Consider the following 70,992-nt stretch of genomic DNA (forward strand, 5'->3'; position numbering starts at 1 on the left):
CTCTACGGCAACCAGTGCAGAAATCTCAAAACTGGAATTTACCCATCCAGTATAGGATGCCCCAAGAGAACATCATCATTTCATCATAGACCACAAGCAGTTGGAAGAGTGCTCCGAAAAACCCAACAGATTTTGGCAGTTTCTGTACTATTCTAAAGCTCAATTAACAACACAGAGATGCTTTCTCTCAATTCATTTCAAAAGAAATGTCAACTACTGTCACATCTGTCTCCATTCCTGAAGTACCAGAACAGGTTATCAGTGTGGAATCAGCTCCATGCACTAAGGTAGATAAAGTCTTACTGTTGTCACTAGACATTTTGTCTGCACTGATTTGGGCCAGAACTTTCTTTGCTCTCTTTTGACAAAATCAGTGACAGACATGGCTCAGCTGATGGGATTTATGGTCTTCAAAAATGGAAGGCAAAAAAATTGTATTAGACAATTCTATTACCAGTTCAAGATTTATATTGTTTACCAAAATGCAATGCTGGAATGGATTTGTGTAAGTAGAGAACCTGCTCAAATAGAGTCTAAGCAGGTTTTAATCCACTGTTTCTAAACACTCTCTGTCATAAGTGAGGAATTTGTGGAAGAGTGATAATTCTTATTTCTTCTCCTGATGAAGTTCACTGAAGCAAGATACACTTCAATGGAGACTTATTTCTGTATAATGAAATGAGCTGGGTTGATGCAGAACTTGGCAAAAGGCTTCTTTATCACAAATCACCCTCTCTTTTCCCAAAATGAAATCTGTGTTCAGACATAGCAAATTCTTTAGCTAAACCTCACTTCCTTCCATGTTTCCCCCAAAAGGTTTAAACTAGAAGAGTAGCGTGCCCACACCTGGCAGCATAGGGAAAGAACAGAGTGGTCTGATGGATGGTTGGGAAGTCTGGGAACAGCGGGCTGCAAATCCAAAGAATGAGCTTGAACAAGAAGCGGTGTCCTAGAATCATAGAATTATAGAATGGTTAGAGTTGGAAGGGACCTTAAAGATCATCGAGTTCCAACCTTGTCCTATTGCCTGGGACTTGGGAGAAGAGACCAAGCCCCACCTCTCTACATGTTTTCATATTCACTTCTCTGGAGATTTTTTTCATTAGCCTGTGTATGGATTTAGAGTATTTTTTGGATGTGGAAAGGCAAATTACAACTACATTGGTATCTCATTCAAAAAGAAAACTGTTGAGTAAATATTCTTTTTTGAACTAACTGTTGAAATAACAGCTAGAAATACAGGGGCTCGGATGTTGTCATTTAGGATGACCCTAAAAATGCTTTACAACCAGGTCATGTATCAGCATAAACTTGCCCTCTCTGGCAACACATATTCAGGCTGAAGTTCCGCAGAAAGCAATGGGGAGTTTTGCTGAACTATCCAGACCCATTGTACCAGATGGTACCGTATGGAAGTAACACTGATCCTTTGACTCTGTTGATTTCTAATTAGGTTTCTAGTAATTAATATAGTTTGCAGGCCTTGCGTGAACTCTGCAGATTACCCATTCATGTGAATGATTAACTGAAAGGGGATTAATCCTGGCATAAGTTCAACCAAAAAGAATTTTCCAGCCTGAAAATCTCCGTCGGACCAGCATGTGGTAATAGAGAATGAAACATTAAGTTTGTATTTGTGTAGTTCCATTTAAAAAAGAGTAACTCAATACCAGGGTGTTAAAAATAGTTGCATTGTGGATATAAATATAGATTCGTTGCGACAGATCTTTTAGTCATCCTTTTTATGGAAATCAAAAGGCTTGTTCAATATGAGATAGTAGTTGGAAAAATGTATTTATAATTGCTATTATATTATAGTAGGTAAGGTAAATTCTGGCTGTGATAAAAAGGATATGTTTTAGAATTCTATGTTTAGCATCTGATGTTGGTATATGCAAGGTTGAAATTTTTATAGCTGTAATAAATCAGTGGCAACAGGGGCCATCACACACCTCTGCTCATAACCAGTTCATCCAGCACATGCACTTGAAAGATTGTCCTGCCAAGCGTGCCACCCCTTCAGGTCAGGCAGATCCCACCTTTGCATGCTGGCACCAGAGCTCCATAACTTCACTTTTTGTTATGTTTTAAAGTGTGAATGTACAGTGAAATGTCAAAAGCTTCCACAGTCTTTCCACCCATGAAAAGTCTCACTGAGCTTCGGGGACTGTTCAGGGTTACTCAGAGGTGTATGCGTTTCTGAACCCCAGATTTTAGCTGGTTTCATATGTTCTCAGAGCATCTTCAGCTCCTCCCGTGATCAGTCTGTGATTGTAAATAAATACAGAATAAGGGGTTGGATTTAGTTTTCATAACCCGGTGAGATGTATTTTTAACAGCTGCCTCAGGAACTACTGTAGGCAGATGGTTTATTAAAATCAGAATGTTGGATGTTTATTTTGTGGGAAATGATGAGGATACTCGGACACTTTGGACCAAATTGAGTCCTCAGTGCAGGGAAGTCTGGAATGAGTTTGCTCCAGGGTGTTGTTAGTGTTGCACAATATTCCTGAGAGTATAAGAATATAAGGAAGAAGTATTTATCCAGATAGCAGCACTCTTCCCAGCTCTACCTGGAAACTCAAGCAATATTTCCTACCCTAAGTTCTGCAGAGCATTTCCTGCTACTGAGCGCAGCTGCATCCATTCATTCATCCTCAGGGAATGCTCCTTCCAGCCCATCGCGTGTGCAGTCTCTTCTGCAGGTTTTTGTCTGGCCCTAAAGCCTATCCCGGCTGCTTTGTGAGTTGCCTGAGAGTCAACATCAAATCAGTGGATGACACAGATATTGTGGCACCAGCAGCATCGCCTCGGTGCCAGCTGAAGGCTCCTCAGCTGGGTAGAATTTTGCTGCCTCAATTATATGGGGTCAGAACTGGGTTAAAGTCGGAGGATGAAGGGAAGGGACAGAGCAGGAGAGAGAGGATGAAGAGTGCTGTGGAAGCCATGGTTTGATGTACCTGGCTGGGAAAGATGAGGGCAGTGAACCTGGTACTGGAACAGGCCACTCTTCCCCTACCCTCGTTTGGCAGCAGCTCGTGGCACACGTGTTCTGAGTCAGCACGGCCCAAGAGCAAGTCACCTGGCACTGGCAAAGTCAGCAACGGGGCAATAAGCATTTTTCCACCCCCAGCAATGTCTTGGCCCATGCAACTGCCCACTCGACCTGCAACAAATCGAGGCAAGCAAGAGAAGCCCACGGAGGGTGCTGCAGGCAGGGACAGTCGTGCAGAAAGGGGAGAGAGAGCAGCAGAGATGTGTGCTAAGGAAAGGGAGAAAGAGTAATGTGGCAGTGACTCAGTCTCCTTCTCCCATGGAGAGGAAAGTGGTGGCTTCGCTGGGTGTGAGCAAAGCTGGGAAGGGAACTGCCTTAGGAACAAACGAGAGTCACTGAGAGAGTCACTACATGCTACAGGACTCCGAATATTAAAACTCCCTAGCAGATAAATATCCAAAATCATTAAATTCTATCTAAATATTGGGTCAGGTGCCTCCATGGTATAACTGCAGTGATTGTACAACAGCAAGGATGGGTTTAGTCCAGCGTGTTTAGATTCTCTATTATTTTAACTAGATGCTTGGGGTTTTGTTTTCCTTTATTGGGTAATAAGGGCCATCCAAAACAGACGTGCTACTTTGGGTTTCCTTGAAAGAGACACTGCTAAAGGGAGAGGAAATCCCCAAAATGATACTCAGTGATTAAGTACATAGAATATAGGATTTCGGTGTTTACAAATCCTTTTTTTCAAATGAACTTGTGGCACTAATCCTCTAATGGCATTATTTCTTTGGAATATATGCCGGATTAAGGAGTCACAATGAGGCAAAGTACAAAAATCCACGTTAATCTCTCACCAGTGGATGCTGTGTGGGATGCAACTTTAACTATTTTGTTCCAAAATTGGTTCTGTTCCTAACGTTGCCCCAGGTCTCCACAGAGGGAAGAGTGGATATAAACAAGTGTGACACTGAGCACTCGGCAGATGGTCACAAACCATTTAACTGGATAGAAAGGGGAAGGCGTTTATTATTTTTAAACTCCAAAAGCTAAGCCTGCCCTGTGCTGCCCATGACGTACTGCAAGAAGCAGACGCACAGGACCTCAAGACAGGAGCAGGACACATGTCCAGAAGTGTGCCATGGAGGGGACACCAACCGACACAGCAAGGGCCAGTCTAGCAGCTGATGGGGACATGGCTGGGCCTGGCTGTCGTGATATATCGCATGTTGACAGCAGAGCCTGGGCCTACTGCAAAGTAAAGCTCCTGTTTTCAGCTCAGTGCAGCCACCTCACTCTAGCTATCCTACTTTGTTTTGGGATAACCCTGCTGTCCCCTTGCCCCTCATAGCTGCTGTAAAAAAAAAAAGGTAAAGATTTGCTTCCTGGGAAGAGGAAATTAGGTCACCGCGAAACAACATTTCCCTTCTCACGGGGTTACAGGGATGCTGTCGTGGTGCCATGAGGTATTTTCACTATCATTCAGCAGCCTGAAGTGGTGAAAGATTTTCTGAATGGGCAACACATCACCTAACACACTGATGTCAGAGGATTCGAATTAGCCCAGCGTAACCACTGTAATTGGCGCTTAACGTGCTTAAGGATTTCCCCGGTTCCAGGGAGCAGAGATTATCAGATATTCCCATTCCGCGTTCTCATTGAACTGCAGCGGGCATCGAGTCTCTTGGGCCAGCAGAGCCTGGCACGTGCACAAACCTGGGTTGCTTTGTCTCCGTTTCATCCCTAACCATCATGTTAAGCACAAGTAAAGTGGAAAAGAGTTGTCAAATTCAATGAGTTCCTTACCAACAGAAATGCTTGGGATTTTCGATAGTCTGCATAGCTGAGGTGCCTGAAGACGTGAAGTGAATTAGCACGTAGGGAGGTGATCTTTAGGTCAGTAGTGAGGTGCTAGTTTCAGAAATTGGGGTAGGACAGTGTCAGAAAACCCTAAAACCAACTTGGAGACCCTTTCTGTTTGGGAATAGAAATGTGCCCTCCATTCCTGCAGGGAAAGACAGTTCATCGCAGTGTTTTTGTGTATTTTTTCCTACTGTAAATGTTTCCTAGCACGGTACCTTGCATGGGCAGGAGGATTTTCCTGATGTTCACTTTAAATTTTTCTTCTTTTAATTTTCTCCCATTGGCTCCTAGCAGCACCCCGTGCCTGATTCCGCCCCGTCTGAATCATTTGTACCTTGACAGACTGAGTCAGGGCTGTCCTCACGGCTGGTGGCTGCTCGTCGTGGTTTGGGCTGGGCTGGCCACTAAAACAGAGGCTTTCAAAGGAGTCGTTAGTTTTGTTGATCAACTTTATCATTCCCCACCAAAAGCACTCCAGTTTGCAGATGGCTTTAGTGTATATATATCAGTGGATGGTCCCTTGTGTTTAAGGAAGTATAAATTATATTGCAGCAGATGCAGACAAAGGGTGAGCAGGAAATGATAAGGGAAGCGGAGAGTTCCCCACACGAGGGGAGACAAGAGTTTGGTTGGTTTGGGCTTACAAAAAGTGAAGACCCCATAAATTAAAAAGAATCATCAAAGCTAAAGAGATTCAACATAAATGGCCATGAGGATGTTTAAACTAGAAATTGTAACATTTACCGTCATGGAAACCAGATTTTAGGGCAGGCAGACAGATGGAAGAAGGTATAGTGAAGTTTGGAGTATGTATACGTGTATCAAACGATTTCATCGTGATGTTGGATCGTGCTGTTGCCCACGAGCAGATCGTGCCGGGTGATGCAGTGTGCCCTCTCCTCTCACATCTCCCGTGTCCCTAAAATGAAGAGGAGTGCGCTAGTCCTCTGTATTCCTTTTTCTTACTGAACTATATACAACCTCCTGTTGACAGCAGGGCTTTGCTCAGCCTCCAGCAGTGTTTCTGACCAATATGGACAAAAGGGGTGGGAAAACAAAGAGCTTTTCTTCAGGTAGTTTTGTAACCTGATCTATAAGGTGACTCAGCCTCTTCTAACAACAGCTGTTTGAGGGACATGCAGTGGTTAATGTGCAGTATTGAAGTCTGGGCTGCCACTTCCTGATTTCTGCTTTGTGAGTGATTTAAGCTGGGACATGATCAGAGCATTTAAATGGACTTCTCCACAGCTCCCCAGAAGTGAGAGGCCGGGGACCGCAGGCTGACGCTGGGAGACACCAGAGAGGAATAGAGACATCAGGAAAGAGCCGACAAACCCCTCGTGCAGAGCTGCTGCTCTCAAACTGATGGAGACAGAAACTTTTGAAAGAAAACTACGTGGGAAGTCCCATTAGGGAAAGAAGTGAGGTTTTGTTTGCGTGTCACGGCTCACTTCTCCTGCAAGCCCTGAACGTACTGTAAAACGTGAAAGAGATCCTCAAGTGCACCGATGGAAAAGACAGGTATGTTTCTTTGTTTAAAATACTAGCACTCTACAGCATGAAAACACAGCCAGGGTAACCAGCATTGCTTTACAGCTCAGGAAATGCGCGTGTACAGCTGTGTACATTGTTTTGTATAATTTTTGTACTTATGAGAAGTTCAGCTGTTAAGAGCAAGACTTTAAAAAAAGCATCAGCTTTTCATAATTGTAAGTGCTCTGCCCTTGAACACTGGTATCATGGCAGATAACTTCCAACACAATAAGAAAATTTACATACGTCTATTAGTCAGTATATATGCCCACATTTATACACACAGACACAAAGTATATGTATATAAAAACTACATTTGCTTTATTTTGACATTTTCCCCCTGACCTGACTCTTGCTATAATAACATGAAAACTATCTGTGCAAGTCACAGGGTTTCTGATACTTCTTCACGTGTTTCTCTTTTTTGGAAAGTTGATGCCAGTGGCATTCTGTATAACTGATGGTTCTTAAAATGATCCTGTTCGTGTACTCTATGGATGACAGCGATTTGTGGAATGAGTTATGTGTGCGGGTCTGTACTGGGGAAGGGGAAATCCGTGTGAGCACAGAAATCCATTCAGGAGCTCTGGGGTATTACAGGACCGAGGTCTGAGCGCAGGTCATTCCCCCTGCAGTCGGTGGCACACGGTAGGGCTCGATACACAGCTTTTCCACGTAGTCCTCACGAAGCAAAAGGCAATGAATGCCTGCTTAGTTTTCATGACTGCTCCCTTAAAAGCGTGTGTGTGCAGGCGGATGCTAGAATTAAAACTAAAGAAAGATCATTAAATTAATGTTTTGAGAAAAACAAAGCCATTTCAGAATCACCAAATGATGCTATAGCTTGTGTAGTATAAACAGAAATAAGGAAATAATGTGTATAAATTATAAAGTCAAACTTTAATTTACCTGTGAGTTAGTCACTGAAAGTGAGGTCACTTCACTACTGAACTGTTCCAAAGAAGCTACCTGGGGGGCTTGTTTCCTCCCAACAGTGGCTCACTCCCGGTGCTCATAGCTGTGGTATCTTGTTGTTTCCTGCTATCTATCACTATCTATCACTATCACTTCAGCTTTGCTCTGAGGTTAATGGGGTTTTGTTTGCACGTTTCACCCCGAGCTTGGGAGCGTGTGACATTGTTCAGGCAAGGATGTCCTTGTACTCCCTGTTGCTCACCTCCTCCTCTACCGCCCTGACTGTTGGACGGGCCTTTGGCATGAAGAATCACTTTGGTGTCAAACTTAACCTGGCACTCAGAACGGGGACATCTCAGCCTGGCTTCTTTAATGTGGCCACAAGACTATGAACTGAACCTGGGGATGAAATGATAGAGGAAGCAGCAGGTTAGTCCCGGTGGCCAGGTGGGGTGGCCTTAGGGGCAGTCTGCATTAACAAGGCAGCAGAGGGTGATGCTTGTACCATTGAAGACTGGGCCCAGTGAGTCTGCTGTGCAAATATTGAGCATTACCAGTTCCTTTTGGAGGAGGAGAAATGAATTCAGAGTCTGGTCTACTAAGCAGTGCTTTTCTGATATTACCACGGAGGGAATGGTAGGAAATTCTCAGCGCATCTGCCTTTATGAGAGAAGGTAAGCAAGAGTAAATGTTTCTAAAACTAAACTGAGAGGGGATCTCATCAATGCTTATCAATATCTAAATGGCGGGTGTCAAGAGGATGGGGCCAGGCTCTTTTCAGTGGTGCCCAGCAACAGGACAAAGGGCAATGGGCACAAACTGGAACACAGGAAATTCCTTCTGAACGTAATGAAAAACTTCTTTACTTTGAGGGTGGCAGAGCCCTGGAACAGGCTGCCCAGGGAGGTTGTGGAGTCTCCTTCTCTGGAGACATTCAAAACCCGCCTGGACGCGTTCCTGTCCAGCCTGCTCTAGATGACCCTGCTTTGGCAGAGGGGTTGGACTAGATGATCTCCAAAGGTCCCTTCCAACCCCGACCATTCTGTGATTCTGTATAATTCTTTCTATGTCTGCTGGTCTGCTGGAAGATGACATTCAGAGCTGCCAGGATGAGCATGAAGAGGACATCCCAAAGAGTTCCCCATTTGACTTTGTTATGAAACAGTTCCAAGGGAAGAGGTCCTCTCCTGGAAAAAGAAAAGAGCAGCCTTCAGCCATCAAAAAATTCTTCAGGGGCTTTGACTTTGGGAAATCTGAAGGCAAGGACAGAAGGGAAACCGAAGAAACAGAAATAAACAACTCTGGAGCCAATGATCAGAGTGAGAAGCAAGATCTCTCTGTAGAAGGTAATGCTGGTGCAATAATGCAATATATGTGCATATTATATATTTTAATTTCATAGAAAATCAGTTGCTTTCCTTGCTAGCCGAAAGCCTGTATTTTGCCACCTACAGTTTATCCTTTAGCCAGGATTTCCTTCTGATTGGAACATTAGCAAGGATGTGCCCTCTAATTTGATAGGCGCCGGGCGAGGAGTGAGATCCATGTTGCTGAGGAGGGATAAAGCTTTTGGGTCCCCTCTCTCTTGAGCTCCAATGTGAGAGGTTAGTGCTGGAGTCAGCTCATTAGCGGCAGAGCTTATTTGGTTTCAAAGCCAAGCTTTGAGCAGTAGCTTGGCGTGTTATATTTAAGATCGGTCTCTGTCCACCCTGCTGCTAAAGCGATCTGAAGACAACAGGAGCAGATGTTTCCTCCACTTGACACTGAGAAGGGGGAGGGGAAGACAATGGAAGTTCATCATGTATATTATTTTGCACACACAAGAATAATCTTTACACCCACACCAGAGAAAATAAAGCTATTTTTAAAAACAGAGCTGGAAGGTGAGGCTTAGAACCCCATCCTTTGTCCTAAGAGTTTTGGGTAGGTTTGGGCAAACAAGAAGGCAGCAGCTACTGAAAGTGGGGTTGCTATTTTGTGTAATTTTTGGCTGCTTTTTTCCAACTATAGGCATTAGATGAAATTTCTAATTTTTTAAAGGGTTTAGCAATGAATTTAAATGCAATTTTCCTCGCTGTACAAACTGCATGGAAGAAGAAGGTAAGTGGGGGTTGCTTTGGAAAGCCAAGAAAAGCAGGAACTGCCTTACACAGGCAATGTATGAAAATGAACACAGGGTGTCATGAAGGAAACAGCAGGTTCACCACACAATTGCGGGGCCACTCGGTGCTAGTGGATCAAGTAGAGGCTGTATTGCAGCAGCGTGGCTACAGTGCAGGCACACACAGGTGGTTACACAACTTGTGCGCCCAGAAAAGCTGCAGTTCGGAGTTTTGCGTGAATTTCACGTCCTTGAACATCCAAAGTCACTGGCATACGGTGGCATGGAGATGTGCAACAGGAGATTCTTCTCTCACTCTGCACCAGGAGCTTTGTAGTGACCTTCTCTATAGCGATTTTATCACTCAGGTTATTGGTCCACATTGATCAAAAATATAGCCCTGTTTACTGACAGATTTAGTTCATTTCCTAAAGACTTCACCCCACGGCCACAGACAGGTTTTACACGTTTTGTTGGTAGCAAAGGTAACCAGGGCCCTATTTCTTTGTTACTTAGATGGACTTTCACATCACATTTCTGAAGCGGAGTCACCATCTGGTGAGCAGAGATTTAACCAGTTCATGCAGAAACTGGGAAAGAAACCCAACAGCAAGAATCTGGATCTAAATAATTGTGCATTAAGTGCAGCAGATGTAACGGAGCTGGGTAAATACACATTTTATTCAACTAGTCACTTCATACATTTCTTTAATCCTTATTTGCCTATTCAATTATTCACTCTCCTCTTTTCCCTTCCCTTTCTTTTATACGGGCCTGGCTTTATTTAACATTCCATCTGGTCCCTAAGAAATGTTAATTAATAAGTTATAGAAATTATATTATATCTATATAAATATAAAAATCATACAGTTCTGTGAAACAGATGAATCTCCTCACACTCAAACTACAGATAAGAAAACTGAGGTACTAATTGTCATGGCTTTATAACACTGTGTCGGTTATAAAAAGCATCTCTGTATTAAGATGGATTGACATGCAGGGTGTGCAGGTCACATGCAAACAGAATACACATTTTCTTTTTTTTTTTTTTTTTTCCAGCTTCTTTACTGCCATTTCTCCCAGAGCTGGAAGAGATCAACCTGTCCTGGAATGGGTGTGTTGGTGGGACTTTGAAAGCTCTCACTGTTCATCTTCAGCACGTGAACCTATTAAAAGTCCTTCGACTTAACAACTGCAGGCTGACAGCTGAGGATGTCACCTCCTTAGGTACAGGATTTCATTGACATTTACTTCCAGACAGCTTGGGTCTAATGTAATCCATCTCATCTCTTCCTACACCCTACTCCTGCTCCTTCCACACTGGGCAACTTAAACTCCTGCTGGGAAACAGTAGAGAAAACTTGGGCTTATGAGTGACCTTATACATTTGAGTAGCTCTGCTGAGTTCATTCCTCAGGATACGAAGCTTTCATGTTCAGAAGGGAGCAGAATTCAGTCCTATTTGCAGGAAAGCATGTTTTCAATTTGGATTAGTATTTTTCTTGCTAGCTTTGATATCTAATGGTAGACAGAAGAACTGAAAGAGAGTCACTCATAATAGGGTCAGCTTAGGTCTTCTTGCTGCGGGGCAGATGAGTGCTCATCGCAGAAAAAAAAAGATGGTCTTTAGGAGGAGACTTAAAACCAGAAGTGCTGCCTTGGAGCTTTATGACTTGTTTTTGCAAGTCTGGGAGAAGCTTATTCCTCTGCTTACTACTTTACTTGGAGTGCCTGCAATCCTGCTTTCGGCAAAGCGTGAGATTTAAAGGTTTTAAAAGTGGTGTTATGCACTTAGGTTCTGATGGCGAGTCACCTCTGTGCCTGGAGTTTACTCTGGGGTGGGTCTGTGATATATATCTAAAAGAAGGGCAAACTCAATCAACTAAGAATTCTAAAATACTACAGCTTATTTTGCAAGTTCTAAAAACCACTCTGAGTTATGAAACTGGGGTTTATGTCATTCACGTCCAGGCTTTTTCCAGGAAAGGTTCAGAAATAAAATGTCATATATGGTGGTAGATCAAAAGTGGATCATGCTGCCTGTTGGGGAGGAAAATTGCATCTCTACAAAAGCTGGTGAAAATAATTGATCTGTTTCTGATGAGGGTAAAATCTGTGTTTCATTTTCTATCAGATTTTTTTCCAAATTTATTTCATTCTTTTTCAAACCCTTTTCTCAGATGTTTTTTTCTCTTGAGTTTCACTGGTTATATTTCCAATTGATTTCTTCTGCCTGGTTCTTCTGTGCTGTTTCCTTTACCCTTCTGGCTTGGCCTCTGCTGAGACAGACACAAAACTGATCATAGGACTTGAATTTCCGATCCAAATGTGATGGCCCTAACATGTGGAACAGCAACAGTCAGTCTGCATTGATTTCGCCTGCAAGTTTGAAAATAGCACGTGTATTTAGGCCGATACTGCCCGTTTGGCTATTTCCACATCTATTTGTGCTAATGTGGCCACTTGTGGACTTAGTGCATTCTGCTTAGAAATCAATAACTCAAATATAACTATAATATCAACTCTGTGCTATGTAATTGTTCAGAGCTGTGACTGTGAGAGGTGGTAGGGAACTATTCCTGGAGTTATAGTCCTTTATTTATCTTCTGGGTGGAAAATGTGTCCGGAAAATGTGTCAAAGAGAAACAGGCTGTGCTGCAGAGGCAGAACCACTTCTCAACTGTAGTGCATTGCTCAGCATTCAAAACTGAGGCAATAATTTAAAATAAATGCAAAAATAAAAATTAAGACGTGCCCTTTTCTCTCAAACCTGGATATTCGCTTACAACAACAGAAATGATTATTTTTCTATTACAAATCTTTTGTGAAGAATTAATTATGAAAACACACAGACATGAAAGGGGGTTGTTATTAAAATACAATTCTCAAGTATTAGGTTGATGACGAAACTTTAGATCAAAAATTTGTGGTTGACACTTTGAAATTGCATTTGCGTATGTTCTGATGAATTGATCTTTCTTGGGAATGAGTTTATATAAATATCCATCTGCCTCCCTCCCTCTAGAAAGGAAGTTAGGAAGCTGGATTTTTGCAGTGGGATGTCAGTATTACGACGAAGCACTAACGCAGTTCATATTGGCAGGTGCATCAAGCCTGGAAAAGGCTTATTTTTCTGAATGTAATCAAAATCGGTGTGTCTGCCTGGAAATCACGCAAAAGTTTGTTTGGGTCTAAACAATGCTCATCTTGATTCTTTATCAAGTGAATCAGAGCTTTCCTGTCAGAAATGAAACCGGAAAGTTTCAGATATCGCTGTGAGGGGACTTCTTTCATCTCCTCCAAAACGACCTGTGGACATGGTACAGAGGACACTGGAAGTTTGCCAAATAAAACAGAGCAGAACTATCCAGGATAGTAAATTCCGACTTGTCACTTGTCTGGATTTCCCTATAGACTAGACTTTCTAGGTCCTGGCACAGGCCTACAACGATGGCCAAGCCGCCTGTGTGTGCCGTGACAGTGACTTGTGATCTCTATTGCTCCTTAGACGAGGTGAGAATTTATACAACATTGCTGCAGTAGCAACAATTCATGGCATACTCCAATTTTCCTGGCAAGCCACAAAAAATATAATAATTTGAGAATTAAGCAGCTAACCTTCCCCTTTAATATATTCAAAGCCTGTATTTTTGTCTTGCGCTGAAATTGATACCTAGAATGAATCATCTTAGACTTCCGTTACAGGAGAGGCATTTGAAATTGTTCCTCAGCTTGAAGAACTGGATTTATCATGGAACAGTAACATAGGTGGAAAATTATCACTCCTGACAAAAAAACTCCAGAAAGGATGCAAGATAAAACTTCTGAAAATTACGGACTGTAACCTGACAGCAAAGGATGGGGAATCCCTTGGTATGTGTGTCCACAGAGATGGACTGAGAGATGGGCTTCACAAAAATGTAACTTGTGTGACTTAGATTATGGCTGTATTGAGCTCAACATTGATTGAAAGTTAATTTCTTTCAGGCTCTGCGTTATAATAGTATTTACCACACAGTATAGGGATTTAATGCACTTTCTTCCAAAGAAGAAAGTTGTTCTCACTAATGACATGAAATAGGGTTGAGAAGAATAGCTGGATTTAAACCACAGTCTGGCTGCCTCAGAGGTCCAGGGCTGCTGGATCCGTTGAGACCCTGAGCAAGTCATCTGTGCCAGAATTTCCAACATTGATTGCTTAAAATTAAGCAGCTGAATATATAGTTCGCCATGGGATGGGAAAGAAGGCCTGTGGGATGGGAATTTAGGCTGAGTTGGCAACCACTGATTACCCCTCCCCTCTTTGCTCTCACCGTAGCTTAATCCTCTGTGGTCTTTTGATCTGATTCTGTATTTTAAAAGATATTTTCTCCCTAAAGAGAAGCTCTTGTGCTCTCATTGCCAGGAGGTGGCCATATGCAACATACAGTCCTATATCTTTTCATTAGAAATTTTTCTTTCTCATTGTATTCCTGCTTTTTATCCCCTGTATTTTTCTAACTGCCCTTGTATTTTTTCACCTTTATTTTCATGCAGATTTTTCGCCGATTTTCTTGATTCCTATCCAATCTTTGTTTTGCTGTATTTCTTAGGTAGAACAGGAACTTAGTACGTCTAAACCACACATACAGGCAAACCCAGCCTACCTCTTCCTGTTTGTCATGGTGCTATATTTTTCTAGGGTTCATCTGTATATATTCCAGACAATTACCAATTCTGGTTTTCTTTTCTTTTCTTTTTTTTTTTTCCCTAGCTGAAATTCTAAATGTGATCCCAAACCTCGAAGTATTAGATCTCTCTATCAACAAACACATCGGCTGCAGCATGAAGGTTCTTGCTCAGGATCTGAAAAATGTGCCAGGCTTGAAAGAGTTAAACTTGCACATGTGTGGATTAAAGCAAGACAGCCTCCAGGGTTTAGGTTAGACTTTATGTTCAGAAAGACGTTCATTCTGAATAAATTGTACATCTGAAAACCATTTAAGAAAGGCAATGAGGTGGGATTTTGCTGATGGTTTGGCAGTATTAATGGGCAATCGTTATTTGCTGTTTGAGGATTGATAGAAGACTACAGAGACTTTCAGCAGGAGTAGCATTTATCTTCCCTGAGCTCCAGCATGTGAGAGTCACTGGGGAGAGTCACCCTCCCCACCATTTATCTGAGACACATCGTAAGGCAGATTAATGGCTCTCTGGCCATGCTTCCTCTCTCCCCAGACAGAACATAGACAGGGGCACAGCTAACTTTTAACAAGTTAATCCTACTCTCAGAAGGGAATACAAATTCACCATTATCGCTTAACGAGCGTCCAGTGAAGCCATATGAAATGGGGTTATTATCTGTGGCTCTCCCTAGTGGAGATCTTACCCATAAGACAAAACGACTGGCACTAATTAGTGCACCCAGTAGTAATTTCAGCAGAAGGCTGAGGATTGAATGGATCTGAGGGATGAGCCGGCCTCACCTTCACCTGCTCTTTCAGAGAAGAATGGAGTTGCACGGATGGGAAGCTTTGCGGTATTACTGTATGTCTGCTGTGATTATACACCGAAGCTTAGTCTGGGGGCTTTGCCTGCAATACCTTGGGCAAACTTTGACGTTAAAGTAAATAAACACTAAAGCCGTGACCTGTGCAGCCGGTGACCAGCACGCTCCCTTTTCCATTTCAGACACTGCTTTACAGCACCTTGCCGAGCTAAGAAAATTAGACATATCATGTAACAAAGAGATTGGCGGTGGCTTTAAAGACTCCACAGCTCATTTGGCCAGCTTGAAAAATCTCGAAGTCCTTGATCTCCACCAGTGCTGCGTAACAGAAGAGGACATGACCGTTTTGTGTAAGGACATGTTGAGGAAATCCATTAAGAATGTAGGTTTTGACTTCTGAAAATATCTCAAAGGCATAAGAGATTCTGCCTGACCTAGTCTAGCAGATCTCAGTACATTTTCATTAGGCAGTTCTGGAAGGGCAGTGTGGAGGACGGCTTTTTTAATCAATATGGAATGGGTTTTTTGCTGTACCAAAGGAAATCTCATAGTGTCTGATCCCACGTAGAGCTACGGACCTGAATCCGCCGTGATTCAGACCCATGATGGGAATGTAGGAACAGCCACCAAGCACTGTTTTTTTTTTGATAATCAGTAATTTTGGAAATATCCAGGGACATTTTCCTCACTGGTATAAATTGTCTTGGATCCAAGGTGCGTATGTGCATGTAAATGTAACTGCCTGGAACTCCCTTGGTGAACTTTGATGTTAGGAGACCTTGCATTGCTGCTACTCTTTATAGAAAAGCTGAAGATTGCAGTCTCCAGGTTGAATCGATCCAACTCATAAATACTATTAGGAGGAAAAAGACATTTCCCATTTAATCAGTGAGACACTTTATTTTCCTGTGTGAACTAACATAGCGTTTTGACATTGTTTTTCACTCTTTAGAACAACAACAAAAAATGCCATGACTCAGAGCCTGTATTGCCCACATCTTAGTTTCCATGATAAAAAAGATAATTTGAAAAGCTGCTGATGAATCATTGGGAAGTATTAACTCTTAGTAATAGCAATCATGACTTACTTTTAATTTCTTGACCAATAGAGAATAATAACATTAATATAAAGGAGTTGCAGTTAGCAGTGAAGACATTTGGAAATAGCTCCCATCTCATTTAATGTAAAATTCCCTACTTCACTGAGAAAATTTCAACAGAAAGCCGTGTTCTGACAACCTTCCACAGAGTATGTAATACCTAATTTCTTAAACATTCCTACTGAAAATGACAAGGCTATTTATGGTCTAAAACATTACTCACTATAAATTTGACTGTCAAAACTTGGCTTAGACATTTGGATTGATTTATAAAGAAAAGAAATGATGTCAGGCAAATATAAAACTACGTATTTGTTCTGGATTGGTGACTGTCTAATAAATATTTCATGTTTTCATAGCCCAGGTGATACCTTTACTCTCCAGTCTTCAAGAGCTGAATTTATCCTCAAATAAAAATGTAGGAGTCTCATCTCATCCTCTTCTGGGCAGGCTCAGGTTTTTACCGAAATTGAAATCTCTGGCCATCAGCAACTGTGGTTTACATGAAGAGTCGTTTTCATCACTAGGTAGGAATGTTTTGTTAAAGTGTGTCTATTCTCTCTGTATCCTGGTGGGACAAAGCACTTCATTCTCCTTTAGCTGAACTCCAAAGGTCGCGGTTACATTATACCACAGGTCCCGAGTGAAAAAGCCTGTGATAAAACCAGTGCTTCATGGGACCTGGTTGCAAGGGAAGAACATTGTATGTCTTCCCCCATTATACCCGACTGTATGAGGTCCTTTTAGTCCTTTGTCTGATAGTGAGCTTTCCAATACTCCCTAATTTTGGAATAGAAAGCAAAAGATGATTTCTTATTGTGCTGTAATTATAGTTTGGTTGTAGCATTCCATTTGCAGTTTAGTGGGGCAAAGTTTCACACAAAGGTATGTAGTGATAGGACAAGAGGCAATGGTTTTAAACTGAAAGAGGGGAAATTTAGATTAGATATTAGGAAGAAATTCTTTCCTGTGAGGGTGGTGACACACTGGCCCAGGTTGCCCAGAGAAGCTGTGGATGCTCCATCCCTGGAGGTGTTCAAGGCCAGGCTGGATGGGGCTTTGAGCAACCTGCTCTAGTGGGAGATGTCCCTGCCCATGGCAGGGGGGTTGGAACGAGATGGTCTGGAAGGTCCCTTCCAACTCTAACCATTCTATGATTCTATGATTCACTGTACGTGAAGGTTTCACTAGAAACTTTCCGGGATAGAATTAAGCATGGGGCAATGGAGGAACTGAGGCAATGACTGCAGTAGGGGAAAAGATACTGCAGAGCCATAAAGAGAAGTCCAATCTACCTAACACAGGATACATAAATTCAGCCTCTTCTGCCTACTTATTGCAAATCTCAGTGGATTATCGGCTACACTGTCCGTTTGATAGGTGTTCCATGTGGTACATGAAATCCAAGTACAGAGGGATCTGTTAGTTACTGTGTATTGTGCACTTATAATATATTTCGTACTATTTACTAGTGACATTGAAACCTCTAGTAAAACCTGACTGCCTTTAGCAGAAGCAGCAGTGAGCTAAACTGGTCTGAGGTCCCTGCAGGAAAAGTACTATATTTATATCATTACAATTATGTAAGAGTGACATCATGGAAATCGGTGTTGTCAAAAGAGCATTTCACCTTGCACGGTGAGTTCACAACAAAAAATTGCTGTCTCTAAATTGATATAAAATGGTTTAAAAACAAGCTGTTAAATTGACTGCAGTGGGACAAGGTCAAGCCAATAACGTAAACGGAAAGACAAGAAAGCCCTCCACAGAGTCCTTAAATATTCTATAGGCAGGTCCTTCTTGCATTCTTTAAAGAGCATGGGAGGTATTTCTTTGTCTGACTTTTATTAGGATAAAATAAGTCATTCTAAGCACAAGTAGGCAGCCTGTAGGAGCCTATTTACAGGTGAATTGCCGGTGAGGTGTCTATTGAGGCCGTGTTGTTTTCTCTTAGTAAGCAGAAGTTACTGGTCTTAATCTTTTCAGCTGAGGCTGCCCTTCACCTTCCTGAACTGGAGATATTAGACCTTTCTTGGAATAAGTGCGTTGGTGGGAACCTAAAGCTGCTTTGGGGAGCGCTAAAGCTTGCGACGGAGATTCAAGTGTTAAGACTGAGCAGCTGTAACCTGGTGGCTGAAGATTTGGCACTTCTAAGTACGTATAACATGGTATTTACTAGCAGTCAAGGAGCCAGGGCATTTAGACCACAATTCAGGAGGGACTTGTTCCATGGGCTGAGCACGTTTTTGCATAAATCAAATGAAAAGATGGAAAATACAGCAGTATTTTTCCCAGAAAGGGTTTTCATTTTGCTGAAGACTCTGTGACCTGTAGATGCACAGTGCAAAAGCTGAAAAGGATAAAAACGCAAAGAATCTTATAGCAGTTTTATCTATTAATACAAAAAAAGGCAGCACTTAGAAAATGTAGGGTTTGCATCTGTTTTTTATATCAGATATTTTAAGCTCTGAGGGGTTTTATTTTGCTCGGTTGCTGTTTTTTGGGCTCAGTAATTTATGGGAAAGGTATGTGCTGACAGACAGTAATGCAGGCACTACCAGCTCTCAGTCCATTAGGTGTGTTTCTGGAGTCAAACTATTATGGGAGAATTAAACCAGAAATATTTTAGCCCACCTCTTAGCAGCTGCTGAGAAATACTGGAAAATGGGAACCCAATGAAGGAATAAATTCTAGGATTCTTCTAAAAACTTCGTTATAATCGTCCTTGCGATTCTGTGGGCCTGACTCATGGGTTTTGAATGTCTGAGATCGGCAATAGGTGTGTGACAGCTATTAAGGCCCTGCAATCTGAAGGCTGGTGAGTTGAAGCCTGAATATTTTTGACTTTACAAACTTGATGGGTGTTTCCTTTGCCAGTCACACAATAAGGATCCCAGTTCCCTTTAGGGTGTATTAGGCCATTACCCTCCCACAATGAGAGGTGGCTATTGTAATCATGTAGCCTCACCTAGTTCTGCTTTCCTCTTTCTAAATCTCCCCAGAAAGCCTATCTGCCTATTTTAATTGGCACTTGATATAAACTCTTTCCAACTGACTTAAAAGTCAAATTTTAACCCGTATTTCTGCTGGTTTTGAATTGCCTGTGTTTTAAATGTTGTACACTCCTTCAGCGGTGATAAAACAATCTGAGATCAACAGCAAGCGATTTTATGTTGCTGAGGAGTTGAACCTTGCTTTTTGCTGAAAAGCCTTAAGTAATATGGTGTTAAAAAACTACTCTTCTTACTTATAAGCTTCTAAGGCAATTGCGAGGATGTATTAGTTGTGTTTGTGTCTGTCATTTCTTGCAGCATTACTGACGCAGGATGGCCATTTAGCCAGATTACGGAAGCTGGATTTGAGTTATAATAACAACATCTCCGACGAAGGGTGGGTCGTTTTCTGTCAAGGCTTAGCAGTATTCAAAGAACTCTCAGAGCTGGACGTCAGCCTTCGCCCATCATCCTGCCGTGACTGTGGGATGTGGTTCAGCGTGTTGTTAGCAGTGCTGACAAAGCTGCCTGCCTTGGCAGAGCTGGGGATGCAGCGATGGGTCCTTTCAGAATCGCAGCGGAAACGACTGGAAAGCTTTAATCAAGACAACAAAAGAAACGTTCGTTTTGACTGTTGATGGAGGTTGAAGGTTTCTGGAAGGTTGAAGGTTTCTGGAAGGTTGAAGGTTTCACAAGCAGCACAGCAACCAAGTATTATGTGTCTCTCACTTAGAAGACTACCCAGTTTTTGGTAATTTTGTCTCATGAGGGCTCTTGAAATAGTTCCACGATGATACAGAACCGTTATTTAACCTTCTGCATGCGCAGATCATTCCATTTAATAACATATCCTTTCAGATTCTCTGGGCTATGCTTACACTGCTATATATGCTTAATCTTCGTGTTGTGAACACAGTGATGACTGCTGTCAAAAGAGCAATGATGATTTCAGGTGGACACACTGCAGGTTTGCCAAGGGAGGGAAGTGGCTGGGATGTGCTAATGCAGGTGGGTGGGCAGGGTGAATGTGGCCTCCTGTATATAAGGAAAATGCCTCTAATGTGAAAATTTTTGAAAACTATGTTTTAAATTTTAGTCTCTTCTCCCCCCCAAAACTGTTGCCTCTTTGTGAATGCATTAAATCAACATAATTGTGAGATCTGGAAAGCATCCCAACAACTCAAGATTATATATTAGTCCAGTAAGAATACAGAAGGAGCTGTTCCACCTCTGCTGTGGTCTTTGATGCTATCTCATAGTGTAGATGAGTCCTGTATACAGAATCAGCATAAAATCAAGGTAAGAAACAGTTGATTGGTGTCTTTGCAGGTCTCAGGGGCAAGGGAAATGCTGTGGCAGATTAAATCAGAGATGTATCCTGATTTAAGCAGGACATAGCAAAGATTTTTGATGCAGAGGAATCCGTAAGTGTCTGGATAAGGCTATGCAAAGATTTCAGGATACTTCAGGGATGCTCCTTCTCATTCTGAGCTGTTTCAGCCTTACCCAGACTGGGCTTTCTGTACAGACCCTTTTATGACATGCAACACAAACCCAAACTTCCAGATCTAAGAGTCTGATCTAGAACATGTGATATGAAAGCCAGTGGGAGTCCCTGCAGTGCCTTCATGTTTCCTGCATTAATCCATTAACCTTCACAACACCTTGTGATATAGACAGTGGTCTTATCTTTACCCTAAAGATGAAGGAAATAAGCAAAGTTTATTATTCAAAGCCAGTGGGCAGCTTCTAGCTAAGAGCAGAGCACCCTGCTCTGTGCCCAAGACTCGTTAGAAAAAGCACCAACTTGGTACATGTAAGTGGCTCCTACTTTATTTACTTGATAATTTCTTATTTGGTATTTTATTGTATTTGCTTACACAGAACCAAATTCTAGCATAGTTACTCATGTCATGGAGCATGTTAACCCACACGTGAGCTCAAAGGCTGCAGTGGGATTATTCATTGGTAAGGTATTTTAGGAAGTAAAGATATTACATCTGCCCACTGAGTGAGGAGTCTTAGAGAAATCCTGAGGCAGCTTGAGGGATAAAGTGCTGCTCAATTAGCCCCGAGTATATCTACACGCTGCAGCAGTCTCCTGGAGGAGAGGCACAGCAGGATCATTCAGTGGCACTTTCCTAACTTGCTAGGACCCCGCTCAGCAAGTTCTGTGCAGATGCAGATCAATATTCACCTTTCAGTCCAAGTGACCCTTCCAACATCAACTTCTGGCTGGGCAGGTTTATAACCAGCAGCTGACCATGCTGTGCTGATGCCTCTTGATCATCTAATCCATGATTTCATGTGAGCTTCTCTGTGGACTTCCTGGTTCCAGTTTCAGTTCCACTTGAAATGAGCACTCGGCTCTTCCAGCTCTGAGAAATGTGAGATGGAGTGTCTTGGTCAGAGGTAGCAGGGAATTGCTGCAGTGTGAGATCAGTTACTTTCTACAGAGATCCTCGGTCTCTGAAATGAAGCAAAGAGCACCTGCTTCATACAGGGCTAATGAGAGACTTTGAAGCATTGACTCAAGCCAGGAGAGAGTTATTCTAACATGGAAGTACCATCATCTCTGTTTAACAGCAGCACACCAACCTCTGCTCTTAATCACTTGCCTTCCTGTGAAAAAGTCACTCCTCAAACCCGTCTTTGGCCCAACTGGGAAATTGATCCTTCATCTATTCTGTGAGAATCTCTCTGAATCACTCCTTTCCCGCTGGAACCTCTCTCTCCAATTCAATAAATCAGCTGGCCCGTGTTTAAAGTCCGGTGTCTATTGTAACCGTACTGACTGAACTGGAGTTCAGTATTGGGGTTTCTTGCTGTGTCATACTTGAGTTCCTCATTCCCAGCTCCAGAGCACAGTATGGACTCGCTGCTCGCAACCTCCTCTTGCTGTTCATGTTCCCCTTCTCAGTCCTTTGCCCTCTCATGGATCTCTCATATCTATTCTGCCAGTAAAAAGCTTTTATTAAATCACTTCTATTGAATGAACTGTCTATCTGCTGCTCTTCCCAGAAATATCTCTCTTCCAGCGATTTCTTCCTTGGTACTCTCTGAATCATCCTTTTCTCTGTGCCTCTTTGCCTTCACTTAGGGTGAAAAAATTTCATAAGACACCTCCAAACAATCAAAACAGCATCCATTACCTAGTAAAATGGAAAGCCAAAACCGAGCCATCCCACTTTTTTTGAACTCCCAGCTCTCTCCTGCCAACAAGCATAGTAAGAGATTTCAGTTTCAATCGGTTCAAGAGGCAAACAGCAATAAGCTCCGTCCCCTGGAGCAGATGTAGCCGCAGCATTTGGAGAGCACTACCTGGAGGTGGAGCTCTAGGAAGAGTTGGGTCTCGGTGACCTTGCCTTCACCACCTCCTTCAGGATGCCACCACCTTCTCTGAGGCAACTCTTCCAGTTGGGAGCTGCCTTGTCCCTCCAGGGGAGGGACAGAAGGACTGCAGTTCTGACCAGCCAATTAAACTAAATAAAGGGCTCTGCTCCCACCCACTCCTGCATTTTGAATCTGCACCGTGGCCGGTCCCAGTCCAGCTCTGTGCTTTATGTGTGCTGCAAATAAAACTCCGGAGAGGTTTAAGGAGTAACTGAGAAATACACAACTAGACAAGGACATCAGCTGTCTAGGACAAACAACTACCTGTAAAGTGCTGTGGAAAGACATAGTTGCATATAAATTTGGCGTGCTAGAATTATAGTAAGGAGTGTTTCTCATGGTTCTTTTGAATAACGAAGGTGTTGTGACGTGCCAGGACCCGGAATTGTAGCAGAATATGGCATTCTGCAGACTCTCTGCTTTCAAATACGTGTGTTGTACACAGACGTTTTACAAAATGTCACCAAGCTCTCTCAGAGACGAGCTGTACCGCTGAGGATTTGACAGCTTGCAGTCATTCAAAATGCTATAACTCCAGATTGTCAAAACAGCAGTGAACAGTTTTGCAAAAGTGTAGAGATACTTAGGAAACAGCTTTTTACACCTCTGTAAGACAGGCTGGTAATGCGGGTGCTGGTAGAAGTGCGTATGTTCTGCCTGCCTGGAATCCTCCTCCGTATTTCCAAACAAGGTACTGATCATTTCTGAATGTAAAACAACTCATTAAATAACTGCTAGCAGCTGGGGCCCCAAATATTGTTCCATTCGAGATATGGCTGTACCTCACTGACTGGAAAACAGATTTCTAAGAATTGCATGTAAAATACTTTGGGATTCAGAAAAAAAAAGCACTTCATTGTACCAGATTCCTACAGATTAGGTTAATTTCCAGTTAATTGGCTGCCTTCATGCTTTGGGATAACATGCATCCAGAATGAGATGAATATCAAGAATATTTCGGAATCTGCCTGATTCAACTGGAGTCAATGTTGACAAAAATACAAAAACAAACCTCAAAAAATAATGTTTTCATTGTAACACTCACTGATTCAAATGCTTTAATAACTGCTTGTCTCCCACTCACTTTTCTCTGCTCACGTTTGCCCTCCTTGTAAATGAAAAGAGCTCTGTGCAGTTTACTGCCCAAATATCACTTTTTGGCTTTTAATCCTTTTCCAGGCTTCTCCTTTCCCTGTCCTTTTCTTTTATTTTCTTTTCCTTCTTTCTTTTTTTTTTCATTAGATTCTTACGAAAGGTTCCAATCCTCTTCTGGTTCATCACCCCACACCGCAAACTTTGGATCTGAGAGAGAGAGAGAGAAGAACAACCTGGTTACCTGGAGGAAAAGGGTAAAAGCAAACGGTCACGTGGAAGAGTGTAACGGGTGGATATTCTTGATGCAAAAAGCCAGGCACATTGTGGTCTCCAAAAAACCCTTTTATTCTGTATCAGACTACCTTGTTTGCAGCTAAGACAGACTGCCAGCCACTTGACTTTTCCTTTACTCTGTGTGTTATTTTTTTCAAGAGGAATTTCTTACTTACACAGCCTTTGATTAGAGTAGTAAATGACTGTGTCTACACATCTTTAAATGTCACCTTTTAGTTCAAAAGAACAATTTGGGAGAAACACATTGGTTCATGAAGAAATTACAGATTTTGCAGAAAGAGAGGAGTAATTTAGGTTCAGAAGAATCAAAGACTGAGGATTTGCCTTTCCTTCCTTCTTGCCTTGTATTTTTTCTGAGCAAATTAATTCCATGGCTCACTGGTGGTACAGACTGGTGGTCTTTTGGGAAAAACAAACAAACATAAAGACACAAAAAATGTGTTTTGTTCAATGTGTTTGCACAATGGATCTTCAACTCTCTACGGTCAAAGAGTGGAAAATGCCACCTGCAGTTAGTTTCATCTATAAGCAATGCCTTGTGTATATATTGTGGTGTCTTTCTTAACACCCTTACCTTTAAGTTCATGGCCTTTTTACACCTTTTTTCCCAGAAGTATTCCCAGATGTCTTCTGACAGCACACTTCAGTCAGAAGGTCTGTCATAGGGTTCCCGTCCACAAGGACCAGCTCCAGCTGCTGAAGACTGTCCAAATCCTGGGGCAGCCGGGACAGGGCAGCTGGAACAGGTGACTATTCTTCTGAATGAGTAGCTTTTGCAAACCTGAACACACAAAAGCTGAAGCACAAAGAACAGGAACGATGGGGAGAATTCCTGCGTGCTCCCTGCACATGGATGATGCACAAACAACTCACTCTGTGCATGTAACGAATGTGTGTATTGAACATCTCACCAGAGTGTTTAAAATTTGAAGTATCTTCTCCCAAATATAGAAGGATGGGACTCAGGCTCTCCCAGCAAAGCATTTACTTCACCAGGTGTAGACTATTCACCTGGGCAGACAGGTGGCCAAATCCAACTTTCAAAAGCCCTGCTAATTGGCCCACCAACAGCACTAGTGAACTAAGCCTCACAGAAATGCAATGAACTGGGGAAAGTGGAAAGACTGGGCTGGGGAACCCCCTCAGAGAGCTGGTTCCTGACCACCCCCCTGGAGTCACTGGTGCTGACCCAGTGGGTCTTCTCATCAGGGGGGTCTGCTTGGAGCTGAGTATGGGGAAACACCCTTTTCCTTGGACTCCTGAGGTTGAGATGGGTTATGGGGGATGTGGGGGGAAGAACCTCCTGTTTGCTTGTCTTGGGCATAGCGCTTCCCCCACCCTCCCAGTTCCTTACTTTTATCCCATTTGGCTCCCATACAATTACAGGATGAGCCCTGAAGGATGCACTGCATTCCTTCCTTCCCTTCTCTCCCTCCTTCTTCCAAAATGCTTGCCAGTACTGGTGTCCTTAAGAACACAGAGACTATTTTTCACCATGTATTTGGCACACAGAGTCTGGGAGGTGTTTAAGGAGATTGTTTTGACAGTCAAGTCTTTTCAAGTGGGTCAATGAGCCAATGGCTGCGGGCAGGTACTCAAGATAATTATTCTCCGTATGCAGTTCTTTCAGATTCTGGAAAATACATGTGCATAATTTTTAATAGTTAAAGGATTTTTCCTTAGCTTGATACATAATGAACGTACAGAAAATATCAGAAAGGTTTATAAGCTGAGCTACCATTGGGATGACGACTAAACACGGAGAGACAACATGAGTTTCAAACATGGAGTTTTGATACCACTCCTGTTCTGACGCCCTGGCCCGGTGCTGTGTGATGTACCTAAAGAGATCAGGAGAACTTTCTGTCCTGCCTTTGGGAGAAGCTGAAGTCCCTGGAAGTGCCGTATGGCAGCAAACCGAGACCTTCCCCCCTTCTATTGCTCCTGCCTGCGATTTGCTGATGTGTTCTGGCAGACTTGGGAATCGAATTCCTTTATCTTGTCCCAGGCATAATCTCTCTAATGGCTCCAGGAGAAAGATTTCCTTTGGAAAGATACTGAATCGGTTTTCAGACAGGCTGAGGCATTTCACATTTGTCAGTTCTTTCGCCTCCGCAGGTATCCAGGCACAGGCATTAAGAAGATATATTATGTCAATTAAACAGTAATCTTTGGGATTTTGTTTTTAGGGAAAAATCTCCAAGAAAACACCGTGGAGCTGCATTACTGTTGATAGATGAACACAGAATATTCTGCTCATTAATATAACATTATACCTCACAGTATGGTGGGAATTTGGGCAAAAAAAGAAATCCATGTTGTTTCCTCTGCTGGAAAGATTTCTTATGGGGTTAATTTTATTTCTTAGCAGAAACATTAGTCTGCTGCTTCATTTCCTTTGTGGGCACAGTGCAGGGGAGAGTAATTTAAATGAATGAAATCTGTGATTCTTTTGCATAAATTGCTACTTCTGTAAATGTAACCTTCAAGGAGAAAATTGCACAAGTGAAAAATCTTGGAAAAGAAGCGTTGCATTATATGAAAAGGAAGGTGCATTCTGAGCCCTAAAATCAGTATGTCCAGGAATACTGTTACATTTACAATAGCACAACTTTAGGGTACAGAATTGTTCATTATCAAATGAGCAGCAAATGTTAATGGTCTTAAAAGCATTAACAAAATCATATGCATTTTTAAATTGTCCTCTGCTCTGTTTCAGTTTGTGACGTATTGATTCTACGCAAACACAGCTCTTCTTTTCCAGTGTACGCAGGAGAAAAAAAAAGGTGCAAAAAGACTGAAGCGGTCCCTCCAGTCAGTATTTCATCTTCGTTCAACACAAAGGTCAGTGTTTCCACCTTCTTGCTTTTTTTCCCCCTGCCTGAATACTCAGGTGTCAGTGCTAATGAGTAACCCAGGCTGAGGTGCATTCCAGGTGGAAGGTGCCTTCTCCCTGTAGCAGGGAAAGGTGGCACTCGGGTGTAATGAAGAACTTGGCTTTTGCAAAAGGGAGGTATCAGTAAAATAAAAATGAAAACAAAGGAACAACAATGTACCTCCTGTGTCTGTTTGTCATCCAGGGCCGACACTTCCAGATTTTTCATAGAGCATATGCCTTTAGGATAAAGAATAAATTTATTTATTAGTAATATTTATGATATTTATAATAAATGTTATTATAAATATATATAAATGTCTGGACAGAAGAAAGCTTTCAGCTGGCGTTTAAGGAACGGTAAGAGAGGACGTGGAGGTGGAGCTGTCAGTCATCTCCCACTGATGCCCTTTTCTCTGCTGGGGGGGGACATCATGTTTCCAGAGATGGGGAATTTCCAGGTGCCACCAGGACAAGGAAGAAGAACTGAGTGACCACCATGCTGGGCTTCCCAGTCTAATTCAGATGTTGCCCGGAGGTATTTTCTTTTTCTTTGGCTGCAGGTTCTGTACCGGGGTGCACTCGCCAGAGGCTGTGGGACAGGAGAGCGTGGGATCCCAGCCCACCCCCTCCCACCTACACGGGCAGTAGTGAAGTGGCTGGAAGGATTTATTTGGTGGAAAAGAGCAGCACAGGCACCTTTGAAGTAGCTGCTAATCCGTGTAACCATGGAAATTTTGGCAAAGGCTGCTCAGACTAAATACGCCGGGGGTGAGCTGCCGAAACTCCCCTCCCCGGGGAGGCCGGGCTCCGCAGATGCTGTGGGGCCTCCTGCCAGGACACTGGGCTGGGCCTGACCACCTTCTCCCGCTCCCTCTGGGTGGTGGGGACCTGGGACACCCTCCTTGGAAACGGGCTCCGTGTCCACACATTATTGACCTTTTGGAGTCTCCTGGCTCGGCCGTGGGACAGAGCTCACCTGGGGGTTGATGTGGGGAGAGGGTGATCACTCAGGTAGGCACAAGGAGGTTGGGGGCACAGCTGCTTTATAGGGAAAAAGGACCTACCTCTGTGAATATTAATTCTCTCTTCTGTAGAACTCACATTCTACATGATGGCGGATCAGAAACACGTCCACAATTCCATTTTTTTCCCTTGAGCTTTTCCTGTCTGTATCTGTATTATCCTTGTGCTGCATACCAAGAGTTGTAATCCTTTTCAGACCATTTTTATTGTTATGCAGAGCCCTGCACCACGGGGCTTGGGTCCATGGTGGTGTTGCTAGGCTGCCCTAACAACGCACTAACACTTCGGTTTGTTTTTCCAGCAGGTCATGGCAGTTCATCCAGATCTTCACCAGGGTTATGTGCTGGCCTGCCAGAGCTTGGGCCAACCTGAAAACCCCTTCATCGCTCGTGTGCTCCGAGAAGCCGATAAAAATGATAAAATGTAAGGAAATAACAAACAGCGTGTTTCAGATGCTTCTGAAGGCCTTTCACAAGATAGCAGGGCAAGGAATTGAACAATGAGAAAGTTCATGCAGTTTCAGGCTTAAAAACAGATCATATTTAGCATTTACTGCTGAGGTTCTGCTTTGACTCATCTCGACATCATCTTGGCAGAAGTTTGTAGCTATATATCCCTTCTGGGCAGCTTTACAAGCAGTGAAATAAAAAAAAAAAAATTAAAAAAGTGAAAAATGTAAAGGATGGTGCCTTTGTGTCCCTTAAAGAAGCCAAACCCAGTGTCTAGTCATCCTAACTCCCTTCCTTTTGTCTCGCTCCTATTTAAAAAGCCTCAGCTGCATCCAGTTAGCTTCCAGCTGGTAATGCTTCCCTGAGCTGTCTCTGAATCCTGCCAAGGTATTAACCGCCCAAATTCTCTTTTGTTATGTGGCAAGGTAGGGCTTCCTCTCACGGATGCTCCTGGGGTCAAAGTTAATTGTCCTTTTGGAGAGAAAACCTGAGAAAACACAGCGTAGTGAAATGGTTTGTGTTCGGTTTTGGTCCTGAGGGAAGGATGGAGTAAATAAAGGAAAGGGAACAAGTAAAAAGGAGATGATGAGGTAACCTGCAGGATAGGTTTTATTTCCATCTGCCTTCCCCTCACCTTGCTTCTTCCCACTTTCCGTGCTAAGCGTGGTCGTGCAGCTGTGCAGTGTTTTCAGAATATCAGAAAGGACATTGCTGGGGGACAGCCTGTTGTCTGTCGTGGTGTTACCAGAGGTAGCGGCGGCAGCTCACTGCGTGCAAACGGCATCGGCGAGGGCAAGCGTGGCTACCCTCTGCGTCTGGAGAGAGGATTCATTTCTCTGTATCATTTTACTTCTCCCTGTGTGCTTACATTTTTGTGTTACAGCAAATGGACAAGAGAGATCACATTAAAAATAGCTGGAAATAATCATCTAGAGCCTGTGCAGAGAGTTGCAGATGACGATCTTCAGGTTCTTGCCTCTGTCTTATCCAACACTGTATTTGTCACAGGTAAGCTTTTTTCATGTAAATTTGATGTGGCTGTGCTAATATAAAAAAACATAAGCAGCCTTGATTTCAGCCTTAATTCATCCTGATTTCTTTTTGTTTAGAGATCAGTTAATTGTAGATACGCATCTGTCACAGTCTTCATCTTTTTCAGGTTTGGATCTTCGGTATAACACATTGACTGATGCTGCAGCAAAGCACGTGGCAACATTCCTCCAGGTGCCAGAATGACATTTATCATTAGCAACTTGTAATTTACTTGGCTACTATACTATTTATCTGTGATAAACTGGAGACAAGAATGTATTGGTTTGGCAAAATTCCATTAATTTTGACTTTCACCTCCAAATCCATCCCACTAGAATCTCAGATTGTATTGTCTGGGGAGATTTTTAATTTCTGGTAGGAAAGCATTTGACATTTGGCTGGGGTGTCATGAAGAAAGAACAGTGGAAGAAACTGTGGGGCTTTCAGGCTTACAGTTCAGTTCAACAAAGGAGATAGTGGTAGTGTCAAGTGTGCCGGGGCCTTTGGTTTAGATAGTTTATCATCTCTGTTAGCCTTTTTGTAGGTCTACACTTTAATGCTGCCTTTCTGTCATTGTAAGCACCAGAATGCAGATGGAAAATGGTGAGTTGCCATTCAGTGCCTGGGTTCTTGGAGCTCAGGGAGGGCCATTAAATCCACAAAAGGCCTGAAGGTTTGCATCCTATGAAGACAGGCTGAGTTGGGGTTGTTCAGCCTGGAGAAGAGAAGGCTCCAGGGAGACCTTATAGCCCCTTCCAGTACCTAAAGGGACTACAGGAAAGATGGGGAGGGACTCTTGATCAGGGAATGGAGTGATAGGATGAGTGGTAATGGTTTTAAACTGAAAGAGGGGAGATTTAGATTAGATATTAGGAAGAAATTCTTTTCCTGTGAGGGTGGTGAGACACTGGAACAAGCTGCCCAGAGAAGCTGTGGCTGCCCCATCCCTGGAGGTGTTCAAGGCCCGGCTGGATGGAGCTTTGAGCAGCCTGCTCTAGTGGGAGATGTCCCTGCCCATGACAGGGGGGTTGGAACTCGATGATCTTTAAGGTTCCTTCCGACCCGAACCATTCTATGTTTTTATGACTCTATGATCTGAGCTTGACCACCTGCTTCGTTTGGCCGTGCTGAGCACGTGGGTTCCTAGGTGGTTTCTGTAAGCCCCATGAGGACCTACACACTATGTGTTTTTTCTGCCTTTCCATCACCATCTGACGTTCTTTGGCATTATTTAACTACTTCTCCAAATCAGGGGCTGCCTGAAATGCAGGGAAGGACAGAGGTTTTAAGTCCGTGTATGATTGTATGATGCATCTCCTTTTTGAAAAATGCAGGCATGCTCTGGAAAAAGAAGTCTCATTACTTTCTGCTTTGTCTGGTCCTCAGGAAAACTCCACTCTGCGGTACCTTAACCTGATGTTTAATGATATTGGCACAAGCGGAGCTGAGCTGATAGCGAGGGCACTCCGTGTGAGTATTCGTCTGGGAGATCTAGACAATGGCAGCTGGTTTGATATTTTTGCTTTTGATGAAGAGGACTGGCTGTCCTGCCAGCACCAGGGCTGGCTGAAAGGGCCCTCTGTCTTCGGTCCGTTCAGCGTTCTGCTGTCTCACAGGGTTTGCTTGTTTTCCCAAGGCAGACTTCAGAAATCAGATTTCACACAAGAGAAAGTTGCATTAACACTTAATTAGCACAACTATCACAGATGGATTTTTCTATGTGAAAAATGCTATGCTATAGGGTATATAATGCCATCCGTTTTGTTTTGTTTTGTTTTTTTAAATGCATTAAATTTGCCTGGACCTTGATGTCAATATTTGTCTTGATTCAAGATGTCTGAGACATGTTTTCAAAACTTCGCCTTACAGCAGCAGCATGAAAACATGTTTGTTATATTTAATGTGGTTTCCCAAGGAAATGAGGCTTGTGTGTAAGATTTGTTATGTTTGTGAAATGAGACTGGCGTGGGCTCGCTCTTCCTCCTTCATAGACTTTCAACTCTGAACTGATTTCAGCTCCGCTTTACAAGCTTCTAAAATGCTGGGGTTGTACAGTAAATTGTACAACACTGGCCTTGCAAGAAACCCCAGAGCTATTTGTGCAGCCCCCCCCCGGCAGCATTTGCTGAGCAGGGGGGTGGCAGGACCCGACCACCAGCCCCTTGGCTTCTGAGCCAGGCTGGGGGGGGATCTGGGGGCAAAGGAGGGGTGTTATTGAAGGAGGGAGAGGGAAGGAGATGCTGTAGTGAGGTACCGCAGCTGGGGAAGGGGTACCAGGAAGATATAAAAGCTGTATGAAGCCAGGCTTTGTTAGTTCTGCTGCTCACAGAACTACTTGTTTTGCAATCTCTTAATTAATCATAACCTCTGATCATGGGTGATTACGGTGGTACTGAGGAATTAAAAATACAAAACTACTCTGTCTTGCACTTAGGGCTTTATCAGTTGAATGGATATTTCATATGCACTGAAACTCTGTGGAGGGTGAGGGGAAAGATGCTGACTTTTCTAGACCTCTCATCAGACCTTTCTGCGGCCAGCGAAGCCTCCAGTCCTGCAGAGACATACACACTGGTTTGGTTCTGCACGGAGCAGTCCTGCTGAAGGCGACCGGCTTCACTGAGCTTTAGGCCATGAGGTTTCAAAGCCTCTGAAAAATCATGCAAATTACATTCTTGTTTAAAACATCTTACTAGATTGAAATCAGTTTTGATGTAATTCCCATTTCAGCTGTTAATTTAGGCAGAAATATCTGCCTGGGTTATTTTCATGAAATTTCGTGTGAAACTTGGGAACCTGGGAGAAACAAAACTTTTCAAATACTCAAGTTTTGCTTCCAGACTCTCATGCGTTTGATTCCACCGAGGGGAGGCTGAGCCAACTGCTTAGTCAGCATTATCACTTAGACAAAATTCTTCTGGAAGGATGTTTTGTCTTTGTGTGACAACCAGCAGGATTCACAGGGAGAAGGACAGTGTTGTTTTTCAGGCCATTTAAAAGCAATTGATTTTTTTACGTTCTTATTTTGTCTAGAGGAATGAAACTCTCACGTATTTGAGAATGACTGGAAACAAAATAGGAAACAAAGGTGGAATGTTCTTTGCTTCAATGCTGCAAATTAATTCAACCTTAGAGAAGCTGGATCTTGGAGACTGTGATATGGTGAGTAACCCAGTAAAATTATCAGCAACGACATAAGTCTTTCAAGGGTGTTACAAAGGTCCTGCAGTGCTTAATTAGGAGAAAATGCCATCTGTTGCCATTGATTTTACATTTTGAGATAGCACTAAGCAAGGGTGCTTCCTGCTCTGGCCAGTAAAAGCCTGCGGATGGTTTTTAAAAACCTGTAGGGTACAGCAGGAGGTGGCAACTGGAGCTGTGAACCTCCTCCTTGGGCAAGATCGCAGCACCTGACTGATGGTGTGTCCTTGTGCTATCACATCAGAGGAACTAGAAGGTGGAAGTGGTTCTTCTCCCTGCCTGGGAGAATTTTATTATATTTTTTTTATATTTGTTTCCTGGAATTATGGAATTTTCTCCTAAACTAGAAGGGGAAATACTTCTCAGAAGCTGTGAAGGGTGTTATGAAAATATAAACAAGGAAAGTGTAGCCAGTGTAGGATTTATTTGAAAGCTTAATATGTTTATGCTTGGTAGGGAGTTGATAGAAAACTGATTTAAAATTAAATAGCTTTGGGTGTAGACCAGCCTAATTGGTAAGTAACATAAATATGTGAGCAAACAAGAAGGAAATAATAAAAAAAAAAATCTGAACTGGCCTGTATTCTAGACTGTCACTACTCCGTATCACGTCAATTCACATGTAGGATGAATTTACCTAGCTGATAAATGTTGGACAAAACTTTCACCAAAGACCTTTAGGGAACGTGCACAAGCTGATTTTAATCCATAAATCAGGAAAACCAAAATACAGGATCAATTAAATGGACAAATATCTTTGAGATGCATTATTCTTGCTTTTTATTTTCTGAGTTGCCAAATTTCCTAGTCATTTTGTACTTTTTAGTCTAATTCCATTCTGGTATTCCCCAGGGAGTTGGCACTGGTATTATCAGAAAATACATTATGTGTCTGTAGGAACTTGCATGTCTCCAGAGGACGTGGAGGCAGAAATAATAGTATTTCCAGTCTGAGCCCATTTGATGTTTTTGATCTTCTGACAATCAATTTCACGAAGCCACAGTAATTTGGTGCCTTGATCTATACGTTGGACAGGGTTTCTCTAAAGAGTTTGTTTATTTATTTTCATTTCCAGGGTACGCAGTCTCTAATAGCAACCGCAACAGCCCTGACTCAGAACAAATCAGTCAAAGCAATAAACCTAAATCGTCCTTTACTCTACAGCCGAGAGGTATGTAATAGACTGCGGTGTCAGAGCAAAGAGAGAAGCCCAAGTGAAGTCACTACTGATGTATTCGTGGGCAGCTGAGCTACACGGGGCTCTGGGTTTCCTTACGAAGCCAAGTAAACGGTTGTAGATATACTCCTTTTCAGTGCCAAGTTTTGTGCGGTCTCAGGCTGCCCCTGTTTGACTACAAGGTTAATTTTTTAAAAATGTCTTTCTTGGTACATATGCCTTTGTTAAATAGTGGGCTAATGGAGAGGGCTTGGTATTGGAGAAACAAATATTCCTTCTGCTGTCAGGACATGGAGAGTTTGGTGCATTGTTCAGCAGACTGAGGGAGAAATGCTGTTTAGCAGGAAATGAGGGGAAGAACAAAAGCCTGGTGTTTGTCTGCGCAGTGCGCTACGTGGGCGACTGCCAGAGCCTGCAGCCTGGAGAAGAAAAGGCACATTTCAACAATATGCCACGTTCACTGGGCTGTGTGGTTCTGTTCTTTCACCGTGTGAACTTGAAGCATGAATTTAAGAAGTGAATGAACCTCATCGATGTAAAAACCTACGATGCGTTTATTAGCCGAAACAAAGACACAAACCCTCCAAAACAATCCAGCGCTGAAACGAGAATCTGCAGGGCAGGGTTGGCTGGGGGAAGCTCCGCTGGATGCCTACGTGCGCTCAGAGCGGCGGGGCTTCTGCTTGCGGGCATGTGGCTTCTGTGCCTGGCTGGTCCTGCTGAAGTCTTGGCTGTAGAGCTGGTTGCGGTGGTGGTTTCACCCGACCGGCAGCAGTTGTCAGGTGTCTGCAATAGGCATTTTCCTGATGACAGGATAACGAAATTAAACTGTCAGATCTTCCTAAATTCACCTTAAAAGGTATTTAACAGTTGAATGAAAAGGTGAATTTAACAGTTTAAACAGATTTTAGTTGTTTCATTTCTACTAAGACAGGGCTTGATCCGCCTATACCCAGTTTTAGAAGTCAATTTAAACTACTGCTGTTGAAAATATAACTCAGGGGCTGGTCTGTATCTGTGGGTGACTCTATTTGCCATTGTTCCACCTTCAACTCTATCATTTTCTGAGCCCTCTGGGTTGTTGCCTTATTTTTGACTCACAGTATTCACTCGGTTTTTTTCTTAACTAAACGTGACAACTTCAAAAGGAACTTACTTTGTTTTACAGTGACAGGACATATTTTTTCCCATAGTAGTACTGTTTCTTTTGATGAAATAATAGATTAGCGTTATGGCAAAATACTTTTAATGTTAGAGAAGACTGACTCAAACATTCAGTTTTTTAAGAGCAACGACTGTGAGGAAAACTGATCAGACACAATGATTCAAACATTGATGCTTCTGATGTTTGCAGGGATGTATATAGTACTGTAAACCTGGAAATAGCTTTCTGGTATTTTTATTTTTTTTTTTATTTTTCAGCTTTATCATAATATATTGTTTCCTGGTTATTTGTTATACAAAGCTGTAATATATAGAATAGAACTGATGACCAAACCTTGCTGTTAAATTGTGCATCTCCCTTTTACTGAAACAAGACCGTATCTTATCCCAAAGCCCAGCTTAATCAAACTGACTTGTATGTTTTTAGGAAGAGACCACAGTTCACGTAGCTCTCATGTTGAAAAAGAACTCCTCTCTGGTGGAACTGCACTTGTGCAAGCACGAAATGAAAAACTTTGGTGTGGAGCGACTGTGTGAGGCGTTGTATGAGAACTCCAGCCTGAGATACCTCGATCTGAGCTGGTAAGAGTTATTACGCGCCAGAGCCCTGACTAACATTAGACACTCATTTTAGCACCCCGTAAAAAAACCACCCTTTAAAAAAAAAAATGTGTGCATCTCTCTTTCAGTAATAAAATAACTCGTGATGGCGTAAAATTTTTGGCAGAACTACTGAAACGGAACCAAACCCTGGAAATTCTAGATCTGAATGCAAACCGAATAGAAGATGATGGAGCCATCTACCTGAGCGAAGCCTTGGTTTTGAACAACAGGACCCTTCAGGCGTTAGTATTTACACAACTCCTCCGGAGACTTGCAGGTGTAATGACTCAGAGCACAAGAAACTTGGACTTTGAGTTGCTTTGGTGACTGAATGAAGTCCCCTGTAGCTTCGCGTGAGCTAACGGAGTAGAACATGAGGCCAAGACATCCCGGTCGGTCCCATGTTCTAGCGCCTCACGTTCACCTTCCCACGCTGCCAGGGCTACGCGTAACTCACTCCATCCCCTTTGCCTTGTGCTTCCTTTTTTTTCATCTTGCATCCCTTGCTGTGTGCCCTGATGTGTTCTTGCTCTTCTATTTCAGGAGGTTTTGGGGTTGACGCTTAGATCTGTTCTGTAGTGGTTCATCTTACATGTGATTCTCAGCTTTTACAGTCATTCTAAGGGTTGGGGCGGGGAGTGGGGGAAGGCAATTAGATCTTGGTAGTTCTTTCTGCATCTTTAAAGCATAGGTCCCTGTGGCACACAAACAAAAACAAACCAAGAGCTGTACGTATTGAGAATTTTAAGATATTCAGACTCCGTGCAAGGATAAGGCACTATATTTGTTGATTCCGATCTTCGACACTTAAAAAAATCCTCCCTTTGCTTCCGGGTGAACCCAAAAGAGCTGTAAATCTCCCCACCAGGGTGTATTTTGTAGCCGGCGTTAAACCCCGCGCCGGCAGGATGTAAAAGCTGATCAAAGGTGTTACCTGAAGCCATTCATTTTAAGTAGCAGACTGAGGAGGTGGCGGCTGCAAGGTGCCTCTGAAAGCCTTCCAGGTTCGCTAATATAAAAATAACTGCCGCTCTGCAAAGATCAAAGCTTAGCCTGGATAAACGCCAAGGCCTGGGCTTCAGAGCAGACGAGAGATGAGACCTGGCCACCACGCAGTAAACTCACCGAGGCTGAAGAACTAAGTCGTGAGCAACCTGGCCGCACGAGGCACGGCAACGCCTCAATAAATACCCCAAGTCCATAGTCCAAACTGCCTTTAGCGACCCGAAAAAGATTTTAGAGTAGGACTGGGCTTGATACAAATAAAAAACTACATTTTTAATAACAAATAGAAAATTTCAATCTACGTACAATATACGATATATAATAATATACGATGAGAAAATACAAAATAAGAATAAATCTCTTAAACTCTTAGTTTTAACTAAGAGATGGGAATTCTGTGGGTTGCCACACATTTGCATAACTATTTTCTCTGGTTTTTAGGTTGTCAGTAGTAAGCAACAATGTAAGTGGCAAAGGACTTACAGCTCTTGCAGCTGCAATGAAAGCAAACATGGAACTCTCCTATATTTACATTTGGGGGAACAAATTTGATGAAGCCACCTGTATAGTAAGTGTTTGCTCCTGAACTCTGGTAAGAGGGTTGGGTTTTGTTTGTTTGTTCTGTTTTTACAATCTTTGGGATTACTACAGCAATTTGTGAGCAAGATATCTGATTTAGTCCGTTTTATTTTGTTTTTAAATAATTATAATATGGTGGTGCTGTAATGAGACTCACTGGACATCAGCATACTGAAATGATCAAGTACTCGCCTCCTGTGTGTTATCTTCTAGAACCTTCACTGCAGTCAAAGTGAAATATTACGTGTCGGGTTCTGTTTTTTGTTTTTTTTTTTTTTTAACTCATTTCAGGCATTTTCAGAATTAATTGAGACGGGCCGCTTGAAACCCAATCGCACAGACGTGGAGCCCTATGAAGTGGACGGGCACGTTCACCTGGCAGAGCTCTCCCACGGCCTTAAGAAGCACTACTACTGGACACCCAGCTGCGGGGAGGTGACGAACAAAGATGCCAACGCCAGTCTGGCAATTGCTGCGGTGTCAGAACACTTGTGAGTGAGGTGGTGGCAGCTCGATGTGCTCCACGTGCTTGAAGTTTTCCTGTCTTGTTTCTAGTCAAATAGATTCTATCAGTGCCCAACTTGCTGCATGTTGTGTTTTCAGGGTCTGTAGTCTAGAAGGAATCTAAAAACACTCAAAGTGGAATTAGAGATAAAATATCGAAGCAGTGACCTTAAAATTTGTTGCTAAAAATGCCTGAGTTATTAAAGACCTATTAATGTGGAAATGCATTAATTTTGCTGTAGTTGTTTCTATTGCACACTATCTCCTTTGCCTTACCATGACCAGATGTAGGTCCAGGGTTCCCAGGTGACAGATGAATTTAGTATGAGAACATGCCAAGAGGAAACGCGTAGCCAGGAGACCCCACAGGTAACGTCCCTGTGTCCCAGCACATCAAACCCCCAAACGCTTACACCCAGGGCTGCCGCTGGGCAGCAGCTTCGCTGGACTGCAAAGCAGATACGCTGTAGGACAAAGCTCCTGCTGAAGCTGAGAGAGGTTTGGGTAAACCCATTTGTTGCTACTGAGCTCTATGTACCCTCTCCTTGATCTTTATCCAAGAGTGACTTCTTTTTTTATTTAATCAAGTTAAATGAACTTAAGCATTAAGCCACTCTAATGCTGGAACTTTAAAGCAAGTGAACCTTGTTTACTGGTATAAAAATGGTATTTTGATTCACCTGCAGCATGTACTTGTTTCTCGCACTAAAAAAGAAAACCACCAAACTCTTTCATTATTTCTTCCTGTCTCTTGGAAACTGTTTAAAAAGATTTATATCGTTACAGCCACGTGGCAACTCCTAGATGTGAATAAGACAACGTACGCATATAATGGTAGTTAAAAATTGTTTAATGGTTTGGATACAGACTTCTTAGAAATTTGGAAATCACTCGGCTTGTACCTGTAGCGGTGACTGGATTGATGCTCCTAAACAGAAAAAGTCACCAAAGAGGAGAGCAGAGGTTTGCTCAAAGGCTTTCCCTAGTGCAATCTTGTGCATGTCTAAATGTGCCTGTTAAAAATTACTATAGAAGAGGTCACGGAATAATTCTTGAATGTATGTGCACGCAGGCAAAGACCTATGAGATCAAAGTACGAGAGGAAAAAATAAGAAAAAAAAAGATTTCAAGATTACCTAAGAAGCAGCAATATAACTGCTGCTGTTCTGAGTCCGTATTATGACAGCGGTAGCGTATGGACAGGGAGGTGGATGGAGACTCCTCGCCAGCTGAAATCACCGATAGCTGGTACTGATAGCTGTTGTCAGTGTTGGGATTATTTTTCTCTCCCTCTCCCCAAACACAAATTAGGCTCTGTTGGTCCAAAAACCACTTAGTATCATCAGAGGACTCAGAAGTAAGCCCCCAGAGCAGGTGTGGTTGTTCTGCTACACACAAGTTGACATGGAGCTCTCTCTCTGCCCCCTCAACCTTCGTGCCTGCTACAGACAGCGTTTAAGACCTGATCGAGTCTTCTCCTCCCTCCAGACCAGGAGTTCCCCTGTGTTCTCTTCACAGAACAGCGTAACAGATGTGACAGCCGAAAGGTGAGGGCAGAGCAGGAGAGCAGAAGTGAGTTATCCCTGTGGCCTGCACAGAGACACTTTAACCTGCAGTCACCTCGTTGAGCACAGAGACCACACTGAGAAAACCCCATTCCGGAGAGGAGCCTGTATTTTAACTACTCTTGCACAGAACAGAGCCATGAAAACAAAAGTTGAGGATACACAGAATGTTTCTTTCAGCATATGAAGTTCAGGCTCATTTCATTGCCCAAATTAAGTCTTAATTGACTTCTATGAATGACATTCGTTAATCTGCTGTGGTAACAGGGAACCAAATCTACCAAGTCAGTCCCAATGCTACCAACAGCAGTGTTTTATTTTTAGTGGATGTGGCAAGGTGGCAACAATGTCATACACAAGATGCGACAGGATAAATGGTATCTGCTTTCTAAATTGCTAGTGTATGGTTTTGAAATATTTTTACTCTCTCTGAACCGTTGTTTAACAGCAAGATGCTTGGCCCAAAAGAGCACTCTGCATTATTGACAATATCCATAAAAATAGCTCGTGTGTTATAGTTTACTTTGATATTTCTTTGTAAGAAAGGGCTGCAGAGTAATTCTTACTGAATTAGGTATAAACAGCTTCCTACAAACTAAAATAATTATTTATGCAGAATCCTGTATTGCTTAGAAGCCCACAACAGAGGCATTTATTGCTTTCCTTTCTCTGAAAGCAAAACCTTGAAATTCTTAAAAGCTGTCTTGTCTTCTTCGGAACGAGAGCATTTACATAGGCTAGAAGTTTTTGCCATGGACTAATTTATTCTAGTAGCCAACGCAAAGCATAATGCTGCTCTGCAAACCATTGTTTCAGCTTCCAGAACTCGCAGTACCTTGCTGAAAGACAGCATTTTTGCCTCAATTTTAAAGGGAAGGAAAACGAGTCATCCAGCGGGCCAGCGGTACAAGGCAGGTCCCTTAAATCCTACCGTGTGCTCTAGCCACCGTACCTCCTTCTGTAGAATTAATCTAGTAAAAATAAGTTAAGATACAAATTCTGATAAAGAAATTCACTGAATGTCTACTTTAGCACAAAAAGTACATCTTCAAAGCACTCCGTAAAAAAAGCCCAAAACAAACCAGTGGAAAAAAATTAACCTAAGAGTCATTATACCAGATTGTATTTAGAATAAAGTTTTTGTTTAATTTAGTTTGAACAGACCCACAATGTTTTCTATGAGAAAAAACAGGTGTGTTTACTGCCGAGAAGAAAACGTAGCGATCCCTGCTGTGTTACTGCGCTGCGCGAAGGGCCACCGCGCGTCCTTCCACCGGGGGTTACCTTACACCACGTCCCTCCTCCTTTTGTTCTACGCCTCGCAGTTAGAAACAGGAGACACGAGGTGAGGGGAAAATTACAAAACAAGTTTATTAAAGTCTAACATAAAACACTTCAGGCTAAATATGTACAACTCCCTCCCCCTCCCAGGGGATTATAAAATTGAGAGTTGAGCTATATACAAATGACAGAGGAAAAAACTGTATATACATGAAAGATATTTTAAAAATAATTTAAACCCCCAAAAATCAATTATTAGTCCTTATCTGAACTTAATTCTGCAAGGCTTATCGATAGCCTCTCCGAGATCACTGCCCTGAAATCCTTAACTTGTCCACACTTGAAAGTTTTTTTGAAACACATGATTTCAGAGAAGTCGTCATGCTTTGTGCCCGCATTTCGGCAGGCATTTGGAAGTCAGTGTCCTACAAGGAGTTATTCTCGCCTAAGTATTTCCAAACAGCCAACTGAGAAATTTCTAGATGTAGAATAACCTACTCAGGCAAAACTTGCACCGACTTTGGCGCAAAATCGACTGAAACGGTACGGAAACAACGGTGTGACAAATCATGTCATTTCCTCTAAGTTATCGTTAATGGAATTATTAAAATTTTACCTTTCATTTTGCAGGTAGGTCTCAAGAAGGAGATGTCTGCCTAAAACGATTCCATGCGTTCCCACGTTAATCCCTAACAGAAATTATCAATACTGTTACAAACCTTGTACCTCCAAAATGACCTCAGAATCCTAGGAATTAGATGTCCAGCTGATTTCCATGCATCTACTGACAAAAGGTACAGACCAGACCTGCTTCTTCAGGTCCTACAGCACCCAGCCTGAAAACACCTACAATTCTTTTTTTAATATATATATATATATTTAAAATCTATATTCTAGTAAATGAATACAGTTCATAGAGATCATACCTCAGCAGCTGAGATATCTTCATGAAAGATGAGGATAAAAATCAAGACTCTCAGATGGGGACTCAAGAGTGCAGGTCACTAAATTATTGCTTTCAGACAAAACTATAAGTCTGTGTATTCTATTAAGAAAGGTTAAAATTGTTGTCTTGTAAAAAATAATGGTTATCTTCTTGTCTATAAAGAAAACTAAATGACTAATAAAGCAAGTGTTACTGTTATAAGTATCTAAACAAATCCTGTATAAATCTAAGCACTGTATTTTTTAAAAAAGTCTGAAATCTAAGAATACAGTAATAAGCTATAATTTTAGAAATATAAAACCAGTCCAAACAAACATTGTTATGGAATGCATTTTCTATGCAGGAATGTGATTTTTTTCTTCTATTATTTTTTCCAGAGCTAGTTCTCTCTTGCGGTCATTTATCCTGGATATGTTCATCTTCAGATACTTTTCCTCAGATAACAGCAGCATACTGTTAGTTTATCTTCCAAAGCTGTTTAAATATGAAATTTATCAATTGTAGGGTATTGTTCTGTTTCAGCATTCGTGACTAAGCCTAGCCCAAGATTTCTGCTCTGTTTTCAGAGTGAGAAAGTAAAGAAGAACCTTGGGACACGCTACACAGGGTTGGGTTTGTTTTACACAGAGTCAAGATCCTGATCTTTGTGGTTCTTCAGTCTTCAAGGGCAAGGCCAAGGAATCCTTCAGGTGCTACATGAAGAGAAGCTAAAAGAGAAGATGGGGAGGGAAGGGGGAAATGCCAAACAAACGGCCGAAAAAAACCCAAACAGAGAACTTCATCCATTGTCCTTCGCCAGCGTTAGGAAGGACATCAGCTGTAGCTGTGGCACAGATAAGCAAAGCAAATAAAGGTCGGGCAGGTGTGGGAATAATCAGCTTCACTGGACAGTCAGAGATGCCTGCGCTGAGAACGTGCCTTCTGAACACGGCTGTACTCCTTGCTCCCTGTGGCAGACTCTATCAGCAAATCGGCCATATGTTAAAGCATAAAATATGATCAAGAAGCAGAGTTTTGAACGTGCCACATAGTAAGACGATCAACACAAAGCAGCAAAAGGTCTATGACCTTACAAGTACAAACATGTAGGAAGAGGGGAAAAAAGAATAATTCTATAGTCACGCTCAGGAGTCAAGGGACCATTTGCAGAATATTTAAATGAAATCCTCCAAGAATTTTTTCACAAGTCTGTTTAATTAAGGTGCAGATTAATTATGACTCCATGTAGAACAGAATCAGTTAAGAGGTATCTCCTATGCTCTTCTATGTATCAGTGTCTGGACACAAGGCATCAGTGGAAATAAAATGCTAGCACCAAGTAAATAACCAACAAATAATATCTTTAAATGCATTGTTGGTACAGTATTATGACTGTTTCCTTACTATTTGATGATTACTTAAATAATGCTTACATTATGTTAATGGCACAAACTGGCAAAACAGAGTATAAAAGTACTCCTATTGTCAACTAGTCCTTAACTAATGACCCTACCAATATACTAAAAATGTTGCTTTTTAAAAAATTTACATTGCTAGTAATAAAACATACCTTTACATGAGTCTTGCTAGATACCAGTTTTGCGCAGTTACTGAGGACAAGTGACATGAGAAGTAAAGCAATACACAAATACTTCAATGAAAACAAAGCAGTCGTTCTCTAACAAAACCTTGCCTGGAAGAACATCAATCTGCTCTGTTGTATTTATTTTTTCTTAATGCCCCCTCGTGTAGCGTTCGCTTATTATTTTCACAGTGAAGGGCAGGATTTATTTCCTCTTTTGTACCTACTGCCTAGCTCAAGGAGAAGCACTACTGTAAAAAAAAAAAAAAAGAAAAGAGGATTATGAAGCTGTGATTCATGCCTCACAATGAAGTCAATGCATCTTTTCGTCTCACCTACGACATGCACGTTCCAGTTCTCCTTCTAAGCAAATGTTGTTGTCTATGCCAAAACCGGGGCATTTTAGGGATGTGATAAATAAATCTGGGATGAGATATAACAATGCTGGATTCACTTAAAACCCCCCAAAAGTGACTTGTTGGTAAGAATAACCCAGTAGTATCTATGCCATTAGAAACCTCTGACTTGGCACAGTACAGAAAAAAAAACCCGTAACCCTGCTTTACTTGCCTTGTCAGGAAAACAGACACAAAACTTTCTTTCCCTCAACTGCAAACGGCTACTTCTGGCAGTGATTCTTTGCAAGCGCCTCACCAGAGCACTGGGCTGCCTTCCATCATCTACCAATGCAGGAGTACAATCAAATTATGATTTTCCCCTCACACCTCTGGGTTAATGTTCTTAAACTATCAAATACGGCTTAAAGCGTCTGCTCTCAAATGGCACTGTGACACATCAGATCAGCAGGAACACGGGAAGAGATCTCCAAAATACATTAACATATTTTAACAGAGAATTCTTAAGGCAGGTGTTGCTGGAAAGGAATCCTCTCCTGGAAATCGGTGTGAATTGCAAATAGAAATTTGATTGTAGATCAGCACAATTCAACAAAAACCTGAAAGACAGCACTGCATAATGGAAATGACTTTACATAGAGGAAAAAAAAAAAAGAACAAGTCCAATTCAGAAAGTGTGTGACTGCTCGCTTGATCATGTTCATCTTACCAAATCACCTGGCTGGCTCTGCACCGCACCGTCAGTATAACTGCTGCAAGAAAATAAACTGAGGTTCTGAATATCCAGTCACAGCAGATCTTAGTAACGTTTCTGACGAAGGAGACTGACTCCCCGTCACGGGAAGCAGCATCTGATGGTCTTCGGTCCCAATGGGAAGAGGAAGTGCTAAAGACATCTCGGAGGGTTTCACATCTATGGACTCCGATAAAGGACTTTTCTGACTCTGAATGGATTCTTGTTCGTTGAAAGAATTATCAAGTGCATTAGAATCAGGGGGAGTTTCAGATCCTGGGGAAAAATAAAAAAAAAAAGACAGAAATGTTCAAAAGCTGCTCGGCAAATTCTGCAAATTCCCTTTCAACTGACTGTGAAAACACACACTTGGTGTGTCAAAAACTGCCCGGGCAGTTGGGCTACTGGTGGTTTCGATGTGCCACGAAGCCGGAACGAGCTGTAAATACGATGCAAGCACTAAGAATCACGTCCTCTGCTGCTTGTAGCATCACAACTAGGCGGCTGAGGCATTCCAGCTCCATCTCTGCTTGGCACGGTACAAAAGATAACGAATCCTTAACATCCCGGTGAGCAAAGGAGCCTTGGAGAAAATGTAATTTTGAAGGTTTTCTTGAGATTTTCCACACCAGAAAATCTAAGAACCACAGCCACATCCAAGCATCCTCTTTTAACTGAGATAGCAATGTACAATGTATCATGTATCCACAAATTTCCTTGGAAGAAAACATTTGTTAACTCCATTCCAGTCAGACCCATTACAGTTTTAATCCAGTCACTTGAGAAATTATTTTCTACTCTTAATTGAAATCACTGCTAACGGATTCCTCATTGCCTTCCTGTTTGAATGCAGTTCGCCACTGCTCTTGGACTGATTTCTGATTAAGCCACATCGGATGTTTGACCCTTTCTTTATCAAAGTGTGCTCTGAAGCCTGTTATTTCAGTGGTGAAGCACTTCTGTCTCTCCATGAGCTGACCTGCCCCGGCAGCTCTCTCAGCTCCCACTGTGGAGCTCTGCCAGGCCCTCTCCCCGCTCGCTGCTGCTCTTCTCACCTCACCCTTGCTTCCACTGGGGCCTTCTCAAGCTTTTGACGCTCAAAGACTCTTGTTTTCTCATCCTCTCCCTTGCCTGCTCCATCCGTCCCAACCCAGATGTACACAGACGCCTATTATTCCCTTTTCCGTATCACAAAGGCAAGGGAATTCTGGTTAATACACTTAAGGATGGAGAGAGAACGAGGTGCACGGAGTGAGTGTCGAAAGAGGCTGGCCATCTGAACATCTCTGTGCTTTGCACTGTAGGCAAGTAATACACGTCAAATTTCTTCCTCATCAAAACCTGGCATCTAGAATAGGAACGGAATGTATTTGAAAAGTCTTTTTAGAGCAGTAATCACAGCTGGGAACATTTTGCCACCTGTCTGGGCTTTGCTAATCCAGGTCAGACTTAGATTAACATTGATTGCATCTATAAGCAAATCTTTCACCGTTGCATTAAAAATATTCATGCCTTCAAGGTGTAAAGTAATTCACAGAATCACAGAATCTTCATGGTTGGAAGGGACCTTTGAGATCGAGTCCAACCACAAAAAACAAACAAACAAAAAAAACAAACACCAAACAAACAGAGACAAACCAACAATCTCGGGCACTAGAGCATGCCCTGAAGTGCCATGTCTACATGTTTCTTAAACACCTCCAGGGATGGCGACTCCACCACCTCCCTGGGCAGGCTGTTCCAGTGCCTGACCACCCTCTCAGTAAAGTCATTCTTCCTAATATCTAATCTAAACCTCCCCTGCCCCAACTTCAGACCATTTCCTCTGCTCCTGTCATTATTCCCTTGGGAGAAGAGGCCAACACCCACCTCTCTACAATCTCCTTTCAGGTAGTTATAGAGGGCAATGAGGTCCCCCCTCAGCCTTCTCTTCTCCAAACTAAACGTGCCCAGTTCCCTCAGCCTCTCCTCGTATGACTTGTTCTCCAGACCCCTCACCAGCTTGGTGGCTCTCCTCTGGACGCGCTCCAGCAGCTCAATGCCCTTCCTGTAGTGAGGGGCCCAGAACTGAACACAGCACTCGAGGTGAGGCCTCACCAGGGCCGAGGAACCGGTGTGCCCTGTTCACCTCAGTTACTGCCCTCATAAAGACGTACTCCTTTGATGTATTCAGAAGAGGAAAAATATTTCCTCCAATTCAGACTATGCCCTCATGTGGGAAGCTCTCACAAGTTACTAGGACAAGAAAGTAAGTATTCACAAACAGAAATTCTTATCAGCAACGAAACATTTCTATGTTGCTCAACATGCATTTGCTGTAGCAATGCAAAAGCTTGAAAATTCGTCTTGAACCTACTTTAAAGCATGGACTTTTGCTTTAAAAGGCTCGGGTACCTCGTAAAGGGATGCTTTTGGCTCTAAAGAGAGCTACTATCCAAAAACCTTTTGTTTTCTCATTTTAGGCCTGGATGAGCAAAAAAAGATAATTTATTATTCAGCACTGAAGACAAAGCAGTTGATGTAGCTTCTTCAACTTTCTTTGCACAAGGAACTCACCTGTGTGAACTTTCGTTTTGTGCTTCTTAAGGTTTTTTATATCTGTGTAAGAATTTCCACACATTTCACAGATAAATGGTCTTTCACCTGAAAAAAAAAAATAAATGGTTTGACAGTTAGACCAATCTTGAAATTGAAAGAGAAAACAGTTAAAGATTCAGGATAATGGATTTTAATGTTGTATTTTAAAATACAACTTTGTAACTATTAATTTGTCTGTGTCTGTATCCACAATAAAATTGTTTCCAGAATAATAGATTAAAACAAAGCAAAAAACCCCAAACGTTAGAAGTAAAGCCCTGATCATACATCACCACCTACGCTGCTACAGATACCCATCTGAAAAAGGCAATTAAAAAAAAATTTCACAAATATTTTCTTTAAATTATGTTAAAAGAGATACATAAACTAAGAAATGCTAAAACTTTCAAGTACAGCACAACGTGGTGTATTTTAAAGGCAAAAGGGTAAAGGCAGAATATTATTTATAGTGCAGGAAGCAGCCTGTCTGGAAACTGACCTGTATGGGACCGAAAATGTTTATTGAGCTCTCCAGAGGAAATAAAACTCTTTTCACAAATGCCACAGATATATGGCTTCTCTCCTAAAGGAAACACAAGGAGTTTGTTATTTCAATATATAAACCAGAATGCACAGAAAGTACAAATCAAAATGAAACAGAGGTAACGTCCAAGGGGAGAAAGAGCTCCCTAAACTGGAGTCAAAGGGAAACAATATGAGAACAGAGCTGAACGACAACTCCAGAGGTAACTCCCAAGCTACAAATCTCCTGCTCATCACCTATTCCAACCCCTCTGAAGGCAGCCAGTCCTCCCTCCCCAGGCCTGTTCTGGCACCGCGGTGCTCCGTCCCTCCGTACCTGTGTGTTTTCGGGAATGGGTGATGAGAGAACTTGAGACGGCAAAGGCTTTTCCGCAGCTGTCACACACGTAGGGTTTCTCCCCCGTGTGCCGGCGCACGTGGTAGGTGAGGGTGCTGGCCTGAGCAAAGCGCTGCCCGCACCGATCGCACACGTAGGGCTTCTCGCCGCTGTGCTTCCTGCGAACCAACACAGGCATCAGTGACCTCCGGGCAGAAAAGGAAGCAGCACCCACCACTAAGTAACTTTCCTCAATTAGAACTTTATCCCCAAAGTTCCTTATGCTAATGTTCTGTGAACTCAAAAAAAAAAAATATAACACCTGTGAGTTTGGTTTTGAGTTAGCAGTTTTTCACAGGAATTCACTGTCTGTTGATTCTAGGAATTAGAGCATCCATGATTTCAGTGGCAGCTGAACCGAACGACAGGCCCTGCACGTGTAACATGCACCAGGAGAACTCAGCACCTTTCGCATCAGAGTGTACTGAAAGGTAACATAACAAGGGAACATAATTCCTGCTCTTGCCAAAAAACGCAAACAGAGGTGAACAGTGAGAACTGTTCTGTTTCACTCCCCATCAAGGAACTCTCTCTTCTGCGGTGCTACAAGCAAGTTTTAAAACAAAACAAAACAAAAATCTTCACGTCATTGCCATAAGGATACCTGTGCGTAAAAATCACAAATCACTTCCCTAATGAGCAAGTACACAGATGTAATTATTCTGTTACGCAGCGTGACAGAAGTCCCACGAGAAAAGGAGTAAAAACGACCAAATTACATGAATATATAACTCTTGCTCACGCGGAGCAAGTTATTCCGTTTAAATAAACCCACGGATAAGCATTTGCAGGACCTGACTTTTGCCTACCTGGCGTGAATCTTCAGATTGCTCGAAGTCGCGAACTGCAGGTTGCAGACATCGCATTTGTAGGGTTTCTCCTCCCCGTGATGCATCCGACTGTGGAACACCAACTGGCACTTCTGAGCAAAGCCTTTGTCGCACAGTTCACATTTGTATGGCTTCTCCCCTAGTGAAAAAATAAAGCCCTCGTGCTTTTCAATCCATTACCTGACCAAAGCTCAGGTGTCTGTTCTAATACTCCTCACAAATAACATCTTGGAACATCCCGTCACCAAGTCCACTGAAGTGAAACGTGCCAAGAATACAGCAAATAGCAGAGTATTTTTGAACGCATTACCTTTTTGGGGAAAAAAGGTAGTAATATTTTTAATAGTGCCATTTTCCCCACATTATTTTTAGGATGCTACTCCTACGTTTTCAGACTTTTTGCTGGTTATGTCTATTCATGATTCTGAACATTCAAGATCAGTAAATCATCTGCTTTTTCTTGCCTGTCAAACAGCAACAGGTCTGCAACGTCCAGTCTAGTGCTCACTAATTTCTCATTAGTGTCTGCTGCAGGTGCTTCTCTGACTATTCCTGTTCTCTTAGTGTCTCATGTACAGTCTCATGTAACGGATCGTGCAACTCCGCAGTCTTAGTGACAATATAAAAGAGCTTGTCTCTGCATTTCTGTGGCACTGCACAATCAAGTGAAGAACTCAACAATTCTTAAGTATATTCTCTTCACGAAAACTTCAAAAATAAAAGTATTAGACCTCTCACCTGCCATCTAGCAACAAACACCGTGAAATTTCCTACCTACTCATGCCAAAGTTCCCAGTACAATACTCTCAAAGGCAGAAAGCGCAGCTGACGCTCCCACCAGCGAACTGTCCCTGGACACTGCTCACAAGCTCCGTCTCGCACACAAATTTTTGGTTAGTCACTGGCTGACAATATTGGAAATGCTCTCCCTCGGTTACTGAAAGAACAAGGAGTTCTCCTGCTCCTGTACCTCAACATCTCCTACTCCACCTCTTTACATCTTCACAGCTTCCTGGAAAGAGCTCCACTGCTGGCCCCAGAGTTTTCCAAAGGGGAAAAAAGAGCAAAAATAAACATTTCAATAAAATGTGATTCGCTGTTACTTCAGAATTCTGAATGCCAGCCACAGAAGGAAGAAAACTACATAAACCAGGTCCCTCTGCTGCTCACTGGGCTAAGTACAGCAGCAGAGGCAACAGCAGAACAGCTATGCCAGATCAGCCTGAAGAACAAACCAACCCTGCATCAAGTCTTCCGTCTCCAGGGAAGAACATACGAAAAGACAAACAAGCCCAGTACTTCTCCCGCACATCTTCCCAGGCTCCAGCAATTTGCTGTTCGTCATCTTTTTAAGTCAGACGTTGTCTTAACGGGTAAGTGTTCATAACTGATTTCTCTTTGATGAGTAGTTCTTGATATAACACAAACTTCTGGTAATGTTATTGAATGCGGAGATCGTAACACCATCACACATTTCACTAAATAAAATCCCAAATGCTGTAGTAATTCAGCCACTTCCCCTACCTTTTTTGAAGGCCCTATGGGAGAAGTCACCTACTTGTCACCAGATTGCATTTTTTTAAAGTAGAAACTATAATAATGTACTGAAAAATGCAGCCAGGATATAGGTACTACTCCTGTATGAGTAGCAGCAGCAAACTAAATTTCTAGAGGAAGAAGTCAGAATGCAAAGAGACCTTTTTAGCCCTGCATTCACAGGCTGTGACGACATGTCTCCACAGTCCAGGAGACAAGGCCAGCGGCTTACCTGTATGAGTTCTTACATGTGTTTTCAGCTGATTGCACTGGGTGAACGCCTTCCCGCAGAGCTGACACACGTATGGTTTCACCCCTTTGTGTATTCTCATGTGTCGACGGAGGCTACTGGCTTCTGAAAAGACTTTTCCACACGTGTTGCACACCGGCTTAGCTTTGGAGTACTTCTGGTCAAGCTCTTCCCCCGAACTCTCCAGTTGGTAAGCGTTCTTGTCGCTGGCTATGTTGGACATACAGTGCTCCTTCAGCGCACAGCTTTGCTGAGGCTTTCCCCGTTTCTGTTTGGCTGCAATAGTCTGGACTAGGATGTCCTGCGCTGCCAACGTTTCGCTTTCCACCACAGATGCCAGCTGTAGCTCGGAGTTATCGCCGCCTTGGGCAGCCTGTTCTGTGATCTGGGTGGCCAGCTTATTTGCATCCAAAAACATTTCAATGGACGTGTTCTCGGTCCCATTGTTCTGATATTGTGCAGATTTATTCTGTGTGTTTTTGGGGGAGCTGAAATTCTTCTTTCGCTTTTTGGTTTGAGGAGATTTCTTTTCTAAAGCTGTTTTCTTTGCCTGTGGTTGAACCAACTCTGCAGAAGCAGCGTCTGCTTTCTCCCGATTACTGTAATCTCGGAGAGTCAGAAGGCAAGTCTGCTGATTCATTTCAACATTTCCAGTGATACTAGATGTCTCTGTAGAAGAGGGATTGGCAATAAAAGCAAAGTCTTCCATCTTGATTTTGCATTTAGTGACCACTTCTTCTACTTTGAGATAGTCGGCAGCCTGGTGAATTTCTTTAACATTCCAGCTGCAAGAAAACAAGACAATATTGGGTGACAATATTCTGCACAAAGCAAACATTTCTTCTGTATCGGTTTTGTCAAGTACAGACAGCACAGCTACAGAAAAGTTACACTGTCGGAAGATGTAACTTTGAGAACATACACAGCAAGATCAAATCTCTTAGTGCTGTAGTGCCGCAAGACACCAGTACAATTACTCCCATGGCCCCTGCCTGCTGGGCTCTGCAGATCCACAGAACCCAGAATTTTATTTCCAGCTACTTGCCTTCTGTAGAATTTTTAAGTTAAAAGTCCAATCGTAAGTTGGTGAGGCTAAACATGGGGTCCTTGGTCCAAAAGGCTCAGAAATCACGGCAAAAAAGGATAAAACACTAGAGAACAAAATGCAAACATCGCCATTCTATAATCCTTCCACCAAAAGTCTTAAGTAATTCACAAGCAGCACATTCACCTCAGCACTTCTGTGAGGCAGGTATTAATCTTGTTTTATAAAACGATTTGCAAACAGACCTAATTCTGTATCAGCTGCACACAGACAACATTAACACCAAGGAAGTTCCTTATTTAAACTACTATGCTCTATTTTTCAGTTCCTGCAACACAGGCCTCGATGGTTTAGAAAAAAATAACCTGGAAAAGCGGCAACACCAATGAATTTATGGATTTACAGCACTTTAAAGAGGGATTAATGGTAAACAACATCATTCTAACAATCTATTACATAGTAAATTTAATTAAAAGGTAAATAACGAGCCATTCATGTACTCTCTGTACATGAATACAAGTGTTTTAGTATCCTGCGTTATCCGAGCACTGAGTTCAAAGCAACCTCTCCCAGTGTCACTCATGCACCCAGCACCACAGAAGACAACAGAATGCGCAGACAGTTGCAGCAGTCACCTAAAGGGACATAGCACAAGATGACGTGGGCAGACCTGCAGGTGTCATCTTTAGTCAAATAGTTCTCCCCGGTTAAGAACCGTACTTTCACCTTCCTCGTCTTTCAGAGATCTCAACTGCTCAGAACGAACCCAGACACTCTCCTGCTGCCGGTCCCAGACGCCCAGGACGCTGCACGCTTCTGCTCAGGTGTCATTTGCAAAGCATCAGTCGCTAACTTCACCGCACGGCCCTGCACACTCATCTGTTACCGTTAATGCTTGTAGCTAATTTAAAAAAAAAAAAACCAAATGAACACCCTGCATCTGCGTACTTAAATTATCAGGTAGGAGTTTTCAGCTATCAACAGCAACAAAGCTTTTTTGAAATGCATTTGACAGCACACATGGAGAAAGGAGATGAAATTCCCGGCTACATGCTTTTAAGCTGTCACACTTCCCTCGCGAGGGATACGTCTGTCTTTCCCTCAGAGAGAAGCACTACAAAGAATCCTCACTTTACATGGCACAACCCAACATGCACAAAATCAATGCTGTAAGAGGGGAAACGCTTTTTCTCTGACTCATTTTGTGCACTGTTATACAAGGCTTTAAGTAACAGACCATGCAAATTCTAACAAACATAGTTTTTTTTTAAATCGTGCCCATGATCATCCATTCCTCAGACTTCAGTCCCTAGTGCATACACAGTTTCTGCGTGTCCTCTGCAAAAACAGGACTTCTACAAACCCAATTCAGAAAGAATACACTTATCTTCCCTCCCTCGGTGAGCACACAGGATTGTTAATTCCTTCCAATCCAGACCAAAAACTCAGAAAGTGAAACTATTGATCAGTGAAACATCAGACAACACACTTATGTTTTGGCACTCACACACCATGTGGTATTTTAAAACATACAAACAGGTGATCTTCAACTTGCCAATATGTATCACACCTGCTATTATTTGTCCTTTCAGAACTTATTACACAAAAAAACCAAAAAAACCCAGTACTGCCTTAACACGATGTTTATTTCCCTATTCTCTTTCCCCCTTTAATAGCAGCGTATGTTACCTGTCAAGGTTTAAGTTTCCCGTATAAATAAATTCCAGGAGCTTTTGGAATCCATCAGCTTTCACTTGAGTCTGATCCAAAACAACGTTACTGTCGGACGCATCTCTGTAAAATGCACCGAAGTACTCGCTGAAAGAGGCCAGCACGTTTCTGTGCGCTTTGAACTGGAATTCACCAATAACGACGGTGCAGTCGCAAAGGAAGCCGGCTTCTCGCTGCTTGTTCAGTCTCTCTAAAAGGTGCTCACAGTGATGGGAATACTGCATTTTGATAACAAGCCTCTTTGTTCTGATCTGGGAAAGCAAAAAAAAAAAAAAAAAAAAAAAAATTTAAAAAAAATATTGATTTACACGCAAGATTTATCTTTGTTTTCCCCCCTAACAGAATAAGTTAATGATTACAAAAGACTCGGTGTTCGAATCCTGCGGGATAGTTTGTGTAGTAGCGCTTCTGTAGGAGGTGCAGCCAGACGGGTGGATCCTTCTTAACCTGGGGAGCTGCTAATTATAGAGGCAGCACAAGGGGGAGAGGGCAGAGACGCGAGTACCCCCCTCCCCCAGCTGAGAGGATTAGCTCGCCTAAGCTTGTGAGCTGTCGTGTCAAAACCGGGCTCCCAGGAGCACGTTGCTCCACCCGAGGTTGGGACCGAACGGGGCGGCGGGGGCGGCCGCACCGGGGGACACGGCCCCGCTCCCCGCCGCAGGGACCGGGGACAGGCAGACCCCGGGGGGAACCGAGCGGTCACCGAGACCGGGGGGCAAAGACCGCCCGGGCGTCAGGGGAGCAGACGAGGCAGCGACGGACCACGGGCAGCCGCGGCCCCCCCAGCTCGGCCTGGCCGCGGGACGGGACGGGGCCCGCAGCGACCGACCCCGCTGCGGCCCTCGACCGGGCCCGCGCCCGACCCCGCCACCCGGTCCTGGCTGACTGGGCGCCGCCCGTGCCCCCGGCGCTGCCCGCCCCGTTGCGGGCGCCTCCAACCCGGCAGAAGGGGGGCAGCGGCGCCTCACGCACCTGCAGAGTAGAAGGGAAGAGGCGCCTTCGCCTCAAGCCGCCATGTTCTGATGACACCGCGCGCGCCGCTTCCGGGACGTGGCTTCCGGTGTCCCGCTGCTGAGAGGGGCTGGGGGTCAGCGGTGGCACCGGCAGCAGAGCGAGAAACGGGGACGGTGCCATGACCCGTCCCCCTGAGGGGAACGGGCAGGGCTGGGCGGCGAACAGCTTCCCAGGAGGGTCGGGGTGGTGTGGACTACACCTCCCATGATGCAGCGCGCAGCAGCGGGCCTCGCCATTAGCTGCGCGAGGAGCGGTGCATGCCGGGAGATGTAGTCGCCTTGGACAGTGAGGGGGAACAGAGCCGGTGGGACTGGAGAGCCGTAACACCGGGCGCTGGTGGGGGTGATCTAACACGGCGTCGGTCATCGCCCTACACCCCGGGTCGGTAAATAAAATGCATGAGAGGATGAAAAAAGCCACACCGGCTGGTGTTTCCGCCCGGTTTCGAACCGGGGACCTTTCGCGTGTTAGGCGAACGTGATAACCACTACACTACGGAAACGCCGCGTGCCCCTTACCTCACGGCGGCGCTGGTAATAGCGGGCCGCCTCAGCCCGGCCTCAGCCTTCCCGGGGCGCTGCATCACCCGAGGACCCGCACAAGCGCGCACACGGAGGAAAATTCCAACAAAAGGAGCTGGCGAGCCCCGGGAAATGGGAGGAGCAGGGAGGGACAAAGATCTTTGCCCTCCGGCTCCAGATAACAAAGGTGGGATGAGCGGGACAAACAGGGCAGAGCTGCCAAGGAGAGGTGTAAAGCACAGCGGGAACAAAACAGGGCGGTTTCAACGTGTTTCTGTCAAAAATCAGAATAAGACAGTGCCAACCAACGAGGGGAAAGGGAGTCGTTTGGGTAACAAAGCAACAGCGAGAGCACAGAGTGTGTCACCTCAGGCTGCGTCTCCTTCGCAGGCCTCTTGCCTCAGGCTGCGTCTCCTCCGCAGGCCTCTGGCTACAGCTGGAGCTTGGAACATGAGGAAGTGACTAATCCTCCTGGATTTTCTGGTACAGCAGGCACTGAAATGCCTGATCTTGGAAGGAGCTATAGCTTTATAACTTAGCTTTGCCACCCTCTGCAAAGGGAAACACAAGCCAAACCCCAGCCGGTGGGAGGAGGAATAAGAAAGGCCAAGAGAAATGAAATAGGAAAGGCTCCAGGAGAAAGCAGTGACAGGGAAGGCAAAGGGGAAACAGAAGAAAGTTGGAAGCCAGCAGTGGCAATATTCCATGGAGTTTGGCAGTGGCAGCTGCAAGATTTCTTAACACTCCTGCCATCACCATGCAGAGGTTTCTAATAGCTGCAAGGATGTGCATGTAAGAGATGCCACAATAGAGCATTTGGGAAAAATGAGCGTCCTTATTAGCTCCTTTCATGCGTGCAACATCTCTCAGGTCCACATGGAAAAACTCTTGTGGGAACGCACTTTGTGTTCTTAGTGGCACAGTCAAAAAAACCATCACAAAAGTCACCATCACAAGATCCGTTGGGCACAACTGTAGCACCCAGCGTGAAAAGGGTGAGATTGCAGCCGCTTCTCTGCCCGATCGCATATTGCCCCTATATTAATAACACCCGTTTTGTTCCTGCAAGGTCTTCAGCAGTCCCCAAGGATTACATTTTAATAATTAAGAAGAAATTAATGAAACACAGAATACAAATTAACTGATGAATATGTATTATTATCGATATAATAATATGTTCGGTCACTGCTTGACAACCACAGTTAAGGAAGGTCCTGTTTAAGTAACACGCTATAACCTTCTCTGAGGAGCAGGATGGTCTCCGCTCTCCCAGCTGCTGAAGTTGCCTGGCCTGTGAAAGGGACAAATATCTTCCCAGCATTTTTTTTTTCAAAACAACACGCATAATTTAGCGTAGGAGCAGTGCTTTTTCCTAACATCCTTCACCTGGGACACCCCCAGACTACCCTGACCAAGGGGAGATGCTGGTGTTGCCAGGGAGGCTGGGCTGGAAGAGGTCTTGTCCAGTGCCGCTGCATTTTGTTTGATTCCTGTAGGTACCCGAAAGGGCGCGGGATAATCACACCCTGGGGAGATGGGGAGGCTGAGGGGAAGAATGTCTATGCCCTAAAGATGAAGAGTAGTGAGCAGACAGTGATTCTGACTGAGGAACCACTGGTTAAGCCAGAAAAACCGGAGTAGCTCTTCCCTAAGCACATGGACGGACCAGTGTCTGTCCAGGCTGGGCTCACACTCTGGGCTTCAGCCCTCAGCACAGGCTGTGACAGACTCCGGTTACGGTGTCACCCACAGTCTTCGAAGGCTACTGCTTGCTCCGTGATGTTCTCCAGCTTGTCCTGGCCAGTTGTGGTCCTACAGAGCACCTGACGTGGAGGCTGAAAGAAGGCAACACTTCACGAGTCACCACAGTCGAGGAGCTCCTTGTACATAAAAGAAAAATGATGTTGTGTGTGCCTGAGCCTCGAGGAAGAGATGACTAAGAATCCTAGTGAAAAGGTGGAAAAAAACTTACCACCTTCCCGGTGGCCGTGAAATTATGGTTCAGAACCAAAGGTTTCGTTGTCCCGAAACCCTCTTTCACCCTCCGGAGGTCGGCGCAGAGTCATCGGGGGTTGACAAGCTCTGCTCCAATTCTGTCACGACCGAATCATCGTCATGTGTTCTTAGTCCAAGGATACATCGTTCTGTAAAATGTGTTTTTAAAGAGGTTCCTTACCGGAACACCGGTGTCCCGTATACCCACAAGTAAAGTCAGGAAGACCGAGAGCTCCACGCTCTTGCTTCCAAAGCGCAAGAATCATCTCTGCAAAACCGTGTGGCCCCAAACCGCCCTGTTTTTCCGTGGAAATCTCAGGGTCAAAAAGCAAACACGGGAGAACCGTTCTGAGGAAGGTGACGCAGCAGAGGCGGGACAGCTGGCAACCCGGGCCGGGAGCAGGTACCGCAGGGGGACAATACGCCCTGCCCAGGGGGATATCACAGAGGAGATGAACCCCCTGTCCCAGCGGCGTGCAGGGGGCTGGCGCAGCCCTGCTTCGGGGGGGACCGGGGGGATTCTGGGCCTAGTTCCTCACACAAGGGTCCTCGACCGAGGCAGGCAGGGCCTGGATGAGGGTCCCAGCCCCCAAGTCCCAGTGCTAAACCCTAAGCCCCAGCCTCCAGGTTCCCCCTCCGAGCCCCAGGCCCGGCTCCGGGTGGCGGGACCCAGGCCCCGGCCCCGACCCCGGCCCCCGCCCCGGCCCCCGCCCCGGCCGCAGCTCCCGGTCCCAGGGAAGGGGCGGGGCAGGGCCAGGCGCGCGCCCGCGAGCACGTGGGGCGGCCGGCGGGCGAATGGCCCCAGGCTTCCAAACTCCCGCCACTCCGACCCTCCCGCCCCCTCGCCCCAACGCAGCCAATGGCGGTGGAGGAGGGTACCCCCCTTCCGGCCAATCGAGGCGCGGTGGGCGTGGCCGCGGGGGGTTTAAGACGCCCGGCGGGGGCGCCCCCACGTCGCGTGGCGAGTGGGGAGTCCCGGCTATCACTAACCCTAATGGCTGTCGCCGCGCTCCCCGCGCCCGCCCGCTGTTTTACTCGCTGACTTTCAGCGGGCGAGGGGAGCAGCCCGGGGGGGGGGGGGGACGGCGGGGGGGAAAGGAGAAAGGGGGTCTGCCATCAAAAAACGTCAGCGAGGGGGCTCCTCGCTCCGGCCCGCCCTGGGGTCCCCTTGTACCCACCCCCCGCCCCGCAGCCGGGGGACCGCTGCGGAGGCTCCCGCCGCCGCATCGCCCGCAGGCCGCGGTCGGCCGGCTCTCGCCACTGCCGCCGCGAAGAGTTCGTCTCTGTCAGCCTCGGCGGCGGCCGGGAGAAGAGGGGCGCGTTCCCCGCCTCCTCCTCCGCGCCGGGGGGGATCCCAGCAGAGCAAAACGGGAGCGGCGCCCACCGGCCCGACCCGCCCGCGCTTCCCTCAGCCGTGGGGCGCGCGGCCGGCGCCGCTCCGACACCCGCCCGCCGGCTCCCCCTTCCCGCCGGTGGGCTGCGCCCGACCCCCCTTCCCCTCCCCGCCATGAGGCGGCCCGGCCCCGCTGAGGCAGGCGGGGGTCAGGGTCGCGGTGGCCCCCGGCCTCGACGGGGTCTGAGGGGATGCCGGGGGCCAACCGAGCCCCACGGCGTCAGAGGCTTTTTTGGTGTGTGTCCCCGCTCCCTCCCAGGAGATGGGCGGTGGGAGGGCTGGGTTCCCACCGCCTGCTGTGATCTTATCTGGGAGGGCCCTGCGGCGATGGAAATTTAGAAATGTTGAATTTTACTCGTTGAATTTTACTCACTGACTTCAAGAAATGCCGAGTTTTACTTATCGATTTTGGAAGCACAGAGCTGAGTTTTTGCAAAACCACGCAAGCCTCCAAGCCTGAGCGATAAATATTTTGCTGAGGTGTGGAAGGATAGATTGTGAGGGGGAAAGTGTCAGGGCTTGTCCCCGGATGTTCCTCTCTGCACAGAGGCTTTGGCCCGTTCAGCAAACCTACCTGCTGCAGGCCAAGGAGCAGAGCAGGGAGCCCATCCTGTGCCGCTCACCATCATGGAAACAGGCTATTCAGTCAACTCTGCTGGTAGTTCTTACCACAGGGCAAACCTTTTCTGTGCTTCTGTAGTCAGCATCCTGTAGAAAATTTCCCCAAAATGCAGGCACCCGTGGGTGCCCTGGGTGGTGGAAACCAATTGTGCGCTTCTGCCCCACCACAGATCTCACCTCAGCGGGGAACAGACATGGCCCTAGAAACTGGGCTTGGGCATGACTCAATGCTCAAGTTTAACCAACCCTTCAATAATTTCCTGAGTGTTTGGCCAGTGCCATCTTGTGGCCTTCTGGGTCTTTTTCTTCACACAGAGGGTGGGAGTGAACTCGGGTACTTAATTTTTTTTAATTCCGTTTGAAGGAAACTTTCTGTTGCCAGAATAAGTGTAAATGGGAGAGTCCGACGTCATACACTTGAAGATGTATAGTTCCTTTCTGGTAGTGGAATCTGAATGTCACTTAATAAACCTGTTGTAGCTAAAACTAGCGCTGGCTCTGCCACTGCTAATGTTCTTTCTTGTTTCAAAGTAACTTATGTGTTTTCATTGTTTTATCTTGTTTCTGAGCAACAGCTTTCACTTAGCATCGAATACTTCCTTCCAGACTCGCAACTGAACATGCAAAGCCAAGATATTTCATGCGCTTAGTACACTGTTTTTTGCATATGAAAATCTCCTTGTCTTAAAAGTGTCTTGCTTCCCTGAGAAAAGTATTTCTTAAATACATCTGGGTTTGTGGCACATACAATGATTTTTTTTTTTTTTTTCGCTGTCACTTCTGCGAGAGGTGATAAGCTTAAACTGCCAAGTTTCTGTATGCATGAAAAAGTGTATGCTCTGCAGATTTGCGTGTTGGGAAAAAAATGTTTAGAAATTGAGAACTTGATCTACTTTTGTTTCTATTCAGATATGGTAGCAAGGAAAACTTTGTACAATATGGGATTGTTGAGGAGACTACACCAAATGTAGCTGTTGTCGCTACAGCTTGCTACTGTTTCTGAACAGCCTGCAGCTGCCTCCCCGACCCCAGTGAAACAGTCCAAAAAAAGGTGCTACTGCTGCTTTTTAGGAAGCAAACCAGAAGCTCTCAGCAATTTCTCCCCAGAAGAGTTTAAAACTGTTTGCAAGTGGCAGCCGCCTCGGTGTGAGTCAAAGAAATTCTATTTGATGGCTCTCTGGCAGTGAGTAGTAGTTGCCTGCGGGAGTTAGCAGCTCGGGGGAGCAGGTTCCACCCCAGTGCCATGCTTGAATCACTTGGCATTAAGTGTATTTTCTTCCCTATTGCCTCCCTATTAACAAGTGCTCTTGTTAATATCTCCAGATTTGTTTGGTTTTAAAATCTTTGTTCTTGGTTTTAAAAATCTCCTGGTTCGTTTGAAGCTGGTGTTTACTGTCAATGCCAGCCCTGACGCAAAGTGATACAGAGAGAGGTGATGATGTTTGGGAGAAAAGGAGCACTTGTGCTCAATAAAATTATGAAAGCCCGTTATTGAGGTTCACACTCTGGGCTGCTGTTCAGGTGGTTTGGGAATTAGGATTGTGCATCCTGGGTGACTTGTTATTGAGTGCCAGATGCTGAGAAATTAGCAGCAAGTCGTCAGGAAGTTGGCTAACGAATGTTTAGGAGATGAGCTTTGAAGGTTGTCTTGCCTGCATCTGCTTAGGGTGGACGTTTTCACTGTTTGAGATCAGTCATACAACATTTGTCATAACATGTTGGGAACACGGAAAGTGTTTTGGCCAAAGGAGATAAAGCACTGTCGATTGCCCAAGCAGCACGAAATGGCTTCTCTGTGCTCTGCTAATACATGCATGGGGTTGCCTTCCTTTTGCATGGTCATCTTTCTGGTGTGCTGTTTCTAAACACACTAGAGTTTTCTGTCCCTGTGGGAAATAGCTTCCTCCTGTGGCGAACCTAGGAAAAAAATATCAGCACAATGTGGATGAAATCCCTTAGGAGATCCCATAGGATTGATGGGATAGCAGGAGGTATAATATTACTGTGCTTGTGTGAACAGCCCTCTTTTGAGGGCGTTTCAAGAACTGACAGGTTTGGGGACCCTGGGCGGATGAGTGTCACCCCCATCACCACATTTTTGAGTGTACATTTCTAAGTATGAGGTCAGCTGCAGCTTATTCTGCCTGTGGCATCATGTAGCACGCAGGGGTCTTGAGCTGTCCCCCACTCCTGGCTCTACCTTGGACCCTGCCTTCAGTCACCTCTCCACATTGTCACCCTTCCCGATCTCAACAAGAACATTCCTCCACTCTCTGAAGAGCTGGCTTTATATGGAAGCAGCAGTACTTTATCTTACATGGGTTTCATTAAACCATTTCCAGTTTACTTCTTAGCCTTCTTGCGTTAATTTAATATCAGTCAGGATGGTTTGGGTTGTATGTGATGTGCCAGAGCACAACAAACCAAAACCAAGGAAGATTTAAATCAGTTGGAGAGGTTTATATGCAAAGATGGAGATCCATCCAAAGATGGATGTTTAAATTAACATGGATTCACGTGTTGGTATAACTTTGTGTGTAAAATTAAAGTACACTTCACTATGTACTTGAAATGACCAGTAGAAAAGCTGGAATTTTTTTCACTTACTGAAAGTTCTGCTAAATATTTCCAAAAGTCATTTGCAGAGGTGACAGTGCATGCAGGCTTTGCAGGAACAGTGTAGGTAGAGTTAACGTTGAACTACGGTATTGAGTCTTAACAAAACGGCTCAAGTTGACCTTGCATAGAGACAACAAAAAGTGTCTTAAGGAGAAATAATAATTATCACAGAGTAAAGAATGGTTTAATTCAAAGGCTGTTTAACCTCCAACAGGTCTGGCAAACATTAATAGAACCCTACCCTAATTCTGTTTGTAGATTGCCTCAACAAGGGGTACTTTCAAAATGTGGTTGGATGTCATATCTAAGGATATTTATCAGCAAAGGGAATGGAAGAAGCATATGTCTCAATCATTTTTACATAAGTAATTTAGTGGTAAAGTGAAGTTATGCAATCCAATCTTTGTAAATGCTAAAAATATAGACTAAAGATGGCTTAAACATATAATAACTTTCAGTGCCTTTCTTTGCCCAGTTCTCTGTATTCAGCTTAACACACCCAAGTGGGGAAGTGGTTTTATCCAAAAGAAGCTTGGAAAAAACAGTCCCAGGCAATGCTAAACCTCTGACATAAGCGTCTGAGAGAACAGCTCTGGGTCTTGGTCCTGCGTTCGGTGACTTTGACCTGCGTGATGGGTCCCATCAGGTCCATCTTCAAGCAAGAGTTCTGTGCTGCGTGGCCTTTGCATAGAGACCTGGAGGATGGCTTTTACCTTCTGCGCTTATAGTTTTCAGTTTGCAGAGGCATGATCATGACTTGGGCTTAGTGGTATCTTAAAATTAAGCTTTATTAGTTAATCTTTTAATTTGTGTGTGTTCAATTCTAGCTACAGTCATTGAGGGAGTATTACAACCCCTCAAATCCACACCAAAAGAACAATTGTCGATGTTTGGATTTGTGTATAGTTCCCAGTTATAGCAGAGCTAAAAATGATAATGGTTTAGGAGCAGAAGAGACTTTTTTCTACCTCTCTTTGTCCGGTTGAATATTGTGTTTCAAAGATTTCCATAAGGTAAGCTGCTCTGCTATGGTTGGTGAAGTCTTTGTTTTCTACATCTTATCTGTGCTAGGAGAAGGTGTTGGATGTGCTCTTGCTGTTGACCATATTTTTTTCCAACGGTAGATGGCAATAGCCATTCATTTGTAAAACAGAAGAGTAGAGCTCAGTGCATTACAGAATTTAATGTGCAAGAAGGATCATTCCTGGGTAGGAATTTAAGTGAAACTATTTGTAAAGCCTTTTGTTTTTTTTTAAGTATGGGTAAACTGCCATTAAATAGAAACCTTTGCAATTTAAATATTTTATATATTTTTTTAATAGAATCAACCTCAAAGCAAACTTTTTGAAAGATGCTATTTAAGCTTCTCAGGAAGGCACTATAATGAATTGTTATCCTTATGTAAAAAGGTATTTAAAAATTGTTTTCCAATGTAGATGAACTCAAGTGATTAAGAAATGTTGGTTAACATTACGTATTTATTCCTTTTCAAGCTTGCTCAAGATGGTAGTCATTTTCAGTTTGGTTGAGAAACTAATTAAAACATACCTTTGCACAAATTAAAGATTTTTATTTCCTGTTTATAAACTTTAGGATTCACCTTGACAAATTAGTTTGATACCTTGATCCTATGGAAAAGGGTGTCAGAGATCAGGATTTGCAGATCTTCCATTTTACTTTTCCCTCTAAAAATGCATGGTATAACTTGAAACTGATGTTCAAATGTTAGCCTTTCTAGTGGACAGCGATATGTTATAGGACAAAATCCCCTCCCCGTTTCTCATTTATTTAAATAAATGCGGTTTGCTTTTGTGGAATATATATTTCGTGTCCCCAAAGCCAACGTGGGAGGTATATGTGAGTGAGGAAGGTAATCATCTATAACAAAGTTATAACCAAGTCACAAGACTTTTGGGAATTTTACAGCTGCAAACCGAAGTTCTCATGCATTATCAGAGCATTCTGTTTTGCAATGATAATGAGTTTAAAGGCTAGCATTTCTCTGCTTTTATTGAAAAGATAATCAGACTTTTGTACATTAATGATGGAATATTGGCAGCTATGATAATTTCATAGAAAACATTTTTGTGCTGCAATTAGTATTTTAATAAAGTTGTTTCTTATTACTGTATTGGTATTCTCTGAATTGTACAGTTGGATGCTTCACTGTGCTCGGTGGGGGATAGAATAAGGCAGAAAGGATAGGAACTGACTGAAATGAGGTGATGAAGGGGGTTTGGACCCACGACTGCTACTGACTCCAGATGTGCCCTTCTGGGCTTCTTAGATTCTTCATCTATAAAGTGGTGATAACGATACTGACCTTTTGGGGCTGTCGATGAGAAGTGCTGAGCAGCACTATCCTCTTCTCCTCTTCTCCTTTTGCCCAGGGCAATAGACCCTTAGAGCTGTATTGTTTCCTGAGAGGCCAGGCTCTTCACACATAAAACTGTCTTCTAGGTCGCAAACTTTCGGGATCAGGAAAATTTACCAAGTCTGCATGCTTAAACCTTTTCGCTCTGGTTCAGCCTCTGAGCCTCCTAAAGAGCAGAATTCCATCACTTCTTTCATCACTCTAATATTCCTTTAAACAACTGTATCATGGGATCTATTGTACTTAGCTGTAGTATGTCTACCGTACAGTCCATGTTTTTCATCACAGGAAGCAGCTTGAACTGCTTATAACACATGGAGTATACATTTGTCTTGTTTTAGAACAGCTTTATATCGTTCAGCTGGCTTTACAGCCTCTTCTGTGTCTAAAGATAAGTATGTTTAAGTATAATCCTGAAGTTTTTATCTTCTGCATCATCAGCCTCCACTTTAGTTACCATTTCATTTTACGCTCTTCCAGGCAGCTTTGAACAACCCTAGCTTGACAATTAAGGGAGTGAACTGGCAAAACTGCTAATTTCTCTCCCTTTCACTCTTATCTCGTATTCTCTAAGGTACACGTCTTTATCTACATGTTTCCAAGAAGGTGTTCAATTAATAACTCAGACAAGTCAGAGCTGATAGGATCTTTTCATGTATTAATTTAACTCTTCCTTTCAAACAGAGTGCCAGAAAAATCAACGTTTTCATGTTTTCTCTATTTATTCTGGTTGGATTTTTTTATTGAAGTTGCATGTTGTAGTCCTTTGATTCTGCTCCCAATAAATTATCGGGGATTACAGTAGTGGCCTTACAGGTAACGGGGGTTCTCACTGATGTGTTCAATAGCACTTTTCTTCTGTGTTGATGTTGATTTTAGATTGGTTGTATTTATAGCAAAATAGCAAACCCTCAGACTTGACCATGCAGCATATAGAAATATTAGATGTTTTGTTCCTCAGTTTCTTGTGTTTGTTTGGTTTTCTTTTTTTCTGATGACAAGAATGATGCAACACGGCTGATTAATTAATTCATTTTCAGTGGAGAAAATTGCAACACTTGTTCAAAGGCAGAGGTTTATTAGTCTGTACGTGCTAGTCATTTAGCAGTTACAGAGAGAAATGTTTAAAAGCTCCCCATTCTTTCATTAGGCATGAGCAACAATATGTTTACTTTCCAACTGTGTTGGTCTTCCAGCAGGTTTAAACTTGCAATAAGAGCTAAGAGGAACTGGTGTTATAAAAACTCCTCTTGACTCTTGTCTAGAGTTTAAATGCATCTGGTCCTGAGAAGAATCTACATCATTGTCAATGTGAGCTGGGAGATACGGAAAAGCCATAGTCACTCTTGGCTAGAACCAGAGATGAGGACACCCATCTCCTCAGCAGGTCATTTAGAGAACATGAAATGAATGAATTTTGGTGAAAAATAGGTAACCAACAAGCTAAAACGTGAAGTTCTATACTGAAAGAAAATCTTGAAAACTTATGTCGGGGGGGACTTTTGTTTTTTTTTAATTGGAGATGAAGATAATGATTCTTTATCAGTGTTTTAAATACTAAAATATAACTGATAAAGTATTTTACAAATTCCTATTCGTATGGCTTATTAATCAGTGTTCTAATTGTTTTCAGAGGGAGCAGCAACTATGAGTTTGAAACTATCAAAATGGATGGCAAATATTGGTAAATGACAAGTGGAGTCTTGCTCCTGATTTTCCTTGTGAAAGCACATGAACCTTTCAGTGAACAACTTGCCTCAAATAAATAAACTTATAGAACGTAAAGGTAATGTTTTCTAGTACAGAAATTGTTATGAAGTACAGAAAAAAATTACCCATTAATCAGCTTTTCAAAATCATCAATTTTTCTACCAAGCTCATTTTTCAATCTCCAATCAGATGACTTTCCATACTGGTTTTTCCCCCAGAAATGCTGTTTTTAATGTAACAAACTTGTATCACCAGGACAAAAAGTTGGTTTATGTCCAATGAGGATCATAAACAGATGTGGACTAACAGTTAAATTGCCTATTCTGAGATTAATATTGACTATTGCTTCAGTCGTCAATCTATTTCATGGGAATCTCCTGAGTATACAGTCCAAGTTTAATAAGCTTGAGGATACTGCAGTTCTGGAATGTTTCCAACACCGTGCTTCTATTTTCAAATTTATCTCGGTGGTCCCGCTGAAGCAGATGACACGTGAAGCCGCAGGTGACTTGCTGGCTTGTGAGCCAGCCGTATCACTGGGCTTGGCTACAGCACAGTAACGTTAAACTTCTTTAAAATACAGCTTGGTCTTGTAACATAAGCCAGTTCAAATCATGCTTTAAGTGTGTTTCTCAACTGTAAGTTCTGGCCAAGTGTTTCAGATAGTTCAGGAATACAGTTTAAAGAAAAAGTATTGCAAGAAGGAACAATACTTAAAAAGGTGAAAGTCTACCTTCTTGAAGCTAAGTCCTGCAACACTTTTTTTTTTTTTTTTTTTTTTAGTATAGTGAGAGCTTCAAGTGTTTTCCATCTTAATGCTCGTGCAAGGTAAAATGTGCTTTTTAAATTTGCTCTTTCTAATAAGTAAGAGGTGTGTAAGTTCATTGGTTGAAGACTTGGGAACCAAATTTTAAATCCAGGGGAGAGGTTATTTAATGCTCATTGGTAGAAAGACAGGTCTTGGGCTGTCTACAGATTACTAAGGACCATGTACTGCTTGACAAGGAGGAATACGTATTGACAGCGTTCCTTAAAGGCATGTTTCAAGGACAAAATTAAAACATTTCCATAGGGTGCAGCCATCAATCACCAGAAGGATGTACTTGTACACCAAGTACAACACAGTATAGCTTTCCAGTGACCTTAACACACCAGCCAACATAGGAGCTGCTATAGTAATTACAGATTACATTAAGTATCAAGTAAGAGCCAACAGCCAACTACTAGGCAAACCTTTTATGCATTATTAAAATCATATCCTTCCCAGAAGATTCAAGCTAATAAAATTGAATTTGATAATGCAATCAGTAAAAAGCAGGTTTAAAAAAAAAAAATCTCCTTTGTTGATAACATCCCAAGAAATCCTATGTTTTATATAATGCCTAATATACATAAGCGTAGAAATAATCCCTCAGGTATATTAACAGTTTCAGTTGCACAGTCCCTGAGACTGCCTTGAATTTTTTATAATTATATTTTATTAAAAAATAATTGTTATATATCAAGTGTGCGTTGCACTTAGATTAAAGATTAAAGACTGTGGTTACCTAATATTTCAGCAATTAAAATACAGAAAATTTTAGAAAGTATGAAATTGGAAGGACTGTTCTTACATATCAAATAGGTAGTTCTCCTTCTTAAGCAACTGGCTGGGACAGTTTGTTACAGGCCCTGAAAAATACAAAATATTAGAGTTTTGACACAAAAAAAGGAGGAAAGAACAAACACTTTGTATGGAAGGAGACCAATGTTCACGGCTGACGCTTTTAATAAATCACTTCTGACTGGATATATCCTATATTTGGTCACCTTAAAGGAGCCCTAGCGGGCCTGACTTTCAGACCAACAGTTTCTGAAAACTTGTCACTTTGAGGGATTGTCAGAATAAGAAAATTTTTTTTCTGTCTTGGTCAAGATAGTGTTTTTTGTTATATAGGGTTACCTGTGTTTGAGAACTGATTGCACAGCAGCTGCTTTTGTGGGGCTATTGGTCAGTCTTTAATTTCATATAACTCTTAAAATTTTAAAACAAGGCATATGCTATTCCCATATATCATATACAAAATTTAGCAAAAAGTTATTATTGAACAATATTCTACAACTAGATTAGTGTTCTGTTTCTGTGAGCCTAAAGGGTCCAAGACCTGGCTGTAAAGCTGTCAGCAAATGAGTTGAGCCTGCACTGAACACCTAGAACGTGACTCAACACCGTAGATGCAAAAATCCAGCTCTTCAACTATTAGCTGGCATAGTGGTACAAAAGTCTAGCCCCAGCCATGCCTAAATGAGGACCTACGTGCTTACTTTTTTTTCACTTCTCCCAAGCTGATAAGGAATATTGCAAATTTGTGCATTAGATCACAGCTATTTCCTAAAGCAAGAAGTACCGTCTGGTCTGCTCCTGTTGAAGGGCATGGAAATACTGCTTCCAGTAGGAGTTAACTGAGAGTTTGTCATTCTTAATTTAGGCAGTTTGTTAGCTGCTCCAGATCTGGATACAGCCTTAGCTATGGTTTTTGAATCAAAGTTGCCCTAATAAATTCTATTTTTACTTTTTAAAAGTCAGATTGCTTATTCAAAAACCGAAGCGTAGGTTCCTATTTTTTTAAAAGCAAAACAAAACCTCTCCCTCCTGGCCTGAGTCTTTATTGTTTGCTGTCTCAGAAAACTTGCCTGAAGCAGAAAATGGATCAAGGAGTAGTAGTAGAGCAGGCCAAAGTCAGCCCAGTGCAATAGCTGGAGGTGTGCCTGCTGAAACTGGGACTGCTTTTGGTCCTCTGTCTTCGCTGTGTGAGTAGACATTCTGTTTCAGTACTTCAGAGGCGCCCAAGAAAACTTTGTAATTGATGTTTTCCACTCATTTTCTTTCTCTGCTGGTTCTGTATTTTGGTTGAGTCGCATTTCCCCAGCTTTCAGATGTATGCCTGAACGCTGGAAAAACTCACTCTCATGCATAATGAAAGAGGAAAAGTTACAGAGGAGGAATTTATTGGCTAGAGTCTCCATTCCTGCTCTATATCTTGCTCTACAAGCTCCCACAGCAAGTGAGTGGTAGAGCCAAGCAAGAATAGAACACCACTTCTCTGACACCCAGTCCAGTGTCTTAACCCCTGCCTCCCGTGAGAAATTTTGTTTCGGTTTTCTGTACAGTGCAAAGATAAGATCATACTTTATTTTGGTGCTTAAATTGATCTCTAGGGTGAACGAATAAGGTTGGGAAATAGCCAGAGAATAACACAATGTAAATAGTGAAACATAAGGAGGTTATATATATAACACTGCAGCTTCTCAGACTGCTGTGTGTCTAGATAGAATTAATTAAAAATTACATGAAGTATTGGAGTTCTTTCAAGTTTGTTTTGAGCACACAAGGTCGTCTTCAGAGAGAAAGCAGGATTTCTTTTGCTCAGCTGGATTTTCTTTGAGAGCAGCTAATGGAGGTGTTCTTCTGCCTGTAACGCAGAGGTGCTTTGCCTCTAACGCAGAGGTTTGTTGGGAATAATAGCAGAGTGTTGCCTGTTTGTGGATAGCAAAGGAATTTGGAAAAAGATGGAGTTAGCGTGGTTTCTAACTGCAATTCTACGTGCATTCTAACTGCAACGCGTTGCTGTTAGTATGGATTGAGTAAAATAAGGAGTAGCATGGAGGTGTACATGTGAAATGCTTACCTGTATTCACAAGCGATCAAGACAAGAGTGGTCTCTAGAAGTGTTGACTCAGCAGCCCTGACTTCTGGAATAGCTGCTCCTCTAAGTTTGGTTAAGAAAAGTGTACCCTCTCCAAAATACCCAGCTGCGCTCAGCTCATAGGGGGACTCACATGTCCTTTGCCTTAATGTCCCCCAAACCTTTCATCAGATTCATGACTCCTTTTCAGGACTTCTCCTCCAGAAACACCTTGAGTTTTGACAAATCAGGGAGTTACCACCTTGCACTCAGTTTCAAGCAACGTAAGAGCTTCTCTTTTCCGGTCTTTCCCAACCTGTGAACAAGAGGCAAGTTCTAAGTGCCACAGGTGAAAGCTGGATCCCACTTCTCTTTTAAAAAGCATATAGGTTTGAAGAGTAAATATTTGTGGAAGATTTATTTCCAAAATCTCTTCACACATCATGAATGGGTGTGTATGTGCATATGCATATGCACAGAATAGAGATCACTGTAAAAGGATAGAAAAGAGGCCACGGTAGCTTTCTGCCTGTGTTCTTTAGCCATGGTCACTGCTTTTATAGAAGCATTTACAATATAAACTGTTCAAATGCATTTGAAAATGCATTTTAGGTACCTAGCAGTGCGGGAGCACCAACAAGTTGCTAGGGATGAGCTGAAGCATGATCTCGCAGCAGCACCGGGACAGAGAGATCCTCCTCCACCGATAGCAAAATGACGTATTTGCTTGCTCACTGGCTAGAAACCATTGGGAAAGTTTTGGCAGTGCTTTACACTCGGGAACTCTTTATTTCTCACCACTGAAACATTTTGTGGGAACATGCCAGTTTCAGTGAAACTTCTGTAATAAAAAGTTTGTTTTCAGGGAAGAATCTAAAGGGAGTGTGCTCTAACCCTGATCTGTCTGTCTGAGAAGAAAGACTTAACCCTCGGAGTCTTCACATTCCAGGAGAGCCCTAATTCTGGGTTATGATGTTGTTAGAGTGCTCTTTTCCTGTGTTTTTGTAAAAATAAACCAAAAAAACCCCAAGCAACAAACAAATCCCACTTCTAAGTCCATCTTGTTGCAATTGGGAATGCTTCCGAAATTTTAAAATGATTTCCGGGATGGGAAAAATTATTTTTCTTCTTTTTCAACTTTGCACCTCAGCACTCCGTCATGAACTTTGCATCTGAGATTTTGCTTTTGATGAATGAGCTCTCAGCCATAAAGACTGCTGTGAACTAGGCTTAAGGACTTTCCTGAAAAATGAAAACCAAAAGGCTAAACCACAGTTACCTTAGGAAATGTGAGGAAGGAGAAAAATGAGATCTTTTCTCTCCTGCCTCTTCTATAGGGTTTTGTCATTCATTCTTCAGCCAGATTCTTCTACTGACTGCTCCTGCTCAAATATGAGATGTGGATAGAGAATTGCTGTGTCACCAGGGAAGGTCTCCTGGAGTTCTGAGGTGCCGCTGGGCACCTCTAGGGACTGGCAGGCGAAGCTCTGATGGCTCTGCTGTACCTGAGCCCTTCACAAACACCGCTCCCGCTGCTCCATCTGAGGGATGCCACATTGACTTGGCTCTTCACCTTCATGGGCTTCTTTGGTTACTGCAGTTAGAAATACCAACTGCATTGTAAAATGAACAAATGGAAATTTCATCTGTTGGTCTTTCTGGAACTTGATGCCTATTGTTATTACTGCTTGCTGCAGTTGTGGCTATAATTTTTTTGTCATTATCTGTGTGAAAAATGAAAGGGCTGAATTTTGACCTCATACAAGTGTGAGATGACTACTGTTTACACTCTGCCTTCTTCCAGGCAGCAGATACCAAGAGGCTGCTCCTCTAGGCTGCAGAGCTGTCAGAGAACGCGTGATGGTATCTTTACATAGGGTTGTATCAAAGTGAAAAATTTACATCTTATGAATCACTACACAGTTTATGCATCCCCCTCTGGGAAGATGCTGGGGAAAAAAATGCTTGGACAGCTGTTTAGTGTGCTTTTAGAGTGTGCTCATATTATGGTGATGAGTGCAGAATGAGAGAAACAATATAGAAAAACAAATGGGAATATTTCAGACATTTTTTCAAAGACATTTTGAAAAAGACTACTTGGTAGTCAAAGCATCATGATACTGTGCTTGAAGACTTTCGTCTAAAACAGTGGGCTTTAATATATGTTGGGTTTAAGTGTGATTGAAATCTTCTGGGATTCTGTATCTAGCAGAAAGGTCTGAACTGTGGTATCTGTACTTATGTCCTAAGCAGAAGTAGCAGCATATAACGTACAAGGGAGTAACTCCTATCTGATGTGGAAGGAATTGAACACACTCGACTTCTGTCAGCCGCGAGTGGTGTTTGTATGTGCCCCGTATTG

At 43.3% G+C, this 70,992-nt stretch overlaps 3 protein-coding genes and 1 non-coding gene across 6 annotated transcripts; 2 read left to right on the top strand and 2 right to left on the bottom strand.

Annotated features, from left to right (window-relative positions):
- Positions 1–6,109: 6,109 nt before the first annotated feature.
- Positions 6,110–19,629, top strand: LRRC31 (leucine rich repeat containing 31). 3 transcript variants are annotated; one of them, XM_074153822.1, is made up of 10 exons: positions 6,110–6,382; positions 8,398–8,664; positions 9,927–10,076; positions 10,470–10,637; positions 13,116–13,283; positions 14,164–14,331; positions 15,081–15,248; positions 16,358–16,525; positions 17,985–18,152; positions 19,310–19,629. In XM_074153822.1, exons 1-10 carry the CDS (start codon positions 6,370–6,372, stop codon positions 19,627–19,629), a joined length of 1,758 nt encoding a protein of 585 aa, XP_074009923.1. In that variant the 5' UTR covers positions 6,110–6,369. The 3 variants fall into 3 exon arrangements, with proteins under 3 accessions (XP_074009923.1, XP_074009925.1, XP_074009924.1); XM_074153824.1 differs by having other exon boundaries at positions 8,398–8,655; XM_074153823.1 differs by lacking the exon at positions 6,110–6,382 and having other exon boundaries at positions 8,376–8,655.
- A 626-nt stretch (positions 19,630–20,255) lies between these two features.
- On the top strand, positions 20,256–37,462 carry LRRC34 (leucine rich repeat containing 34). Its single transcript, XM_074153098.1, is given in 11 exon segments — positions 20,256–20,300; positions 27,976–28,097; positions 29,007–29,131; positions 29,283–29,347; positions 30,542–30,625; positions 32,189–32,317; positions 33,432–33,527; positions 35,125–35,279; positions 35,387–35,542; positions 36,747–36,873; positions 37,176–37,462. Coding segments are annotated over 11 exon segments (1,308 nt in total). The 3' UTR covers positions 37,380–37,462.
- A 2,838-nt stretch (positions 37,463–40,300) lies between these two features.
- On the bottom strand, positions 40,301–53,733 carry MYNN (myoneurin). The gene is made up of 8 exons (XM_074153099.1): positions 53,691–53,733; positions 52,677–52,969; positions 49,925–50,727; positions 48,136–48,295; positions 47,267–47,445; positions 46,907–46,990; positions 46,387–46,473; positions 40,301–44,106 (listed from the first exon to the last, which is right to left on the bottom strand). The coding sequence occupies exons 2-8, from the start codon at positions 52,940–52,942 to the stop codon at positions 43,838–43,840; spliced, it is 1,848 nt and encodes a 615-aa protein (XP_074009200.1). The 5' UTR covers positions 52,943–52,969; positions 53,691–53,733; the 3' UTR covers positions 40,301–43,837.
- A 428-nt stretch (positions 53,734–54,161) lies between these two features.
- On the bottom strand, positions 54,162–54,234 carry TRNAV-AAC (transfer RNA valine (anticodon AAC)). Its single transcript has one exon. It is a non-coding gene; the product is annotated as a tRNA-Val (tRNA).
- Between the last annotated feature and the right edge of the window lie 16,758 nt (positions 54,235–70,992).

The sequence above is a fragment of the Numenius arquata genome, chromosome 9 (assembly GCF_964106895.1).
Source record: "Numenius arquata chromosome 9, bNumArq3.hap1.1, whole genome shotgun sequence".
In the NCBI taxonomy this organism is placed as follows: domain Eukaryota; kingdom Metazoa; phylum Chordata; class Aves; order Charadriiformes; family Scolopacidae; genus Numenius; species Numenius arquata.

Coding starts and splice junctions, on each gene's coding strand:
- LRRC31 (XM_074153822.1), top strand. Junction 10,077..10,469: donor AGCAGATGTAACGGAGCTGG/GTAAATACACAT, acceptor TTTTTTTTCCAG/CTTCTTTACTGCCATTTCTC. Junction 10,638..13,115: donor TGAGGATGTCACCTCCTTAG/GTACAGGATTTC, acceptor CTTCCGTTACAG/GAGAGGCATTTGAAATTGTT.
- MYNN (XM_074153099.1), bottom strand. CDS start 52,942: ATGCAGTATTCCCATCACTGTGAGCACCTTTTAGAGAGACTGAACAAG. Junction 50,728..52,676: donor GGAAACTTAAACCTTGACAG/GTAACATACGCT, acceptor GTTTTCTTGCAG/CTGGAATGTTAAAGAAATTC. Junction 46,991..47,266: donor CCATTCCCGAAAACACACAG/GTACGGAGGGAC, acceptor TGTTTCCTTTAG/GAGAGAAGCCATATATCTGT.